Here is a 72,089-nt window from a genome sequence, read left to right on the forward strand (position 1 = left end):
CGTAATGCACATAGTCCAATCTTGGTAACGCTTAATCCAGCGCCCCGCACCCGTAATCGGAATGAATTAGATGCATGGTGTTGGCTAAGCATGTTTTAATGTCGGTAACGTGCATTTTGGTCCGGCTACGCGTGTTCAATCTTCGGTTACACGCAATTGGCCTTGCACGAGATACGTGTCCAATTTCGATCTACGTGTTATGTACCCACAATGACTATGTAAGGCCCCGTACCCGGTAACCCTACTTTGGTGTTGGATTTACTCATAAACACAATTCTAAAATCAGAGTCAATTAAAACTTTCGCGGAATAACTTAAAACTTCAACCATCACATTACAAAACATTCATTTTTGTCTTAACATATAAATTTTCTTTTCATAAACATTAATTAAAACAGTAATGACACTTCTTCGTAGATGTCAGTCTCTTCCGTTCATGCCATGTGTCCCCCTCCTCAAGCCAGCTGCCTCAACCTATTTGCCTGCATGCATACTAAAAGTCAGCTAAGCTGAGTGAGTTCTAGTTAATCAGTTAACATACATTACATTCATATCCTCACTCATACGTGTCCGAAGATACGTATTCATACCTTACCAGTTATTTCTTTTTTCATACATACATGCATGCATTCTTACATACTTTCTTTCATATAACCCTATGGTATACCATAAGCTATTCTATCTTAAACATCACAGATATTATAAGGGTCTGGTCCCTAACATCACAGATATTATAAGGGTCTGGTCCCTAACATCACAGATATTATGAGGGTCTGATCCCTATCATCACAGATATTATAAGGGTCTGGTCCATTCTGTCTCGAATAACCTTACCTTTATCATATGTGCATACTTTACATAACTTCTAGTTATAAATATATATACATAATCGTTCATACAATCATTATGTAATGATACATTCAATACACAATCATACACGTATCATACACTCACCAATCAAGTAAGCGTATTATCTACCACATAGGAGTATGCACACAGCCCCGAAAACATAACAGATAAGAGACTAGAACTCACCTGGAGTCGGTTTCTCTCGCCGTTGATGGTAATGCCCTTCCTTAGCTGTGCACGGCTAACTGTACAATACATTACGCGTGTCAATTATCTGTTACTAGAATCTCTTATATCTATGTTAATGAAACCCTCAACTAACGGGGGTCATGGAATTTTGCATGAAAGAATTTCTCTTCTCATGGAAGAATTTCTCTTCTCATGGAATTTCTCTTCTCATGGAAGAATTTCTCTTCTCATGGAATTTCGCTTCTCATGAAAGAATTTCTCTTCTTATGTGAAAAACCCATTTTTTTACATCTCTTTTTTTTTGCCATTTTAAAGTTATTTTACTCCGTGACTCTTCCTTAGGACTCGATTTTACCCTTTTTATGGGTTTTGGGTTGTACCAACTTTGTATACCCGTGTTTTATGAGGTCCGAACATCACCTTTTTGTCCTATAACATACCCGTGAGGTTATAACTCACCAAGTTTATATTTTTCTTACATTTCACAGCCCGATCTATCATCCTATCAGTTTGCATGTTGAAACCGACTAAAATCTTAACCATTTAAACTGAAACCTACCTTTTGCTTCGGGTTCGGTTCGGATCCGAGACGACTTGAGGATCTGGACGTGATTCTTGTTATTTGAAGACACTTTGAGCACCAAGATCTTTCTTACTTTAACCCGGATTTGGATTCGGGTCTTGAGAGAGTATGTGTATGTGTGTTTGTTATGTTTTGAAAAAAAAAGAAAGTGTGGGGAAGTGGTGGATATTTATAGGAGGCTATGGGCCCCACCACCCACTCTCAATTCCAAATCCAATATTATCCAAACACTAACACACAATTAAATAAACGGCACATGGTTAATAATAAATCCTTCTGTTATTTAATATTCTGAAAATACGGATGTTACAGACTATGCGTTCAATGTCGAGTTTGAGTGTACACCCCGCTTCATTGCGCGGGCACTCAGCTTGTCTATACTATATATAATACATAAGTAAGGGATTTACAATTTCCAATGCATAAGGTACATGTGTATAAAGGGACAAAGTGGTCTTTTAAACACAATCTACCCACGTTTATTTGATTTCAACAAATATAATTACAATTATGGTACCTCAACTTTACTTAAATTTTGTTAATATAAGAAATAGTTACAACTTTGACCCCTCATATTTACCCACTTTTAACTCAGCTTTTTCCTTTTTCATTTTAATCTTATATCTTTTATAAAAATATGATTTAAAATAATCTCAGCATACCCATTTAAATATGGCTTATTTTTGTCAACGTTTCGATGTAATTTTTTTTAAATCAGATGGACGGTTTGAAATGTACAAGTTATTACTGCATGAATATACAAGTTTTTTAAATGATAAATGTTTACAATTAGATTTTCTCATTAGTTGCATATCCAACCCCTTATCTATTTGATAAAAAAACAAATAAACTTTTTACAATTAAAAAAGTTTCCACGATGTTATATAATTACATACTTATCAATATATTATACTATTTAATGTAAAACTTTGATCCCTCATGTATATCCAAATATTACTCACTTTATTCCTTTTTTTTTCTCATTTATATGTTACACAAATATATGATTAATAGTATTCAAATTACATAAATATCAAAATAATCAGATGAAGCTTTAATTTGGAGCTGAGCTGAGTCGACTTGGTGTAAATTTCGAGTCTAGCTAGCCTTGGCTCACTAACAACCTTAAAATGCTATTCCCCACTACATCATGCGAGTACTCAACTAGTATTCCTAAAATAAGAAAGAGATTCAAAGCATTTTAGTTTTATCATTACACTTACATCGAGATAAAAGTGTCACACCCCAACCTAAGGCGGAAATGCCGGGGGATGATCCGATTGCTCACAGCTCGAAGATACTATCATTGAATATAAGTGATAATATCTAATTAATTATTTTATTCAAATATACACACATTACTCAATTACAATAAACAATTTACAATACACGAATACAAGTTCAAATAAAGTTTAACTTGATAATATCCCAAAGTCTTGTCTACATGTCCAACTTCAATTTTCAATACTAACAACCTGCATATGCGTATAAAATGGAGTTTGTCAATAACACATGTTGAGTGAGATGATCACCAATTATGAAACAACAAATAATACTATATATATATATATATATATATATATATTTGAGAAATGATAAATGATAAATGCGCAAACCAATATATGTGGTAATAATCAATCAAACCTTAACAAACCAAAATCAAGTATATTCGTGTGCCAATGAATCGTTGCCAAGCGAATCGGGCATTGATTTCAATGACTAAATTTTCGGTTTACCTTTTGCCAAGCGAATCGAGCTCCGGTTACTAAGACGGTCGTATGATCATACTAATGAGAACCCTATACAAAAGAGGATATGTTGGACCTCTCTGAAACATTTATCAAGCAAACAATTAAACATGTAGCAATTAGCAAATAGCATTCAACTGATATTCACACAATAATTATGTTTGCGATTTTGTGTGTATATATAGAATAAAAAAATATGAGTAAGTACGCATATGTCTCCCAAACATTTGAAAACTGTAGATAAAAAGGGGAATGATCAAACTCACCTGATCGAATAAGCCAAACGGAAATGAATACGACAATAACGATAATCATGCTCTTCGAGAATTACCGACAAAAATCCTAATTAAATAATGTTATGAGTGAATTATAAATGAGATAATATGTATACCGAATTTAGGATTTTGATATGATTTGAGTTATATTTATGGTTGGGTACGTTATGGATTGAACGATTGATCGCTACGGATTATTGTTATCTTTTAATTATAAAATCATCGTTTAACGTATAATCGAACTTACAATTAATTAGTTTGAATAAATATGAGTTAAGATATTATATAATAATAAACGTTTAAATATATGATTATCGTAAGCTTTATATCTTGAGTTTTGTAACAAAATCCGAGGGTAAAATATACATTAGCACTTTTAATCATGTTTAATACTTTTATTATAATTCTTGTTTTAAAAAAACAAATAATGATATATGTGTGTGTGTGTATATATCTATATATAAACGAAAACTTGTAACAAAATTAATTAACAAGAAACGACTACTCAACGATGTTGGTTTAAATAAAATATAGTTTATTGAATATTTAATATCAATTGTAATATATTATAAATATTTAAAATAAGTTAAAATATGGAAAATAAAATATATCAAAAAAAAACATGGCCGGCCGGGACTCGAACCCGCAACCTTCAACTGGACCAAGTTTGAGAACACACACCCTAGCCAACTATGCTAGGGTGTCGGCTGATTAGAAGATACAAACTAATTTATATATACAGACACACAAACAACCAAATTTCTTCAAGAACCCTAGCTTAAGCAATTGATCAATCCGTCCAGTGTTCGTTTAATTAACATTAGGGTTTATGTTTAATGATGTTAGACGAACTTGTTACATATATTAATTACCTTGATTGATGATGTAACTAGGGTGAACGGCGAACACAACCGTCGCGGCAAGGACAAGCTCGAACAGAGGGTTTACGGCTATTATTAACGCAATTAGGGTTAGGGGTTTTGATCCTTGGATTATATAGAAGATGCAGATGAAAGCAATTAAATTATTATTAATCCGAAATTATATAACTTGTTTATGTTTAGTCGGTTTGTTCATAAATCAATTCGTGTCTTATTTGATCTTTGTTTCTTAATTAGTGATGATGGCTAGGCCGATTATAGCAAGGAGAATCAAAAACACAATCCAATTCATAATTTACATCGATAATTGAGGCTCAAGCAACCTAAACGAGTCGCGGATTTGGATATCCGGTTCATGGGTTACGGGTTGGGTAAATGGGTATTCAAGATATTCTTCAAAATTGCAGTTTAGTCCTTTGAAATTGAATGTGGATATAATAAAGGTTTAAACTTTAGTTTTGGGTTAAAAACGTTCATTTTCCAAAGTTATATATAAATATATAAAAAAAATTATAATAATATCTCGATAAACGTGATTACTTTTAGTGATAAATTTCCCGAATATATAACGAGTCGGGTAAAAGGTATAAATCTGTTCGTTGGAAACCCGAGTTGTTACAAAAAGTCTCTCTCTCTTACACACACACACACATATAGAGTTTGGATCAAATAAAAAAGTTAAGTGTCATTTTAGCAGTTGTAGTTTGTCCAATTACGCAAGTTTAGTATCGCTTTTGAATTTATTGCAAATGGCTACCTCAGTTTTCTGAAACTTTGCAATTTTAATACTTTTTCTAACTCCGTCTATTTTGTCTGTTAAGTCAGAGGCAAATTAGTTAGTAACTTTGATTATTTTATTTATTTTCACTTTTGAGCTAAGTGCCATTTTTATACCTGTGGTTTGTTTAATTATGCATCTTTAGTATCTGTTTTTGAATCTATTGCAACTGGATACTTTGATTAGTTTTGGATAGATAGGCAAACCAAGAGAAACATTACATATTACATATTACATATTACACATTACAATTAAAGGGTATCTAAGATACATAATTGAAAATGAAAAACAACCATGAAATGTATAACATATTTCTGTTAGCCTTTTGTTCTTGATTGCCAAATTACTTCTAGTAGCTCAAGATTTCTTAGCCATTTTTCAAAAGTTCGGTTATTATAGCAATAGCTCTCTAACATATCGGAGGATCAAGCCAAATAACAATCACACAATCTCGCACCTCTTAGTATAACATCAATTGAACTTGTAGATGAACGACGGTTGACAAATTACATGGGCAAATATTATATCGTAATTCATTGAACTTGAAGATGAACAATGGTTAGGGTATGATGGATCAATGAGCACCGGGGGGGGGGGGGGTTGATCTATTCATTTAAGGTTGCAAATGAACTTTTAATTGTACTATGTAATGGCTCTCTTGGTTTGCCTATCCATCCAAAACTAATCAAACTATCCAGTTGCAATAAATTCAAAAAAATGTACTAAAGTTGTGCAATTGAACAAAAATCAAAGGTATGAAAATGACACTTAACTCAAAAGAGAAAATAAATAAAATAATCAAACCTACTAATTATCCCTTAACTTAATGGACAAAATAGACGGGGTTAGAAAAAAGTACTAAAATTGCAAGTTTTAGAAAAGTGAGGTAGCCATTTGCAATAAATTAAAAAGCGGTGCTAAAGTTGCGTAATTGGACAAACCATAGGTACTAAAATGACACTTAACTCCAAATAAAAATAGAATTAGAGTATAGAGCGTTCAAAATCTCAAAAACAAGCTTTGGCAAAATTGTAAATAAATAATCGATCAGTTGAAGTTTGCGAATCGAACTGATTGTAAACTGAAGCTTGCAAATCATGCTTTCTTTAAACGATCGACACAAAATTGAGATAACATGGTGTGTGAAGCCATGATTTTTTGCAATGGTTTTCATGAGAAATCAATTGAATTGGGCCATTGAAATATCAGATCATGATTAATTTAAATAACAAAGCTCAATCAATTGAAATAACACATCGTGATTTCTTCAATCGTATAATAATATAGCATCAATAATATAATATGATATGAAAACATAAAAAATATTGTAGTATTAAACATAACTAAAGTTATTATTTTTGTAAGTAGAGCAGCAATGTAACCCAATACTCTGATTAAACATATAACTAGAGTAACTAGTTTTATAAGTACAATAATTACGTAAATTTAGTTTGTTTATAGTCGAATTTTACACATTATAATGAGTCAAATTTATACATTTCAAGAAACTTGATGCTTTGGATCTAGAAAGGGATTACATAAGATATTTTCATGATTTGATTACTATGTGGATAAAATATATTCTTAACATGTGATAATTTGTGATAAAAAATAACAATTTAAGATTTTCTTCCTAAAAATTTATGATTTGTAGTGGAAATAAGTCCCTTGGTTCTTTTAAATTTAATTATATATATATATATATATATATATATATATATATATATATATATTATGATATTTCAAATGAAAACTACTTTGAATTTTAAGAACTCGAAAGAACTCAACGTAACAATTTTTATTTTTTTTGAATTGTTTTGTACGCATGCGGAATATATGTAGGTTACATGTACGTAAAAAAGTTACAGAATTTTTTACGTGTCGAGTTAACATTTTGCATATGTGTAACGGATATTTAAATTAGTATAATAACTATACATCTTTATCATCTCTCATACTTCAATTTTTTAATCAAATTTAATCTCTGCCACATAATCTAATTTATTTAATTAAATGTGTGGTCAAGAATGAAGTTCTTAAGTTATAAAACTCAACAAGGTTCTTAAATTATCCATCCCCTATATATGTGTGTGTGTGTGTGTGTGTGTGTGTGTGTGTGTGTGTGTCATACAAATTAAAATTTGGTACTAAACACGTGAACTAAAACAAAATTAGAGGCGGTGGCAATTTTGTAAATAAGTGAAAATCATGTTTGTAGTGTAATTACGCGATAACTCAATAAAACATGTATTACGCTATATTTTTTACAAGTACTGTAATTAAATTGCACTACTTGTTTCAACTAGAGTAATTATTTCGTTAGTATGGTAATTATTGTATCTACTTCTTCTTCTTCAAATAGCCTACTTCAAAATCATTATGGTTCAAATATTACCTAGTAACTACAAAATTGATTGGCAAATTGCACATTTTATTGTTTCAATTTGTTCTAAAAAGCTTTAAATCGGCAAAATTGTAAAAAATTGGTGGTTCAAATATTACCCAGTAACTACAAAAATTTGATTGATATTGCGATGACATTATTACCAAATTGAAGTGAAGGCTATCTCGATTGTAAACCTGGATAAACAAATCTAAAGTTATATAGATTCAACAATAGCAACAAGGGTAGGAATTGTTCTTGTTAAACAAAATAGAGTTTGAATGTATGTTTACATTAATTACTCTACTTATATAAGTTTATTACTCTACTTGTAATACAAATTACTCTACTTAAAATTAAAAATAACACTACTTGAAATTGAAAATTACACTATTTGAAATTGAAAATTGCTCTACTTGTAATATAAAATTACACTATTTGAAATTGGAAATTACTCTAAATGAAATTTAAAAATACTCTACTTGTAATAAAATTACTCTACTTGAAATTGAAAATTACTTTACTTGAAATTACATATTCAAAGTATTTACGTATCGTCTCTTCAACCATCAAAATCAATTAATTCCTAATTCTAATTTATTTGAGTTCGTACAAGTCTTATTCAGTTGATTTCACACACTCTTAATTCTTGTTGACTCATTCTCTTTATATGTTATTTTAATTGATTAATTTGCTTGATTTCTCCTAAACCCCTTGAAAAAAAAAAAGTCATGCTCTGTTCTTTTAAGATCGAATTCTATTTTAATTGAATCATATAACTCAATCGATTTCATCAAATAACGAGTTGTGGGTGGATGATACGATGAAGACATGAGCAATTAGAGAAGGAGAGGTTGATCTGTAAAGAAATTGCAGAATAAATGTGGGAGCGAGCGTTGTAGGTGAAGGATGAAAGATTATTTTAATTACAAAATTGCCATTATTCAATTCTTTGATTCGTACGTTTATTACGGTTTTTTTTATTTGTATTTGATCCATCTCCAATATATATATATATATGATTGGGTTCATTTCAGAAGTGTTTTTAGTGTGAGAAGTGCGAGAAGAGATTCTGGCCAATCATAAGTTTTCTTTTTAATTTCGGATTATTTAATTGTAGAAGTATATTAGTAAAAAGTTTAGGAGTTTCTTTTTGTAATTAATACTAATTAATGTTAAGTTACAAATGATTATACATTTATTTTAATTTTTTAATTTGATTTAATCTTTAAACAATTCATAAAACAAAATCATCATACTCATACTATAAAAAATACAAATATATTAACCGTCATAAAAACAAATACCTACACAAATCATAATATTAACCTACACATACAAAAACTAGTTCATGTTATCACCTACACAAATCACAATATTTATATACGTGCACATAACTAGTTCATATTAATCTACATAAATCACAATAATAACCTACATATACAAATTTACTTCATGTTATAGCTTACACATTTGTATTTATCTACACATATCATAATATTAACCTACACAAACAAACCTTGTTCATGATATCACATACAATTAGTAGTATTAACCTAAACTTGTAAAATATTCGCAATGTAGGAACACATCATATTTTTTTATAATTTTAATTATTTTTGTAACATGCGAAAAATTTGAAACAATAAAATAATAAAAGTAATAAATGTCAAATAATAACGAGTTGATAATTATTAAAACGATCGAATACTAGCGTCAAGTAACCGAATTGTTTATAATAATAATGACTTTGAATACGTTATTAATTTTAAAGTACAGTGTTCAAATGAATTCAAAGCTAAGGTAGAGGGTTGATTTAGAAATTTGTCAAAACTATCAACAAAACAAATAAGTAATATAAGATATGCTCATGCAAGGGAATTAAATAATGGTTATGCACTTTAGAATTTTTAAAGTATAACATATATATGTATAATAATATAATAAACATGCAGTTAGGATATTTGGATAGATACCATCGTTTTAAATTGCTTATCCCCAACAACAAACATACGGAAACATGCAAGGGTTTTTGAGTTTAGCGATAACTATCACATATTTAAACCCCTGGATACCTAAACGAACTCCATCGAACCCTACCATCTCACCTATAATATTCCGTGACCTATTCTGTTCTAAATATCAACGGCCACCGGAGACAACTATCACCATCGTAGACGCTGCTGAACTTGCCGGAAATCATCAGCACCAACAGTACCGCCGCTTGACTAAAACCCGTCGTAAATCACCACCGATCTTTACCGCTGCCCTCTGTCACCGTTCGAACGCCGCCACAGATATTCACCGACGCCACCACTTCCCTGTAACTCGCCGGAAAGCAGACACTCGATCAGTCGCTGTGTCTCTCGCTTCCGCCGTCTGTTACAACTACTACGTGCAGCCTCCACGTACCGCCGCCGCGTACCATCACTGTTGCTCACCATTTGATGTCTTGTTCCGTTATTAAGACACCGTCAGACGCCCGTAGTCTCTCACCGTTCTCGCTCTGTTATACGTCCGGTTTTGTCGGCTTGTGAGGTAACAGTTTTGATCATCCGCTTTTGGTTTGTATATGTTTTTAATGTGTTCTAATATGGGGGTGGGTTCGTTGATTCGTTACGAGGACAAAATCCTTATTTTAACTAGGAATTTGTAGTTAAGCTCAAGAATGGAATTTAAACAATATAATTTTATGTTGTTAGTTCATTCGTTTTGGGTGTTGTTGCTAATGTTTGGATATGGCAATCAAATCCGGATAATGGAAGCTATAAGTATAGTTGCATATTTATATTATGTGGCTAATTCATGCAGCCAAGTCCAAATCTCCAACCCATGTGTTTTGTTTTTTTTAATATAATACCCATAATATAACTAATATTAATTTTTCTAATATGTTGTTCCTGACTGTCAACAAAGTTAGGATATTAAGTAAGAATGATAAACTAAATAAAGAGTTGGTGGGTTTTTATTTTTTTTATAATCATTTGAAAGTTATTTATTTCATGTCTACTCTTTTATAACAAATAAGTAAATAGTTATATTAGAAATTTTCATATAACCAAGTTGTAAACTACACGTCCTTGGATAAATACTACACGGGCAGTAACAATGATTGTTTCTTTTATCAATCATGAATTAAAGGTTTTCGTCATGGGAAAATCAACGAATCAACCAATGCAAATTCTGTTTGTATATCTAAATTAGAATGTAACTAAATTATAGGTTATCATACTCTTTGGAAAAACTTAGAGTTTAATTGACTATGCTTACTTGTGTCTGGCGAACTAAGGTACGGTTTCTGGTTTCTGTCACTCATAGTATAAATTATATTCCGTTACTTCATTACGGTTTCTGTTTTCGGTTACTTATAGTATTGAATCTATTCCGTTACTTTGTAGTACGGATTCTGTTTCTTGTTACTTCATAGTACGGTTTCTGTTTTCGTTTACTCTTAGTATTATTATATTCCGTTACTTCGTAGTACGGTTTCTGATTTCGTTCATTCGTAGTATTAATTATATTTCGTTACTTCCTAGTACGGATTCTGGTTTCTGTCACTCATAGTATAAATTATATTCTGTTACTTCGTTACGGTTTCTGTTTTCGGTTACTTATAGTATTGAATCTATTCCGTTACTTTGTAGTACAGATTTTTGTTACGCGTCAGTTATATTTTGAGTTAAGTTATTTTATATAATATATTTTAGTTATATGCTTTAGTACTCTGTTACCCGAGCAATTTCTGACTTGTCGTTGGGGCGTCAACGGCATGGCACTTGTCGTGACAGTGCGTAATTAAAGTTCACGGCGTCTCTAACTAGTACTTTTGAAGTATTAGGGCCACTTAGAGCCGTATAGATCGATCTTAGCTCCGACTCCTGACTCCTGACATGGCACTTATCGTGACAATGCGTAATCAAAGTTCACGGCGTCTCTGAAAGTACTCATGTAGTACCTTGGCCACTTAGAGGCGTATAGATCGATCTTAGCTCCGACTTCTGACTCCTGACTCCTGACTCCTGACTTCTGTTTGAGATGGAACAATGTGTGCACGCCACCCACACCGTCTCCTTGGTGCATGGACTAGCTAGCTGTGTACCCCTCTGTTTAGGCTCTGGGTGTTTCCGTATTACACGACCTATTTATTTTAACATCATCGTCGTGTATTTTAGTAATTATATTTTGTTTCGCTATATTTCTGGTCCGTTTTGATATGTGTATATGCATTTGATTAAATTTGAGTATATTCAGATTACGTCCCGATCGTGTATCGGATTATGTTTCGCATTTAATTATAGTTCAGTTAAATGTTACACGTTATATGTTACACGTCACACATTATATGTTACAAGTTATATGTTTCTGGCTCTGGGTGTTTTTGTTATAGTTCTGATATATTTCCGCATGCGTTTGACCATGTTCTGGCCAAGTGTCGGATCATACATCCGAATTTTATTAAGTATATGTTTCGGTAAAAAGGGTTGGTTTCGAGTTTGAATTGAAGTTCGTATATTTATTCTCTTACGTCTGTCCTTACCTATACTATTGTTCTTTCCGTTACTGGGCAATTTTTGGCTCAGCCGTGTTTTCTTGTTTTGTTTTTCTTATTTTGTTTTCAGGTAATCCGGGATTCGGGGAATTTAGTGATGAGAGATAAAAATGAAGTTCAAGCTTCTAAAAGTTAATTCATTTTGTTTAATAATATGACGTAGGTTGCATTAATTTTTGTTGTATTTTGGATTGTGGCGTTGATTTGATATCTGTAATAGTAACACGTTAGCCTGTTCCGGGTTGGGGTGTTACAATTTTATATTTTATCTTTTATGTGGAGACAAATACGAGTTATGTGTAGATGAATATTATTTATATGTAGGTGAAAACAAAATGAACTAGCAAGCTGTGTAGGTAAATATTAGTTATGTGTTGGTGAAAAATAAAAGAAACAATATTAGTGTAGGAGAAACTAAGTTGTGTTGGTAAATACGAGTTACATTTTGATAAAAATAAAAATAACTAACAATGTGCATAATTGAATATGAGCTATGTGTAGATTATTATGTTACTTGTGTAGGTAATCAATTTAATACAATTCACCTACATATACATTTTTTTTATATATAGGTAATAGGTAATTCAATTGTAACTTTCTTTTATAATTAATGTGGAGAATATTTTAGGAATAATTAAAGTAATTAATGCATTGAACAAATCATAGATAATCAATGGTTGAGATCCACTTCTCGCATGCTATATATATATATATATATATATATATATATATATATTAGGTTAGAATAAAAACCCACTTGAGTTGTGAAAACTTTAGAAACTCATTCTCGACCACATGTTTTTAATTAAAGATTAAATCTTATGGTCCAAAATTAAAGTTAATAAAAAATGTAAAAGTTTATTTATATTTTCTCTCTCCTGAAAACATATATAAAAATTACTAAAAAATGTAAAAAAAAAATAGCAAAACATTTTTTTTATGTTTTCGATGTTTTGTATTAAATGTAACAACATATATTACATGTAACAAAAAAAACGATGTTACATAGGGTTTTCACGGGTTTTCTCAACTCAAGAGGGTTTTCAAACTATACTTCTCCTATATATATATAGGGAGAGGATCAAGAGAAAACTCATCTTTAGGGAGAAAACTTAAAAACTCCTAAAGAATTATTTTTAATTAAATATAAAAAAATATTTTCAAATTTCCGTTTTTGCCATTATTCTTATATTTTGGTCCCCTTTACTCGAAAAAAATTAAAAAAAAAACCGTTATAATGCACATATGTATTACTATGCGAAACCGTTGTATTACACATGTGTATTACTATATATTTTTAAGTTCAATAATGTTTAGTTGTATATATTCAATATTTGTGTATTGTATATGTGTAGTAGTGTTGTATTATATGAAAAAAAATAATAATAAAATAAAAGTCGATATAGTGCACATGTGCGTTAATGTTGTATTACACATACGTACTAATGTGTAATCGATGTGCGTATTAGTCTTATATTGCATATATACAATAGTGTGTATCGAATATGTGTAATAGTGTTGTATACTATGCAATACAAACACTTTTGTATGCATGCAATGCACACCATTACACATGTGCACTACACCGACGAGGTTACCGACAAGGTTTTTTTTTTCTTTTTTTGGAACCAATAACAAAATATAAGAATAATGGAAAAAAACAGAACCTTCAAAAAAAAGTTAAAAATAGTTTTTAAGTTTTCTCTTTAAAAGTAGTTTTCACTGGATCCCACCCCTATATATATATAGGGAGGGTTAACGTACAAATGAAATTAACGTGCTAAGCATGAGAATCAAGTAGAGTAATTATGTAATTACACCATAGAGTAATTACGTAATTACTCTATAGTGTGATTACATAATTACTCTACTTGATTCTCACGTTTAGCACGTTAATTTTATTTGTATTTGATCCAAACCCTATATATATATATATATATATATATATATATATATATATATATATATATATATATATGATTTTCTCACTTAAAAAGAAGATCATGATGTCATCATTATTAAAGTGTTGGTAATTTTAAAGCTTGGTTCTATGATTTATGTAAGAATCTTTGTACTTATGTTGTAGCTTTATGAAAGAAGCATATCTTACAATGACGCAATTCAAAAACCAAAGAAGACCGAACACAGGAATAATATTGACACCTTTTCTAAAGCACTTTCGTAATATATATAGTTTATTTATTTTTCGTTTTTTCTAAAACAAAACTCGCTATTTGAGAAATGATCTGGGTTTGATCTCTGATATTGTATAAAAATAATCCTAAGACATGTAAAGGAGCGTTCGTAAAATCAATATCTAAGTTGTAAAATACGAGAATTGCCTAAGCACTTGTATGTTGTATTTGTCGGATAACATGAGAGAGATAATGAGATTGTTATGTTGTTCATAAGTGCTTATTGGTGTTTTCAGAAAAACTTGTTTACTTGCCTAAGTCTTCAATATATTATAGTTAATTATAAAATATACCATTTAATCCGATCCATCTGATTTGGGCAAACAGTTAATTCAAAATTATATCTTTCAATCTGCTTAATTTGGTTTGGACCCATTAATATTTGAACCTTTGTTCAGAAAGTCCAGTACTTTTGGACTATAATTTGCGAATAGGCACTGACCCTGAGGCCTGAGAACCGGAGACTTTATATGAAATTTAGAAGAATAGATGGGGCCATGGGGAAAAAAACGGTTTGGCCCGCTGAACTGGTGTCGAACGCGACCCGTTGTGATAATCGAACCAGCTTGACCGCTAAATGTAGCAGGGGTTGAAACTTTGTTGATAAAATAACATATGATGTTTTGTGTTTGCCATTTCGAATGACTTGCCCCCCTAATATTATCTGCTGTAAAATAGGTGTGTTCTTCGTGTGCACAACTGGAAAATGAGAAATCAAACTGGAAAAGAAGAAAATATTTGTTTCTAAAGAGCGATACACTAAATAAGCTAGCCAAATTCAAACTTTGTTAAAAGAGTCAACCCATGTTCATCTCAAGCTCTTTTTAAGTTATAACCCATAAAAAGTCCAACTTCTAACACTAGTGGTAACTTAATAATAGTGTGCAACAAAACCATACTCTGCATGTAAGGTGAAGGTCATAACCGCTTTGCAACTTCACCATAATACTGTTTATCCTGAAACAGAACAACAAAGTACACGGCTGTTAAAACCAAACAGACCGCAAGCCACAACTTCTGTTGCAGAATATACTAGTCTCTACAGCATTTCCGCAAACGAATTCACAGGTCTGGTTTAGTATAAACAGGTTAGGGTTGATTTGTGGTTTATGTTAGTTGGATATTTAAAAGTTAAAAGATAGACTAAAATATGAGTGAGATTTTAAAATTCTATAGACATTTGTAATATTTTGTTGTGACTTTGTAAATTTAAGGTGTTAAAACCTAGGTTAAACGGGCTATGTCATGTACGGGTTTATGACCCATTTATGCATTAGTCGAATATGCTATGTAGAATGATGATTTATAAACATAGAGATGATGCATGTATACAAAGACATGCCACTAAATAGAGAGCTAGTTTGCTATACCTCATATGAGACGGAAGTGCGGACTTTCCTCATTGCTTGCTCAAAATAAACAGCTTCAATAGTAGGGGGCATGCCACCTTGTGATGATGAAACCAGTGTCCCTTCATGAGCCGCAGCTTCCATTTTATCGATTTTTTCTTCCATAGCAATTAGTGCGGCTTCATTCACCTAATGGACAAAAAGTCAAAAGAAAATGAACCTAATGGTTAGTGGCAAAAGGGAGTCTTGAATTAACCAATTAGCATTGTGATTTTGGCATGACACGAAATTCACAGGTTAAGGTTTGGGTTTATTCTAAACGGGTCCGGCTCCAGGTTGGGTTTAAGCTGAACCCGTGAGCTCGGTTAACTAAACGGGTCAAGTTCGGATCGCCTCGGTTGTCCTGTCTACTTTTATAACTGTCTTAAAAAAGCGTGCTTTATTTCAAAACTTAAACTGGCTGTGCCAAAATTTAAAAGTAAAAGGAATTATGATAGGGTTTGATAGATTATGGTTGTGGTTAATTGAGATTAGAGGATAGAATAAGGCAAACAAAGAACCGAACGATAGTATTAATGAAAATGTATAGAAAGATTACAATAGATTCCCGGGCCGAGCCCTCTCTCACTGCATAAGCAGGAGCCATGGCAATGCCATCCTAAACATAAATCTACTCTCCCCTCCCTATTAGCTATTAATCCCTATTTATAGAAATATTAGTTGCACTTAACCCCTCCCAAAATAGACAAATGTTATTTTAGACTATAACACGAGTATGATTCCTATCAAATTAAGCATAAAATTTTACAGTATAAACGTGACTTTTTATCCTCATTTGTATTTTTCTTTGTAAACTCTGATTTTGTCGCATTAATATGTAAACAAATTATATTAATAAAAATTTACAGGTTAAGCGAGTTTGTTCGTGTCAACAGGCAAATACTCGTGTTGGTTGGTCCCACCAACCCACGAACAAGGCTCGTTTACCACCTCTATTACCAAATCATGCTAAATAACTTGCGTATTTGCATCACAAAAGACACTGACAAACTTGTGCTTGGTTAGCATTTTTGAAAGAACAGAAAAACGAACCAAATCTGAAAGATCGGCTCCACTCAAATTTGCACAAGCCTCGCTCCGAGCAATAGCCATCAAGTCCACATCAGCACCTAACTTCATATTCCTACAAAGTGCTTTTAAGATCAGCCCACGCTGCTCTCGGTTTGGCAAGGAGACATTCACAAGTTTCCCAAGCCTTCCGGGCCGTAAGAGGGCTCTGTCTATCATCTCTGGCCTCGAATAATCAAAACCCAAACAGGTAATTATAAGCCGTTCATCATCAATAAGTAATTTTATATGTAACACAAACCTGTTGGTAGCACCAACTACGTAAACTCCCTTGCGGTTATCAGCGCCATCTAGCTCTGCCAATAGCTACAAAAGAATTAAAATCATTCATTTTTTTATATAGAATAAGATTAGGATATAAATTTTGGATATTTCAGAATATTGGTGCATGGTGAACAAGATTAATAATATGATTTTGTAAAACTAGCTTACATGGGCTAGAGAATAAGATTAGGGGCATATAAATTTTGGATATTTAAGAATATTGATGCACAATGAGCCTACATAAATATATGGTACTGCTTAAAATTTGCTTACCTGGTTTACAACACTGTCAACCACCCGAGTTCCTTCCGTTCCACGCTTTGTTGTTAAAGCATCTATCTAAAATATTATTCCAAACATAATATATATCGAGGTGTGGAAGTGTCTGGGGGAGGAAGGAGTCATGTGGTTAACTACTCTGTTCAATAGTATTCTCAAATCAGGTAAGATGCCAGACCAGTGGAGGAGCAGCGTTGTAGTTCCTATCTATAAGAACAAAGGAGACGCCCAATGTTGTGGTAACTACCGAGGAATCAAACTACTAAGTCATACTATGAAGCTATGGGAAAGAGTGATTGAGGGTAGACTTAGACGAGAAACTCAGGTTACGGTCAACCAATTTGGCTTCATGCCGGGCCGTTCCACCACAGAGGCAATACACCTTATAAGAAGATTAATGGAAAAGTATAGGGAGAAGAAGCGTGATCTACATATGGTGTTTATTGACCTAGAAAAGGCCTACGACAGTGTGCCACGACAGGTGCTCTGGGAGTGCTTGGAGGGTAGAAGAGTGCCCAGGAAATACATAGATATAATTATGGATATGTATACCAGGAGTGAAACAAGTGTCCGTGCGCCAGTGGGGGATACTGATTTCTTCCCTGTAGAGGTAGGTCTTCACCAGGGGTCAGCGTTGAGCCCGTTTCTTTTTGCAGTAGTCTTGGATGAGTTGTCAAAGTCGATTCAGGGGACTCTCCCGTGGTGCATGATGTTCGCAGACGATATTGTGTTACTTGCTGAGAAAAAACAAGATCTAAACATGAGGCTTGAGGAGTGGCGAACAACCTTAGAGACAAAAGGTTTAAAGATTAGCCGATCTAAGACGGAGTACCTCCACTGTGATTTTGGTGGGATAAACGACAATGAAGACGCACAGATCACAATTGAAGGTCAGGTGGTCCCGCAGGTAACGAAGTTCAAGTATTTAGGATCATTTGTACAGAGCGATGGGGAATTAAACAGTGATGTGACCCACCGAGTTCAGGTAGGATGGTGTAGATGGAAAGCAGCCACATGTATATTGTGCGACAAGAGTTTCCCGACTAAACTAAAGGGAAAATTCTATAGGGTGGCAGTTAGACCTGCAATGCTATATGGAACAGATTGTTGGGCCATCAAGAAGGCACAAGTGCGGAAGATGGAGGTAGCAGAAATGAGAATGCTACGTTGGATGTGTGGGCACACAAGGCTTGACCAAATAAGAAACGTTGAGTTTCGCGAGAGATTAGGGGTGGCGAACATAGCAGACAAGATAAGAGAGTGGAGATTGAGATGGTTTGGACATGTAAAGAGAAGACAGACGACGAATCATGTTAGATCCGTAGAAAACATAACTATAGAGGGGAGGAGGGGTAGAGGACGACCGAAATTGACTTGGGATGAGAGGATTAGGCATGATTTGATAGACCTAAACCTCTCCGAGGACATGGTTGAGGATAGGAATTCGTGGAGAAGTAGAATTAAAGTTAAGGATTTTTAGAGAGAATTGAATACCTTAGGGCTTAGACTTAACTTATTTAGGTCACATACCATAATGGTATTTCCCTTACATATATTATTATTATTATTATAATTATTATTAGCTTTTATATAGCTGTTAAACTGTGATCTTATTATTAATATTATTATAATTAGTAGTAGTTTTTATATAACTGTTAAACTTTGATTCCCTTTATTTTGCTTCATACACATGTACTTAGAGCCGAGGGTCTCTCTGGAAGCCACATCCCACCCTCCCCAGACCCTACTTATAGCTTTGCTGTCGGTGGGATTTTACTGGGTATGATTGATTGATATATATTGGCATTCATCAAAATCAATTCTAGAGTTAAAAGATAAACAAAAAAGAATTAAAAAAAAAAACCTCATCAAAGAATAGTATGCATGGAGCACATGCCCTTGCACGACTGAACATGGTCCGCACTGCCAATTCACTCTCCCCAACGTACTTGCTCATAAGCTCAGGACCCTTCATAGTAAAAAGGATATATATTATAAACTTTAGGATGTTTATGATAGATGGACAAATGTTGAAAGGAGTAGAATACCTTAATGTATATGAAATTTGCTTCTGCTTCATTAGCAACAGCTTGGGCAATCAATGTTTTCCCACAACCAGGAGGTCCATAAAGCAAAAACCCTGTCTCCGAACGGGCTCCACTTGCCTAAACGAATAGGATATTAACTAAGAATGAAATTTTACTTACCAATCATATATATACATACACACTAAACTTACCTCATACTCATCAGAATATTTGATAGGTCTGACTATGTATTTACGAAATTCCTTTCTTAACAGATCAAAACCACCAACGTCTTCCCATTTGACATTTGGAACTGCGAACCCTTCTCTTTTAGTAGACGGTTGAACCATCTTAACAGCTGCCTGTATATAACTTTCTTTTAAATCAAGAACAATTAAAACAAATTTGATAAGTTAACAGAAACCGTCTCTTAATACCTGAATATCAGATATTGTGATGCATAAGTTGCCCTTCTCTTCATGAGTCCATGTCTTCCGCCACGAGTTTTCAGTGTCTCTACTTTCCAACTTTCTTCTAGTACTAGTTCTCCTAATAGCACGGTAAGCAGAACTAGTCACCAAATTTGCTAAATCAGCTCCAACAAAACCTGGAGTTAACTTTGAAATTTTGGCAGGGTCTAAAACACCTTCAAGTTTGACATTTCGTGTAAGCACAGAAAGAATCCGTGTTCTAGTATTTTCATCTGGAACGCCTAACGCGAACTCACGGTCAAAACGCCCTGGCCTTCTTATCGCCGGGTCAAGAGCATCAGGTCTATTAGTAGCCCCAATCACCAAAACATGCCCCGGCTTGCCTTTCGAATCCATACAGGTCATTAATTGTGTCACGATACGTTTTTCCATCTCCCTTTGAAGGTTCTCTCTTTTCGACGCAATTGCATCAATCTCATCGATGAAAACTATAGACGGTGCGGTTCTGTATGCTTTTGAAAACAACTCTCGTATATTCTCTTCTGATTCACCTGGCAGCATATATCAACTAACGTTATTGATGCAAATGAATTATAGATTGTTCCTAATATATGTTAAATTAACAACTACCTGATATACCAGAGACCAACTCAGTGGCTTGAGTCTTGTAAAACGGAAGACCAGTCTCGTTAGCAATGGCACGAGCTAGTTGAGTCTTGCCACAACCAGGGGGGCCATGTAATAAAATACCACCAATTGGACTTACTCCGAGGTTCGGAAGAAGATCGGTCTCCAGCAAAGGAACAAGCAGCTCATCCCTCAGGTCATCCAAAGACCATCCATACCACCAAGGTCCTTAAACGTTGGACCATTATTCTGTGCCCTAACAGTATTATCTTCCATTACCAAATCATTATTTTTCTTCATCTCCCAATCTGTAACCAGCTCTAACTCTGCATTTTTCAGTATACTCAACCCGGTGTAACTGTCCCGGAGCATTGATTTAGTTAGGTCAAATTGCATGTTATTATTATCAATATTATTATTAACCTCAGAAGACGATGATGAGTCTGATTGCAGCTCGATTCGTCTACGTGATGACGTGATGTCAGCGTCATGGTTGACGTCAATCGTACTTAATTTACGCTTATTACCTAGGGTTTGCTTGACCATCCTGGTGAACTGTTGGCGATTGTGCCGGCGATACTCAGGATATTTGGCGCGAAGGCTGTCAATGAGTTCGTCGATTATAGGTGGTGGAGTGGAGCCGCCGTAGGTCTCTCGTACACGGCGGCGTAGGACGGATTGTAACACCGGCGACTGCTTGCCTGATTTACCCATCGGTGAGCTAGGTGGTTTTTGTATGTTTTAACTACTTTTAACAAAATGCTAGAGTTTATATACGTTTCTATGTTAGGTTTATTATTATTATTTTTTTTTATTTAAAGTTTTCAACCATCCACGGGCCTAGAGGTGTACAAAACCGGTTTTAAACCCAAACCGAACCGGTTTAGTCAACGGCTGGTCAAAACCGGTTTGACTCAAACCGGTTCGGTTTATAAACCGGTTTAGACACAAGATAGGCCGACCCGGTCACCTCAGTTCTGTTCGATTTATAAACCGGTTTAATTGGTTTTAAACCGGTTTTTAGCCGGTTTTAAACGGGTATTTCTCAAACCAGTTCGGTATTGAAACCGGTTTGGTAGATCTTAAGGGGAGTCGATCTTGAAACTGGCGGTTTTGGTCGGTTTGGGAACCAGTTTGGGTGAAACCGGTTTTTTTGTACAAGTAGACACGGGCGCCCATGAGGTGACGCTTGTAATGCTGTGTTCCCGAGTCTCAGTTTCATATGTTTGAACTTTTTCCTTTCAAAAGCGGTTTATAAACCGAACTGTTTGACCAAACCGTTTTGGCCAGTCATTGACTAAACCTATAGCACCGATTTGGGCTCATTAACCGACAGCTTTATATATTGTATTTACATTTTTAATTTTTTATGTCCAAAGATTGAATTTAAATACTATTTTTTTAAAAAAAGCCCCATAAACTAGTGATGAGCTCAGTATCGGATCGTTACCGATCCCGAAAATCACGATCCCAATTTTCCCAAAAGCTTGGTATAGGTGTTGGCACCAAAAATTCTCGGTTCGGTACCATTCAGTATCGGTACCATGGGTAGAAATTCGGTAAATATCAGTACCAGTATCGATCTCGAGAATTCCAACCCTGATTTTCCAAAAAAAATTGGTACCTATTCAGTTGATACTTGATACCATTTACTCATCCCTAATATAAACACTTCACCAACCTTGTTCAACGAGAATATGCATTATGCATGCATGTTAAAAGCAAAGCGAAATTTTCAAAGGTTTTTTCGGTTTTTCCATTGGGCTTGCGCAATGTACAACTTAGGTAAAACTTTCATTGCATACAAATCACTACAGAATTATCCCAATAAATACATTTACCAAATATACATCTAGTACCAAAGCCATGCATCAATCTTCATCAACATCACCATCAGAATCGCCTTCATATGACTCATCATCATCGTCTTCGTCTTCATAATCGATCCCCGAGATTTCATCGAGCGTGTTTTGTGAATTCCAATCAGGCGGGAACGTTTTTTGAAGCGCTTCTGTAAGATCTCCACCACACCGTTCAATCTTGTGTAAACACCGGGCCCAATGCACTGCTGTCCCCATGTCAACAGTCAAACCCTGGTCAATCATTTCTACACAGATTTGCTGAATGCCTGAGTAAATGTAGTCTTCAGCTATTGAGGCTCGGGTCAGCAATGATGTCATCAAGCAGTGGTATACGGCTCGGTCTGGTTTCAGCCCGGCTGACTTCATGTCTTCAAAACATTTCATAGCTTTCTCGGGAAGTGAAGCTCGGGCCCACCCGTGGATTAGTGTTGTGTAGGTTTTTACGTTGGGTTTTAATCCTGCAGCCTCCATTTCTTTAATTGTTTTGGATGCTCTCTGCATACAAAACGCATGATTAATTCGTGTTTGAAACTAAATATTTGAATATCGTTGCAATAACTTTATTTTTATTTTAATGTTTGCCTAAACAGATTCTTGTAATTAAATAACCAGTTTTATATATGCTGCAAGAAAACTATGTGAACAGAAAACAAAATTACCACTTTACCCCTTTTCATAACTTGATTTGATAATTATCTTACTGAAAAACAAATTGCCAGTTTACCCTTTTTAACATAATTTGATGGACATTTAATTCCTTAAAACAATCAGAAATTATCACTCAGCCAATACCTAATTATATGATATTATCTCCTAACATTCGTTTTATATAAAACAACTGATTATCTGATTACTAAATATCACACAATTACTTTCAAAACAGACATTTAAGCGCACGCGCGCGCACACATTATCAATCAATCAATCAATCATGCCCAGTAAAATCCCACCGACAGCAAAGCTATAATGCGCGCACACATTATATATATATATATATATATAGAGAGAGAGAGAGAGAGAGAAGCAAATAATGAAGACATACAAGCATATCTCCAGCTTTGCAACAAGCGTTGACTAAAGATGTCTAAGTACGGATGTCGGGTTTGACCCCTTCTTGCTTCATCTGTTGCATTAGGTCAGCTGCTTCCCACACATCACCCCTTCGAGCCCATCTACAATATAATGATAGCAATAACATGTTAATATCTAATAAATACTTTTCACCAGGTAATAATTGCAATTAAGTACAAGCTTCACAAATCAAATGCATATTAATGAGACCGTAAGTACACAAGTAGATTATTCAAAAAACCAATAATCACCAAACATCTAGAAAAGGTTATAATTACCAAAACAGGCCACCTAGAAAACTTTTGAAGAAATTAAATCTTACCCGTCTATTAGAATATTGTAAATGAAAGTATTTCTTGGAATATTTTTGGCATGCATTTCTTTGGTGACTGCTAAAGCACTTTGCATCCTGCCAGCCTTACAGCATGCTTTAAGAAGTGCCTCATATGTAAATACATCTAGATTTAATCCCTCATTTTTAACTTTAGAAAAATACTCAAATGCTTTTCCGGTATCACCCAATGATGCATAACCATGCATGATTGTGGTGTACGTGTGCTCGTTTGGACTAACTCCCGCAAGTAACATTTCATCTAATACTTTTACCGCCCTTTCCATCTGTAAAAAAATATAAAAAGTCATCATTTCACAAGTTAAAGAACTTTAAAAATATTAATATTATTGAATAACTGGTATAAAGTTTAGGGTCGTTAAACCTCTAAAAGTTGTATCAACCAATATAAAATGACTAATGAGAACATTTTGTTAAAATAAGGTTATGAAGTATGAGTAAAAGTCTCAAATTATGTTCAAAGAATTGAAACAAAAGTCTCAAATTATGTTTTAACTTGTATGAGAGTGATTATTCATATCCAATTGTTTGTAAATAATCAAATAATAAGCATGATCTAATTATTTGTAAACAAAAACTGATTTGCCACTTCGATTTGCAATAATAGGCCTGTAAAACAAACGTTCAGTAAACAATTCGTAAATCGTGCAGCGGGAAGTTCGTTCATTTAATAAACGAACGAACATGAACACATGTCTCGTTCATTTGTTTTCGTTTGTTAAGTCCATTTGTCAATACATTCATTCAAACTTTTAGGCACATTACAACTTGGTATAGTTAATAACTTTTTGTGCCAACAGTCCCAACACATTGTTCTCCACGTTACTTTCAATTAGTTTTAGCTCAGTTATGTTCGTTAATCTGTGTTCAGTTATGTTCATTCAGAATCGTCTGTTTATACTGTTAACGAACGGACACGAACAGACATAAACAAACACGAACATGTTCATTTTTTAACGAACGGGCACGAACGAACAAAAACCCTGTTTGTTTAATGGTTCGTGTTTGATCGTCTGTTTGGTTTCAAGTAAAACGAACGAATGTGAGCATGCCCTGTTTGTGTTCGTACAGTTCGTTTACAAGCCTAGGCTGGTCAGACAGGTTGTGTAATGGGTTAAAACAAATTAGGTCCAAATGGGTCTTTTTGTGTGGGTTGGGTTGAGACAGAATACATTGTCCAAAATTTCTAAATTTATATAAACAATCAAGGTCAAACATGGATATATAAAAACCATATACTTCAATAATAATAATAATCAAAACTCTAAATAAAATTATTTAGCAACTTTTATGCAGTAAAAAATAAGGTTCAGTTTTTTTTTCTATCAAACTAAACTTTTTATCACACCCATTTGACTCGTCAGATATAAAACATAACCCAAATCAATCCATCCCTAAGTAAATAATTTTAAAATTCAAATTCTTAAACACAACAAACCTGGCGTTTTTCCACTAAACCAAGAATTAGGGCATTGTAAGTATGGACGGTTGGGATGCAACCACACATCCTCATCAAATTAAACACCTCTAGGGCTCGTTTAGCATCTCCGGCTCGTGCAAAACCATGAATTATGGGCATAAACGTTCTTGAAGTCGGTTTTTGTCTCAACTTTTGCATTTCTTCAACGGTACGGACTGCACGATCCATGTTTCCCATACCACAAAACACAGTAATGATGTTATTGTAAAGCACAACATCGGGTTTAAAACCATCTTTCACCACGTCTTCAAATATTGCAAATGCATTAGCCCAGTCTTTTAATTTTATGAACCCGTTAATTAACATTGAATATGTCTTCATGTTATGCTTTATGTCATCTGCTTTCATTGCCTCACTCACCTCCAATGCTTTGGAAACTTTTCCCATCTGGAAGAGTTGATTATATTAAACTGTATCAGGGTTGTCCATGTGGCAGTTTTGACCGGTTTACTTATGAATGTGTTGACTAAGATCCGGTCAAAGAAATAAAAGGAAACTGGTCAAATGAGTTGAAAGCTTGCCAAAGGTGTATTTTTGTTGTTTACACTCTTACGAAGTTGGGAAATATCATATATACCCATTATGTAAAACTAAAAATAGCAAATATGCCCTTAGAAAGTAGCTAAAATATCAAATATACCAATTCATAAAAAACAATACATGACCATTTCACCCTTAGTTTTCTAAAACTTAAAAGTTTTATATAGGGCTTAAGCAGATATAATGGAAAGGGGTAGAATGGTCATTAAGTAAAAATTCAATAAGTTGGGTATATATGATACTTTTAGTTTTGATTGGGTATATATGCAATTTTTCAAGTTCGTAAGGATAGATATGAAAATAACCCTATTGTATATTGCAGTAGCATAGTGTTTGTAACTATATTTTATTTTAACATATATATACTACTGTAACAACATAGTGTTTGTAATCACATTTAACACCTTAAGTATTTATAAATAAAAAAATGAACAAAAATGTTTGCAGGTCAGTCGAACCCACTTTGACCCGTATTAAAAAAATTGTTTCAACCCAGAACTTGCTCTAACAAGTTACTCAGCCCCCCTATTTTGTCATATCTATGAAATAAACATGGTAAGATAGACAAATAAATACTTTAAGTTACCTTGGTGTAGAGGTTAATAAGACATCCATATGAAACTACGGTTGGTGTAAAGCCACATTCCTGTGACAGATTTAAGGTAAGTCCGTTAGTGTACTAGAAGATATTAACAAGCATTCAAATGACAGCTTTGAATGAACTGATATGATCTCTAACTACCAGAAATAAGAAAATCATCTAAATTTTAAGCCTAGAATCATGTTTCACAAAAGTTAGCATTTGAATAACAGACTTATAAGCCACTAAAACTCATTTAAAAAAAGGCAAATGATAATGATAAGAATACAAATAATCTTACTTTAAGCCTCTTAAACATGACCCGGCATTTATCTTCTTTGATCATTGTATAACCATCCATCATCATGTGATAAATATCCCTTGTAGCATCAATGCCCGCTTCCTCCATCTCCCTCACCAATGCTTCTGCACGCTCCATGTTAAAGGCCTGGCTGTGTTTTTCAGGATCTTAAATTATAAATCCACAAAAACTATCAAATAAACTTTATTTTTTTTTAAACAAAAACAATATTTGCAAAAGATTGCTGACTTGTCATCTTTTCCCTTTCGTAAAGTGAAGATCACAATCTCATTTTTTTCAGTTTTGAAGACCATGGCATAGAGGTATGATTATCTAGGTCCCAAGATTTATCAGAATCGTGCAATTTTATGCAAAAAAGAAATTGTTTCACATTTAAAATAGACTGAAGGGGAATACTTACCAATTAGCATAAATTATGTTTCCATATATAATGGCATTCAGAGTTGGTTGTGTCTTTTTGGCCGCCTTGAACCACTTCTCTGCAGCACTTCAAAGTAAAAAATTGAAAAAAATGATATTAAGCACAACTGAAGAAGTTGAGCAACAAAAGGTAGTAAAGATCTAGCTATTAAGCAGTTATTTCATAAATTTCAAACAAACATCCAACATGCATAGTGTAAAGCATCTGTATATCATAGTTATTAAAAGCGACCGCCTAATGCGCCTAGGCGCTATTTTTAGGCGAGGCGCTGATTTAGCGCTTCTATATATGGAAGGAGCAATTTCCATTTTTTTGAATTTTTTTTTAAATATTTTATGATTTCTTTTGATTTTTCTTTAACAAAGCTACCTAAAATAAAGTCAAATTTACTTAATTTAATCCAATCTTCCTATATGATCATTGCCAATTCTGGATAATTTTTCTTTTAGTTTAATTTGCTTGCTTAATTCTCATTATATGATTTAAACTTTAAAACTAAAATTTAAATGTGGACTTTTTAATCTAGAATATTATTTTTTGTTTTAGAAATTGCAGAGCATAATTAGTAGTCTGATTTAATCTTAAATGTGTAGAGCTGACTTCAATTAGTTGGTGACTGCAAATTTTTGTTGGCTGTTGATGCTATTAAAGTTTAGCTTTTGGTATTGGATAATTTTAAAGTTTTTGAACTTTTGATATTGGATAACTATTTTGGCATTGAAACTATGTGATTCAAGTTTTGGAATACATAAATATATTTTGTATTTATTTTTCATTTTGCGCTTTTTTTTTCTCGGGCCCTAGCTTTTTTTCGCCTTGCGCCTAGGCCCCAGGCAAGGCCTATGCGCCTAGCGCATTTGAAAACTATGATGTATATGTATATGTAAATTTATATGTGTGTGCGTGTAATTACTTACTTCACATCGCCAATTTTAGCAAATCCCCCCACAAGAATGCTGTATGTCACCAAAGTCAACTCAATTCCCTCGTCTTCCATTTTTCTTACACAAGAAAGTGCTTCTTCCATATCTCTACCTACTGCATAAGCGTGAATTAGGCTGCATAAAATAAATTATTTCAATGCTAGAAAACGGATAAAAAATAATTAGCCAAAAACTTAAAATCCAAAATATACTATAAAATCTTGTAATAGCTTCTCCTTTTAAAGGTAGGGTGTATTTTTATATACAAGATCAAATTTCAAGTTTTAGAAAGATAATGCAATAATCTATACACACACACGCACAAAAGGGACCGTATAGGTTAATACATCAAAGTCCCTCGCTTGGTAAATACATGTGAGCTTGGCTCAATTCCCCTGGCCCGCATGCTTTCAAAAGTTTCTCTTGCACGATGCATATCTCCTCGTCTTGCATAATAGTTGATCATCATCCCAAACTCTTTCCTGGAAGGCTGTAACAGTTGACTTTCAAAAACACATTGAATTTATAGAGTATAGAAAGAAGATTTCTGGTAATTTGGTTCAACTCATGATTCTGACATTTAAACATGTTTTTAGGCAAGAACTTACACACGCATACATCTATACTATAAAGAAAATTATCATTATCAAAGGGCCGTATGCACTAAATATTATGCTAACAACGTTTTAAAAAATGTAGCCTATATATAGTGTGCCACACAAATTACATATTTTATGTGTGATTACACCAAAAAGAAATGAAGCAAAAAAAAACAGCATATCCGACTAAAGCTACAAAGAAACAAAAAAATTGAAAAACATAGTGTGCATCACTTTGGCGTCCTTATGTGTTTTGGTACCTATATTGACTAGATGAGACAAACTCAATCAACAACAACAACAACAACCGTACCCAGTATAAATCCCACCAATAGCAAAACTGTTAGCAGGGTCTGGGGAGGGTGGGATGTAGGCAAACCGTACCTCCATCCCAAGGGATAGAGAGGTCGCTTCCAAAGAGACCCCCGGCTCGAAAGCCATATGCATGGGATCAATAATAATAGTGATATTAGTAATGAATACTAAATATGTGTTATAGTGATAATAGTGATATTAGTAATGAATAGATCAATAATAGTGATATTATAATAGACAAACTCAATCATTTACCAATAAATGGGTCAATCTGGGTCATGTTATAATCTCTTAACGGATCAATATTAAAATAAACTATAGCTTAACAAGAAACAAGTTAAAAGGGTTAAAGATGTTGCAAGTAACCAAAGGGTATTTTCAATGCATAAAACCATATAAATCATATTTTCCAAGAAACCAGATTATTATTGACACAAATACAGATTATGTAATCATATTTGACACCCGACATGTTTGACCTGTTACAAACAAAACTAAAATAATTACCTTTTTAATCCTTTGAAAAGCTCCCACAACAGCCTGCCAGTTCTCTGGTTGAGTTTCCAACACCTTTTTAAGCTCTTTACGTGACCAGTCTCTCTCTTCTTGCCATGCTGACTTGTAATCCACCCTATCATCCCCTTGCATCCACCTGGCTCTCTCACCAGACTTCTCCTTCATTCTCCTTCCATCATCAAGTTTTATAGTTATCACCCGCCCATGAAACTCCATACCATCAAACTCCACCGCATTCATCGCTGCCTTTTCAGCGGTTGCACCGCCATATATCACAAACCCGAACCCCGTGTTTCTTTCTGTATCATTATACCCTTTTATCAATATCACATTCTTTATTGGTCCAAATTGCCTAAAGAATTCAGTTAGCTTGTTTTTCTTTATCCACAATGGCAGGTTCCCCACAAAGATTTTCCCTTTTTCTCTGTACTCGGTTTTTTTGGATCCAAAATCACCTGAACTATCCAAATAACTACTATTTTCAACCTCATTTTCATCCAAATCAGGAGGTGGGGATGGGGGTGAGGGCGCGGGCGGTAGAGAGAGTTTGCTGGTTAACCAGAGCTTTTCAGTTAGGGTCTGTGAATTACTATTATTAGTATCAATTGGCTTTCTTTTAGGGTTGAGGAGGGTTTTAAGGGGATTGGTGTTTTGGGTTTTGGGTTTAGGACGGTGGGGATTGGCGGGCGAGTTAGCGATGGGTTTGAAGGGTCGGTTATTATTGGGGCGACGGAGGGATGATGAGGTGGCGGTGGGGTTTTCAGAGTCGTGTGAGCATGTGGTAATGAGGTGGAAGGCAGTCCTGGTGGAAACAGAGTATGGTTTGCTGGAGAAAGTAGAGCAGTAGTGTGTGGTGGATGAAGCAAGTGAAAAGTTATCCATAACTGATGAAGATTTTATCAGGTCTGATGGTACTTATATAGTCGTGCCACCTAGCTGCAAGTTAATCAAGTAAAGAACATGTTACTTACTAGAGACTAGATTACTTGTATACAGATTAATAAATCGAAATAACAAAATTAAACAAATGAAAGAGGGTGAGATTGTGAATCTTATAATACAAGATACATAGAGTGACAACTAACTTTAATGGTTTATTACTTGCATAACATAAAACATTACCGATAGGCGATAACATCCTTCTATTTTCACAGCCATATCAAGTATATCATTATCACATATGTTCATTGCTCATGCAAATTAAATGAAGGCAGTTGCTTGTAAACTAGAGTATGATGAAATCAATATGAATTTAAGCCCCTAACTATATGACCTGAGTAATTCAATAATTTACCAATTTCATCCAATTGGTAAACCCTAGCTTAAAAAGTTTCTAACTCAAATAATTAAGCAATTTTCCAAGAGAATGTTGATTACAGAAGCTAACAGTGACCACAAACCCTAACTTTGAAACAGAATACAAATGGAAGTGACATCAGAAACTGAAAGTGCATACTAGTGGTACGAAGAGAGTTTAAATATACCGCGGCGATTGACGGTGCTCCGGTGAATAACGACGACGGTGAGTCACCTTCCTGAGGTGGTTGGTAAGTAGGGTATGTCTGTTATCTGTTGCTCTACTCTATCCAATGACTTTTTCTCATATTATTTTAAAACGTGAACACGAACAGGTTAAACACGTTTTAAAATAATAATCGGGTGGTGTTTCTGTCGGTATCGTTACGGGACTACAGCCCCGCCCTCTTAACCGCACTCCGGTATCCTAATGGATGTTAGGGCATTTATAATGGAAGGCCGGTAAGAGCGTCTATTTTTCCTATCACATATACGGTAAGGCTTTATCAATTTTTTGCTTGAAGTGGTATGAAATCTTTGCAACAATTTCTTAATAATTATTTATTTAATATTTTTTAAATATAAAAAATAAAGTAATAAATATAACATTAAACAAAATTTAAAACAAAACTACAAATCAAAAAAAATAAATCAAAAAACAAACTATTAAATATACTTTTTGTGCGGTATTTGTTTTGAATTTTTTTTTTCTTAGAAGAAAATGAAATTGCAATACATAGAATTTTAATAATCTAAACTTAGTTTATTCGTATGTATATAAATTTTTTCTTATATACATTATATGTGTATTTATTTATTTTTATTGCTTAATTTGATGTTATAGAACTTGTTCTTTCTGCTCTTATTTAGTTTATACTTAAGAATAACTAAATCAAGAGAGATATGCTTTAGATAGGTAAGTGTATTAGCAAAAGCAAAAGAGGTGAATCTAAATAGCGTAGAATACTTGCTCTTATAAGCCAAAACATAAGTAATAAGGGTGGGAATTGATGGCCCTGCGGTCGCTTCCGCAGTCAATCCAAGCAACCGTGGACGCCTAGTCTCCACTACCTTTTGTTTGTGTTTTGAACATTGGGAAGAGTCTTGTCCATTTTTGTTACTTTATTTCCGATGATTTTCACTGTTTAACGAGATACAAAAGTTATGGTTTGACCTATCACTTTATCAAAGAGTTTACAAGAGAATGAATTAGTTGCTTTTATATTACGAGAAATGATTACTATGCTTTCCATTTATGTTTTGTCTTGATCTTTCTTTGACGTAGTTATATCTTCGAAAAAGGATCATACCAAAGACTAACTCCATATAGTAAGATCTTTTCAAGTTGCATTCGAATTTCATAGTATATTTATTCAGATATATTATTTGTAAACACTTAAGTGATTTTTATAAGATCAATTTAAGTCATTATTAATCATTTTCCTGTGACATTCTTGATCCATTTCTTCAATCAACACTTTGATGTCTTGTAACATGGTTGATTATATAACTTAAGATGATTAAGCAAATGGTTAGAGACATGCATATGACATATAATCATCATTGATAACTAGTAATATTCCGCGTCTAGTTTAGTTAGTCATTATCAAAAACAATGCATGTAATTATAGTTAAACGTTGTTTTCTAAACACAGCAGATCAACATGGATGATAAAAACTGGTATGAAAAATTATCTTCACAAGTTTTTGGCGTAGCAAGATGCTACTACTTGGTAGCAACTTGGTCATTAAAGTTTGGTAGCCACTGAAGATCGACAACTACTTGGTTCATGTGGTAACAGCTTGATGAATCAGTTGCTAATAAGCTAATTAGCAAATAAGATGCAGTCGGATCTTGTACTTTAACTAAAAAAAGATTTTATAATACAACTACTTTTACTGTCATTTTTAACAACTATAAAATCTCATATTTAACTGCTTTTACTTCTTTTTAATATGGTGACTTTTGGCGTACCGAGATTTTCAACACCTTTTTAATTTGACGTGATTTCTAACTTTTGTTATAGTAAAAACATCCTAACATGACCAGAGAACCTAAACCATAACCAACCTAAGACTGCCTAATTAAGCTATTAGTGGGAGGGAGGGAGTAGATGGCTTGGTGTTGAAGGTGTGAGAGCTTTGACAAATTACTCAATGACATGTGTCATATTCTATTTTTTAGTGTTGGAGGCATGAGAATTTTGACGCTTACTCGATGCCACGGGTCATATTGTATTTCTCTTAATTGGTTAAATGCATCCTTTGCCATGTGCGTAAGTTAAGGATTGTATCAATACATGTATCGTATCGCATAATACAGTACTGAATTTGTATAAATCCAAAAACCAAATACGTGACGCATGGGCACAATCGGAATGGTTAGGTACATGTATTGGTAATAGACTTTCAATAATTTCATTGTTTAGTACCATATCTGGATCTTACCTAAACATCTAAAAATTGAGATTCAAGCATTCAACAAATGAAACAATCAACAAACGAGAAAACCGACATATCTTCACAGACAAATCCAACTCGGTTTAGCTAAAACAAAAAAAAAATCAAATTATTGCTCTATTGTAAGTTCGTAGCATACTATTACAATCCAATTATGCATCAAATTGTGGTAAAAAAAACATTTTTTTATTAAGTTGGCGATTACAATACGCAGTATTGGCACATGGAGGTTTACTTTGCTATGGGGATTTGGAAATTGGATAAGAATCAATATAATATGATAGAGTCGTAGTGAATAGTGATTGTGGTTGGTTGTTAATTACGGACTTACGGTCCATGTAGGGAGACTTTAATATCAATTTTCGGTATAGTCCTGGTATCGAAACCAATTATATGATATGGTTTTTCCTATCAAGTTAAGCATCTATTATTCATTCATATGTCCTTCGAACATGTCCAAGTGAAAATCGAACCCGGCCTCCTCTTATCCACTTTGATAATAATAATAATAATAATAATAATAATAATCTATCTATCTACCTATTCTAATAAAGCAAAATAAATGTGGACAGTTGCCATGTTTTGGTTAATTCTCACAATTTCTTCCCTTCAAAACTAATTTACCCTAATATATGTAATAAATCAATAATTATTCACTTTCCTTTTACACTATATTTATATAATATCTATATATGTTTATAAATATAAATATTAACATATTATTTTACTACATATTTCAAAATACTTGGTGAATTTAAAAAATCAACAACAAATCATGTTTCTTAAATGAAAACTGTTTCGGGTTTTTTATGGAACTTAAATTTGATATTATGGGTCAAAAGTTGGTAAATAGATTATTTGGTACAAAGTTAACTACATTTATGTCAAAATTTGTTACGGGTCAAAAATGAAAATTTTGAGTATTTTTAAAAGTTTGAAAATGCAAAATAGATTTGTCGTCAAATTTGTTATGGGTTCAAAGTGATGACTTTGAAATGTTAAAAGTATGAAAGTTAGAATTTTAAACATGATTCGGGTTTCAAATTTATTTTTAAGAGCATTTTTTAAAATAATCAAAAGATTCGAGATTTGGCAAACTGACTATTTTTCCCTCAACTATTAAAATGTAAGAAAAGATCGCGAACAATTTCGACATACCACCCCATGCCTATTAATGCTTCTGACTTTTATCAATTTTGAAATATTTATGTTAACATTAATTTTTCTTTCAATGGTGATCAGAACGTTGTATGGGAAGCATGTCATGAAAAACTATGTTCAAATGAAACAAAATATTCACAAAATTGGATGGGTTAACATGTTATTTTTTATGTTGTCATTATGACAAAGTCGAGAAGCCCTCTGAAACTTACCGAAATCTTTTTCATGGTGTAACTTAGAAAAACATAGCTCTTGAAGAACATCTATTGTTACAATTTAATGTTCTACTTTTCTTTAATGAGTGGTAAATTGATAAATATATCAATAAAGGTAACGCTCATTTTGTGTTTAGACTGAGTGGTTATAACTACTCTTGTATGAAAAGTTTTATTTCCAAAATCGGTTCATAACAAAAAGTCTTTCAATTATACATATATGGTACCGATAATGAATTTTTCAATAGAAAGAAATATTCTCGGGTACGTTTTTGCACGAGCATTTTTTTATTAAGTTCATTTAAAAAAATAATTTTGTGATATAAATAAAATCAATTTATGTACACATTATATAGATACAAGCATAGATGTAATACATTTTTTTCATATACATTATGTAATTATTTGTTTTACTTGTAATTTTATAATTTAAATTATCCCGTATCACTTGTTTTATAATTTGAATTATAATAATAATAATGTCATTCCTCCTCCACAAACACCAACCAATCTATTTCACAAAATCTTACCACAATTTTCTTCGACCTTCTTCTTCAGCGATTCGAAGTTTATACACACAGCTTCATCAATCATGTATCATCCGTCCAGAGGCGGTGTTCGTGGCGGCCGCGATCGTAAGTACAAATCTCATCTTTGCTAATTAGGGTTTTGAGATTTGTAGCATAAATTTCTTATCTTTCTGTATGTTTCTCGTTGATTTGTTTCTGTATAACTGGATAATGACTGCTTCTGTTATTAATTTGATGTTTTAAACACATAATTTGGGATGCCTGTTTGGGAATTAGGGTTTTTAATGATTTTGTAAATAGCATGTAATTTTATGTGATAAGCTATTCTATTGTTTCTTTTGGTGGCTTTCTGTTGCAGCATTATGCTTTATTTGTTGTTATTTTAACTTCTGAGTGTAGAAAAGGAATCGTTAATTGAGATGATATATGCTTGTGCAGAGTTTAACTGGGATGATGTGAAGGTTGATAAGTATAGAGAAAACTATATTGGTCACAGTCTCAAGGCTCCTGTGGGAAGATGGCAGAAAGGTTAGTCTCTTTATTTACTAGTTACTTGTTTTAACTACTTATTATTAAGTTTCATAATATTTGACTGGATATATGGTTTCCTAAATACGTAAAATACAGTTTCATACCACCGATGTATGTAATGATGAAAAAGACGTGAAATGACTAGTGGTTACTGGTGTTTTATGTCTTAGGTTTCACCTGTTTTCTTTGAACCATTAGAAATGAAAATAAGTTGTATGGACCCGTTAATAAGTAAACGGTGCTCTGCTCCTTGGTTTTAAAATGCATGATGCTCCAATGCGTTTTCTTATCCAAAAAGCCGATGTGCAATGCGTGATGCCTACGCATAACATATGCGAGGCGTTTCTTATTAAAAATATAAACATGTTGATTTTTAAACTCTAAACATGTATGCAAAGGTATAAGTACCCTGTGCATAAACTCACTTTAACTCAGAAATGCGCATCGCGCATTATGCGATTTAGAGTGCATCATATTCGCATCATGGATTGGCAGCGCAGCACTCAATTTGAGTGATCTCATCAGTGTATTGTGCTTATGTGCTTCTGATGCGCACGCATGTTAAAACCAAGCTCTACTGATATTAGGCACAATCGTGTAGGCCCCATATTTTTCATGATGAGATACCAAGACTCCAAGAGTCATGTGCTTTTATAATATAATCTCTGAGTAACTATTCAGCTGATCTTCTTTGGGAATTATTTATAAACAGGGAAGGATTTACACTGGTATGCTAGGGATAAAAACAGCAACCAGGCGGATATGGATGCTGCTAAAGAAGAAATAAGAAGGATCAAGGAAGAAGAAGAACAAGCTATGAGGGAAGCTTTAGGTTTAGCTCCTAAACGTTCTACAAAACCTCAAACTAACAGACTTGATAAACACGAGTTTTCTGAACTTGTGAAACGAGGATCCACAGCAGAAGACTTGGGTGCTGGACATGCTGAGGCGGCTCACGTTCAGGGGCTCGGTTTTGCCAAGTAAGATTCTTTGACTCAACTGGATTTCACTTATTATGTCTTTTTTTTTTCCCTTTTCTTTTCACTCCAAACTCTCATATTCTAATGTAAGTCTTAAGGGAAGGGTATAAAATTATAAATGCCATTAATTTAAAAATGGGTACATTCGATATTACGGTTTTTTTTTATCCGAACTCATGCAAGTCTTAAGGGAAGGGCATAAATGTTATAATTTTTAAATGGGATTATTATCGTTTTTTGTTGAATAAATATGATATCACACCAAGTTGAAGATTTGCTAGGAGCCTAGGAGTTGGTCATACATTAATAACTACTAGTCTTTTTTATTTGTACAACTCGTAGCCATTTTTATTTGTTTGTTTGTATATGCGATATTAATAAACGACATGAATTAACCACTGTTATTTTAACTGTCTTAACTGCAGGGCACCTAAAGCATGGGAAGAATCGAGTTCTCTTCCTGCCCCAGTTACAATGACAACAGATGTGCCTAAAAACACAAATGTTTCTGATGCAAGGGAAGATTCAGAAGATGAAATTACCCGAAAGAAAAGAAGGCGTGAAGAGAAAAAGCAAGAAAAGTATGAAAGACGAGAAGAACGGAAACATGAACGAAGAGAAAAAAGGCACCATGCTCGTGATTCGGATGACAAGAGGAAGCATAAAAGAGACAAGGGTAAAAGCAGACAAGGTTCTGATTGAGTGGTGGCTTAATGTTGAAATGTATGTTACTTCATAACTATAACGGATTTTAATGCTTTTAATCGGTCTTAAGTTGAACGATTGTGTTTTACTGTTTGTATGACATTAAATCTTGGCTTCACCGTCTTGTCATATAACCATGTTTTGGTTTTATGGTCTGGTTTTGATGATATTTTGGTCTGTCTGGTGATATTTTGGTTAAATCGTGAATTCATCTGTTGTAAAAAACAAAACTGTGTTAAGGGTTTTGTTTTAGTTAAGCTGCTAGGTGACGGCAGAATTTGGTTGATTCAAAAAAAAAATGAATATAGTTAAGGTTGGTTGTTGTCGTATAGTTAAAGCTGGCGTTGTGCTGAAGTGGCTATAACAATAGAAGATATATGATGTGATAAGACTACAAAACCATGACACCCCTAAAATAAAAATTACCCCTTTCTGATGTGGTGTCACGTGACAAAAATCGCTCCCGATTTGTAGCCCTCACTACATATAGCCTTAGTGGTAAGGTTGGCTAAGAAATGTCTTCAGTGATAAAGCTTTGCAAGACTTAACCACGAATACCCTAATAAAAACACATATATAACAAATACCAAATATCTAGAATCATGAATTTTATCAGCCAAATTTGGAACAATGTCACAGCAACTTAAAACCAGAAATGTCAATGAACTGAGAATACAAATAGAGACGTCCCAGCGGGAAACCAAATTCCTTTCAAACAACCATAATAAGTTTTCGGTACTCAATGCCAAACAGCTTAGTTAGTCTTTGAGGCCCGCTACAGACGGGGCCACACCCCTTGTTGTTTTGGCATAGTTAACATAGTCACTGTAGTTCATAGTGAACAATGTGCTTTGGTAGCGAGTGAGTCGAATACGGTTCCTCACCGAGTCAGTAATCGCACCTCTATAACCGGCTTTCCTCATCAACGAGTCGATTGCTTCAATTGTTGTCCAACCTGAAGAACAAAAACCACCACTTTCACTTTCAAATTGCAATGAGTCAAAACATCATGCTTTTCCTGTCTAATTTTTTTTATTCTCGTAGGAGTCATTAAAAGACGGTTTCGTGTCCATTTTGGGTAATAGATAAACTAGAAACTAGTGGTGTTAGCAGTAATAGGTTGGCGGTTTGAATTGCTCAACACAACCATATATATATTTGGGTCAAAAACATCAACCCTGACTTGTTTAATCAATTGGCTTTAACAAGCCAACTTAAAACAGGTAGACCCAAACACAACCCCTTATTAAACGGGTTAGATATGACATCACATTATTTCGCATTCTCTATTAATGTTGACATGGCAAGCGACAATGTGACATCAATTGATAAGTGAAAATAAATTATTGTTTTAGAAAATAGACCATTTTAAATTTCATAAAAGCTTAACATACTATATATTGTTACAAAACCATTACTAAAAAAATAATCCAATTTTAAATGCGACAAAAACTAACCTTCTTGAGCAGCGACATCAGGTAGGTATGTTGCACTTCGCTTGGTATTATAGTCAGGATCAGTGAACTCAATAATTATACCATGCTTTCCAACCTGCAGCATCACATTAACAAGAGTCATAATCATAATAAAGACTATATATTTCAATAGTGATCTAGTTTTTTTGAATAAAATGATTTAATAGGTTTTATGCATACAAATGCACTTTAGGCGACTCGCAGTCCATACAACATGTTCCTTTATAGCTATTTTTTAATTTACACGCTTGATCGTTAATGATATAAATTTGGTCCTCCTTAGCTTTCATGTTATGCATACATGACCTTAAATGATTGTAGCATTCTTGTATTAATCAAAAGTAACAAGCTTAAACTTGAGGAAAATACGAAAAGCTTACCTCCCAATCGAGATGGTTAGCAGCATTTTCATAATTAGTAAGAAGCGAAACTGTACATTGCAAGAACGGTAACTCCTTAGCTTGTATAGGAGGAAAACGATGATCCCTCAGAGCACTGCAAAACAAAAATATAATAAAAAACTAAATGTCATATTTACCCAAATTATTGAAAATATAAACGTTTCAACTAGATTCATAGATAAGTTCTTAAACTCAGATGATTAAATATATAAACCTTTCAAAACAAATGTAAAATTTCTGTGTGCGCCATTGCATCAACTTATTACTTCGAGAAGATATATAGAAATAGTGATTTGATTAGCATGTTTATAGTGCATAGGGTACTTACTAACCTTGTTAAAGCATAATCCTTGAAACCGTTGACTATATCACGAGCAGAAAGTGTCCCAATGCACCCACGTAAACGGGGTTCATAACCATTTACCACTTTCTTCCAAGTCACAAATAGTGGGCTGAAATCATATTTATAAACGGTTAATTCGAATATAAACCATTCTAAAATCTAAAATATAAAAAGTTACAATATAACTTATGAAAGTTGAATTGTTCATGTTCATATGATTCATTGCACGGATGTCATCATCGTATTAAGATTTTAATCCCAAATTTACATATTACACGTTTAAAGTTTAATCTACCTCTCACCAAAAGCATAATCAAAATACATCAACTAACCAAAATAACACAAAGTAATCCAAAACTTAAAAAAGTAAACACACCCAAACAAACAAATGAATTAAATAATAACCCAAAACATCAAAGATCAATACTTTACTCTTCTCTTCAACATCTACATGTATTAGGGTCGGTTTTGGGCGAAAACCGAACCAAAAAACAAAAATTCGGTTTTTGATTTGGTTTTGGTTTTTCTGTTTTTCGGTTTTGGTTTTGGTTTTGCCATTTGAGCTTGAAACTACCAGCCCAAAACAACGAATTCGTGCCTAAAACATTTTGGTTAAGCGATAACTAATTACCTATTATACATTTAGGCTAAATATATAAAATTCTTGCAAATTACTTAAAATGAAGAAGAAAAAACAAAAATCTAGAAATTGGGTTTTTTTGGGTTTCTATTAAAACCAAAAGAGAACCGAAAGGAGGCTCATCATGTATATGATATACATACATACACACACATATAATAATATATATAGAATTATTAATATAATTACTTACTGTTGACCCTGATCATCAAAAGCAGGAGGGGGGTACTTGCTCGTCGGTGTAGTGAGCCACCAGTGTGTCGAAGCAATACACCACCATCTCCCTGTTTGCGGACACCATTCTTTTTCCTGTTATTAATTAAGCAATAATACAAATGGGGTAATTGAATGGATTTGAAGAATTAGAAATAGAATTAGGGGTTTTTAAAATCTGAAATTGAAATGGGTGTTGTTGGAAATCAATCGATTGATAGATTCCCGAAAGTACTGATTCAACAACACCAACCAGCTTGAATTCAAAGTTGAAGAATCAAACTCCGGGAGATGGACCCTTTATTATAGGAAAAGTGGGTGTGGCTTTTTCTTTAGAATTACAATTACAATAACAAGGTATCATTTTGTGTCAATTGCATCTAGGCCCTTCGCAAGAGGCACTCTTTGAACCGGACAACTTATTTTAAAACTTACCACAAACCATTAAGCTGAGTATACCAAACGCATTCTACCTTTGATTGATTTAGAACTAGTCTATTAATGACATTATTAAAATGCGAGCTATTAGAGGGACTTAAGCACTTACCATTACATCTAGGATCACAAATGAACCTAGACGACACGAGGTCGAAGACTCGCGCAAAAATAAACCAATTACAACTAACTAGAAAGCGGTAAGTGGGTGTCGAACACAAGGAGTTTGTGAAATATGTGTTATTAGAATAACTCAACAACAAACCCCTATACTTTGGTAAACTTTGGAGCGCATTGGTTCTCACCTCAAATGTTCTTCCTTGGTGGTTTTGAGGAATAACCACCGGAGATGGGTTATTGGTGATCGGTCGAAAATGAGCTTCAATTCCCCTAACCATTTCCCTTGCATGTCTTCTTGGTACCCCAATGGTACTCTTGGTTGGCCCATTTGTCGGTAAACAGGCCTTTGTTGCATATTTTGTTGAAATTGCAGTTGAGGATTTGGTTGTTGAAATTGAGGTTGTTGGTATTGGGGTTGTTGTGGAACTTGTTGCAATGGTTGTGGTTGTTGTACTTGATTGACATTCGGGCCACCCCATTGTTGCACTTGTTGTTGCGGTTGAAGTTCGGATCCATACCCAAACTGCCCTTGCACCCTCAATTGATTCCCGTCAACCCCACTTACATATCCTTCTTCAAATTCTTCATACCCTTCATTGCCATCACCATACCGTGACCCACCAATTAAATACGGGCCCGATCTCTGACCCGGTGAAGTATGGGTTATAGGTGGGTCTTGAGCAAACGTGTATGGTTGTTGATAAAAGTGAATTTTGTTGAGATTGGAAGGATAATTGTTGTGGTGAGTTTGATAATTGTCCTTGAATAGGCATGAAAGTGGTCAAGGGTGGAAGGTTAGGTGGTGGTTGAAAACTAAACACGATTGAAGTCGGTACACTTGCAGAGATTGTAGTAGTAACGGGTTCAGTGGATGATGGATTTTCAGCATTGATGGGTGGCGGCATTGGCGGTAAAGTTTGTTCCGAAGCCATGATTGTGGTATCAGTTGTTTGACCTTGTGTGCTTGGTGATCCAATAATCTTGTTTTCCCTTTGTAGAATCCGGTTCTGATTAAAAGTTCTCTCAATTTCAGGATCAAACGCTAACGGTGATAACGACCGAGAGCGTCGTGTATGCATAAACCTGTAAGTACCTGCACACTAGTACAACCCGCGTAAAACTGACAATAACAATTTAAACAAAAACTACAAAAATAACACAGGTTGCGCACTACTCCCTGGCAACGGCGCCAAAATTTTGACACGAGGTCGAAGACTCGCGCAAAAATAAACCAATTACAACTAACTAGATAGCGGTAAGTGGGTGTCGAACACGAGGAGTTTGTGGAATATGTGTTATTAGAATAGCTCAACAATTAACTATTATAAATGTAATTGACATAAAGTAATTTTCAAGTTGGTTTTTAATTTGATTTTAAGAACTAAATTAACTAACACGAAAGTTGTAAACAATTGATCAAGCAAGTATTTCTCTTGGAATTCGGGTTATCACGCAACACTCTTGTTTAAGTTCAATGGATAAATCATAATATCTTGATTTTGTGTAAATGTAATTGTTTGTGATTAATCAAGAACTAAATACTCGGATTACTAGAACGCGAGGTTGTTACTTGTTAATCAATCAATATGTTTTTAACCCTAATTCCTTCTACTAAATCTCAATTGTCAACGACACCAAGAACGTATAGAACGAAACTAGGTTTAAACAATATGGACAAGTTACAAACAATCAAACAAACATCATAGTAATACTAATATAAACAATTAGATAACCAATTCAAATTCAAGAACAATAAATATAAGTGTATTGTGAATAACCTTACATCCAAGAGAAACACCAAAGGGTTTAGCCACACATGATTGGTTTCATCAATCCAATGCAATCAAAGATTATGATGTTAATCCTCAATTAGAAACACCCAAAATATTGTTCCAAGGCACCAAAATCACCCCACACAATTTTCTAGTTCGTCCTCCCCAAGAATGGAACCCAAAAGTCCTTTAAAACCCATTTTTCGAGTTGTAACCGACATTAAAATGCTGAGGCTACAGTAAGCTACAGTGTCTACCGTAAGCTACGGTAGCCCTGAAGTTCTTACGGTGGAAAGTGTCTGTTTACGGTGGCTTTTTACGGCAGACCCCTAATGTAGCTTACGGTGGCTACCGTAAGCTACGGTAAACCCAGTTCAAAATTCCATTTTTCTTTATCAATTCTTGGTTGTTGACTTCCCTCATTGACTCTCTTGTTCCTTTTCATCTGAACACACTCGAGCAACCTTTTCTCCTCATTTGTATATGCGTTAACACAACATAGTGTAATAATCCAAATCCTTGAATTTATACATAAACACACACGTTTTAACTCGAATTACGACACTTAAGGGTGGCTCTACAATCCACCCGTCACTAGACATAACGAGCAAATTCAAAACCTGGGAAATTTGGGACGAGTATTTAGGTATGAGTTTGGTTTAAAAAAAAATTACGAGTATGCTATTGTAGAAGAAGTGTCCACAAAAAGGATATAAAACACTTCCCATTCTAATTACAATGCTAAAAATGGAAATAAAAGAGTACATTATAATACTTTTACAACTTAAATAAAATAATTAAACAAGAAACCGATGACTGAGAATTCGTTTTCAATACGAGTTTGTTAAAATAGAGTGCGTGTCGCCTAAGAGAAATCATATGTTTGTTAGGGTACAAAAGTCTCACTCTCCTAGGAAAGACATTGCCTCCATCTTATAGATGCAATAGGATTTAGAATTCTTCATAGTGACAGACTTGTTAAATATTATAAGTACACAACAAAATATAGTTTAGGTCCTTATATCATATTACGTTTTTCTAAGTTATAAATAAATGTAACAAACATCCTTGGGTTAAATTCTAAAGCTTGTTTCTTATCTCTTCACACACCAGACAATATAGCGTGTGAACCTGCTATTAAACAACGGTTTACGAAATGAGCCGAACATCTAGTATGGATGAAATGATTTTAAAACAAAATTAACAATGGATGTAGCGTAAGTGATATGATGCAAAAATTAGTAATTCAATCAAATACTCGTATCATAATGATGTACCCTGAAAGTCAAATTCTAATCATATTACACATACAACTATACAAGCATACACATCAACCATCCACGGACAAACTCTAATCAAATAGAGCCGCATATCCCATGTACTGAATGTGTGATGGAGTGTGAGCATACACATCATCCATCCACAATCGATGCCACACCTTCGATGTAGCAACTTCTTGTTTTTTGTCACCCCAACAAGTGGGTACACAATCCAAGTACATATTAAGAAAAGAAAAGATGGTGCTAATATCTCCCCCAACAGTGCCACACCGAGATTTAAGCTTATCGTTGACGTTATTGTCTGATTCTGATAGCTCAGTGGAAAGACAAACAAACCAACCGTCATCGATTTGTTGTTTGATCGGGTCAATTGCATAGAAACCGAAATGGTTTTTGTCTCGTGGCCAAATTATTATTTCGCGGTGACACAATTGGTTTAGTCTAATCAACTTGATTAGGTAAATGTGTCTTCTTTTAAATTATATTGTATTCACATATGGAATCCTGAAAGGCATTCTTGAGTTAGAAAAAGCACGTTTGGACATTTTATAACGTGTATGAAATCCAATTGTGGTATCATAGCCGTTTTTTCAAATCTATAAAACTTAATCAGTTTAAAATTGATTAAGCCAATATCGTTTTAGCTTGCCAAAACTTTAATGCTATCTGCAGATTTTATGAAGGGTTAAACCACCAACACGACCACACAATACACGCTTACTGAATAAACCATCCTTGTATACACCCATGAGTCGACTGACAAAACATGACCCGAAAATTAGACAATCACCAAAAAGACTTTAGGCTACCTATCCAAACAGCTAATGTTTAGCACTTTAGCATAAGTAAAGTAAAATCAGGTTAACTCATAAACCCACCAGCAATTTTTTCTTTTCTAAAACAATTTATGATTACAACCCATTTTCTAAAACACTTTATGATTAAAAACCAACTACAATCATAGATTCATAAGGTACAAGCTCCTGAAGGATGATTATCAAAAAAAGGTGATACCCATTTTATGTGTTACAATCATATAGTCATCACATGTAGCTTAAATGGATAATGATATGGTGAAAAATAAATGAAATTTAAGCCCATATAACATCTTAAATAACAAACTCAAAATATAAACGAAAGTTTCTTCGAGTCGGTCCTTCGGTAGGTCACCTGCATTAAGAAAAAATAATGAAAATTAACCCAATTTTGCTTATTTAAAAATGTTGTTGATGAAAAGGCTAATAAGTAAAAGAGACGAGACACATGCAGCTTTTGTCGTACTAGTGCGACGCCTTTACTAAGTTTTCTTGAGACTTAAAATAGTTATTGAAAATCTAATGCCAAAATAATTCATTCAAAAGAGATTTGTCCTGGTGTCATGGATTACAGTTCCTAAAATCTAAGCATGAAGCACAATAATAAATGGAATGAAAGCAATATAGTTTGTTAATTGACTGGTAAAACTGTGAAGCATATTGAATACGAAAGAATAAATAAGCCAAGTTTTGATCAGCTGGTTAAAAAACTGTTAAGTCAGAAGCAAAAACTCAATCTGCAAACTAGATGCATTCTCATAAGAGGTATTTTGAGTGTTAACTATTTTGGATTTCTATGTATTAGTTACGCACTTCAAAGCCGAGCTCAAGCGAGCATTGGACCGTTTAAGATACCACCGTACCAATACGAGCTTGAGCAGAGCTTAGTGGTTTTTTAAGGTTTTCTCAAATTAGCTAGAGCCTAGCCGAGCTGATCTTGAACTTTAGTATCTGTATACAAGCCAAGCTGAAGCTTCAGAAAAGCCTAAAAAGCTGAGCTCAAGTAGTGCAAGGCTCGGGCTCGCCTAGGCTCGTTTGCACCCCTAGCTATAAGGTATGAAGTTATGAATCAATCTTTATAGTTTCTTCTTGTTCATGCTCTTCAAATCTGTTGCAATTTTAATTTATAATCCCAATAAACCCAAATCAAAACTGTTCCTACTGTTTTGGTTGCAACTAATAAAAGAATTGGTTTTGGTTTAAATCAGTTACTTAGCATACTAACCTAAAACCATAAAACCGGAAAACAAATGCCCTGCAATAACTCCAAAAGCACAAATACTTGTTCAAACTTACTAGTTTGCATACTAAGCAAACTAATGCATCAATTGCATAACAAAAACACTCAATAACAGAAATCAATTGCAACATAATAAATCAATCAAAACACAAAAATAGCCAACCTGAAACCCTAGGTTTTGGTGACGTCACTTTTGCGGAGCAGCAACAGAAGGAGTACCGAGCAAACTAGCCTGTTGGAGCTCAAGCTCGTTGTACTGAGCCTCACGGTCCATCTCAATGATTAGAGGAACGACGAGGATCAAGAAGGTGGTACCGGCGATCCAGGCGGCCTTGCCGGTGCTCTTGAGGAGCTTCTTGGCGACGAAACCGGCGTCGGAGGCGACTCGCTTGCCTTTGTAGACGATGGGTATGGTTGATGAAACCCTAGATAGCACTCCTTCGTTCTTCGCCGCCATGGGTTATGTTATGTTATGTTAGGGTTTCTTATCTTTTTTTCTCGGAAGGAAGAAGAAGCTTTTATGTCTCGTCAAAGGACTAAGGACACCTGCCTTGCCATTCATTCTAGTCGATTTTTAATATTTATTTTTATTTTATTATTATTATTTTTTTCCGAATGACCAACGTAAATATAATAGAACTATGGTTATGTTTGAACCCGTGTGATACACATAGAGCTGCAAACGAAACGAGCGAACACGAACATGGTCTTGTTCATGTTCGTTCGTTAAGAAAGTAATGTGTTCACGAACGGTACACGAGCACTTACCGAACGGGATTTTATGTTCGTGTTCGTTCATTAAGAAAATTAATGTATTCGCGAATGGTTCACGAACACAACTAAAAAATCGCAGAGCCTAGAGATTGAGACCGATGTATTCATCAATGTGAATAATGAACACCTGTAAACGAATTAAATGAACACGAACAAGGGCACGCTCGTGTTTGTTCATTTAACTTTAAAAGAACACTTGATCGAACAAATATTTATATTCATGTTCGTTTATTTAAAAATGAACATTTGTGTTTGTTTGTTTAAAACCTAAACGAACATAATTGAACAAAGATAAACGAGCATATATGAACAAATGTGAACACGAACAAACATAAACAAACGTAAATGGAACCACTTAAATGAACACAAATTAACAAATATAAAACCTTTAAACAGATGACCTATCCATGTATTTTCTATTAATACATAAATGAATATAAACAAGCAGACATAAACGAACATACATGAATGTTCATGAACATAAATGAACGAACAGAACATGTGTTCATGTTCGTTCGTTTAATTAAGCAAAAACAAATTTTTTGTTCATGTTCATTCGTTTATTGAATAAACGAACTTTCTGCCGAACAGTTCACCGAACGTTCAGTTCGTTTACAGGCCTAGATATACAGGTTGGTACAAAGGATTAAACTATGATACATATAATAATATATATAATGGGATCATATAAACAATTGTCAAAACCATAAAAAGCTTCACAGATACAATTTACATGACAACTGAAAGCTTCACAATAAGAGTTTTAACTTTTAAGTAGTAATCAAAGAACACAAACTTGATCTAAATATGAAATTATTTGATGCATTATTAAATAACAACAAATTATAAAACTTGAATTTTGAAGTGAAGGTGGAAGCGTGAAATTAGAAAACTGGTTTCTGGCATGACCCATGGTTAATGAATGTATGGTTCATGTTAATTAATTATAGTTGGAACAAGCAGGGTGGATTAAGTTAACGGGTCAAAATGAGTTTGATATTGAGCAAGGGTGTATGGATTAAGTTCTCATCAAATTACACTCCTTTTTAATCCGAATCATTAATTAATTAGGTTAAACTTGTTATTAGACAACATTGTGTTAGGTTAATTGTATTTCATATAGTAGTATTAATACATTATAATATTATATAACTTAAAAAGGTGTTTGTGCAGTTGGCCATTACTCTTTTCCAGGTTCTTGTCAAGACGTAATCTAGCGTAAGCAAGCTATGAATGACATTAAAAGGTATGTGTTGGTTATGATCCATGTATTTACCCTTACAGCCCGTGATACGGTTCAAATGATTAGCTGAGTCGCAGCTAAGAAGACCCACTTATGCCGCGTCATTGTTTTGAAATTCCATCTACTAAATTCATTTACTTATGTTTTGGTTTAACGCAATTGATCTAATGAAAGTGACAGGTTTTGCCAAATGATGTTCTTCTACTTAATCCACCACCTATGTTGGAGAAGAGGAACGAACACAAGGCGAAACAACTTGTCCGGTCTCCAAACTCTTTCTTTATGGTATTGTTATTTTGTTTTTCAATTCTCGCATTTGTTCAATATTTTTTATATACGTCAAAGTTCTGATCCACGTTCAGTTACATTTATCCAGGATGTCAAGTGCCAGAAATGTTTCAGTATGTAAGTATTTGTGCTTAATTATTGTTTATTTTATGTTTAATTGGATGCATCTAATAGAAGTTAATTTAATTTATTTTTTTGTGTTAACAAAACAAATGTGTGTAGCCAGTCACTCTCATACAATGTTAGTATGTACAAATGGCAAACCGTGCTAATGCCAATCGACCAGTTGTCACTGCAAGGCTCATGGAGGATGCTCTTCAGGGAGGAAGGGTGCCTTGACCTGTAAGGTTTTTGGTGGGTCATATAGCACGACTAATGTTGATCTGTAGCAGTAGGTTTCGACCACAAAAATCACCTGTTGGGAGATACTTTATGAAAATTGAACAAGGTAGATTTTCAATTTGATATGGTTAGAACATGACATTGTTTTGTATATGAGCAAGAAAATAAATAAAGTTCCTGACATTGGTTGTTGTGAATAATTAAGGAGAATTTGTTTTAAGAAAAACAATAATGGGAATTAAGAAGCATTTCTTAACCACTAGAATGCGAAGCCTAATGCATCTTCTTCATATACCTCCTAAGCAAGTGTAAGATATTGTGTAAAATCCTTTAGTGGTTTTTATATTTTGTGATAGTGTTTATTTTAAGATTAATAAATTGAATTTGAATTTGCAGATATAAAGGGGCGTTAAATAGATTTGTTGATGAGATTAACGCGTTAGCCACTTATTAATAATCGGCCCACATTACACACCGGGTAACATAAATTTTAAGTAATTTGTTTGTTAGTTTACAATTTAGTCTACTGATTTTACTTTTGAGTGCCTTTGTTGCAGTAGACTATATATTTATTTCTCATTAAGTTCACTAAATCAATTAACCGAATCATGTTGACTCTGAAATGTTATCTTATAACTTTGAAGCTTTTGTGACATTTAAAATTTACACAATGACATAATCCTAGCCAGTATATTCAAAAATATGGGGTTTTCAAGTTAATTTAAACTCTGGAATAACTCACATTAAATCCCAATTTAAAAAGTTGTTCGTTTGGACATAAAAAAGGTCAAAAGGTTTGACATTGCTATGAACTGAGTTTTGTAGCTTTACATGTAAAGTTTAGCAACCAAAATTGGTGATATGATGAAGGTAGAGATCCTGTTAGCAGACAATGAGGCCCAATTATTGGATCACATGTTTGCAAGTTTATTGTTTTCTAGACTGTAATTTGCTTGCTTACTTCCAATCTTGGATTTATTTATTTATTTTTAAATGTTTGATCGGTTAAAAAAATCTTGGATTTTGATCTTTCTTGAATAAGCTAATTTACTATTTTATATGTTTAAAGGTCAAAACACAAACTTGAAGGGTACTCCAAAAGAATCACGGGTCTTGCAATTTCTCACGTGATGTCGAAAATAGGTTCTTCCAACCTTTTTGTTTAGATGATTCTTATAGAATAAAGTAAAAAATAACCGATGATTTCGTTATATACTTGGAATAATCGTCACTATGAAGAAATTTGAAAGTTTTAGCTACTTTGCTCACTGAGACATATCTTTTATTTCTTCGTTTACAGAAAATAACACATCTGACAAAGAAGGTGGTCAAACTGTCACACCTCGACTTAAGGTCTGGGTGCGACACCCGTTAGTTGGTATATGTTTTGTAAAAATATTCGAGTTGCGGGTTTGTTTTAGCGGAAAACTTTAAACTAACATTCTTTTTAATAAAATAATGGCTTCAAATACCCATTTAATATCATAAATCCAGTTTGACAAAATATGAGCGGAAGCCTTTTTAATAAAATATTATTAAATTGAAAACTCGGAATTTGAATGCCCGTTTTGATAATTCAAATACTTGTCATTCTTAAAATATGATCTTTTTAATATTCTAAAATAAAATATCTGAGCCATAGATCACCTCTAATGACTATGTCTCTAGTCTTCTAGTTCGTCTTGCCTGTCAGTTTTATTCTTTTATTGTTCCCTGAAATGTGGGGGGAAAATACGTCAGCACGCAGCTGGTGAATGATGCTGACTCAGTTTTAATACCATTGTATAAACAAAAATAATACCTTTGTGACAACACTCATTAGGCACCCAACTCAATTGGGATAAAATTACCCTAAGTACATGTTCAATTAATCATATATACAATATCATTTCTTTGAACAGTCCCGTAGACTTCCAGATGCATGTTTGATGATATGCATGGCCTCGGGGAACTCCGAGTCACCATGTATGAATGGATCCAGACACATGTATACTCTTAATCTGAGTATGCCCGTTTCTTATTATCGTAACACAAAGTTTTAAGGATTCGTAAATCCCATGCAAACAGTCAGACTCCAAAAGAGTTGTAAATGTTTAAGGCGTATTCACCTTTTATGATTGTTACTGACCTCTATCTGTAAATCAATTTATGTTACTGATTCCTGTTTCTGTTTTCAGCTTTTTGATTGATTGACTGATTGATTGTTACTCGGACCTATAATACGAGAATAACATTTCTATAAATATCTAGATCAACTATCTAGCCTCAGACCCGTAGTCTGTTTTGTATAGCTTTAACCTTGACTAATCATTTGTTTGTATAAAACATTTAGACCTTTAGTCCTTTTATTTGTTTATCAATTATATATCAGGTTTCTTCTTCAGGAAGAAACATCTAAACAAGGTTTCTTCTTCAAGAAGAAACATTACTTTAACTATAACCTGTGTGAATGAATAGTGTATTTCTTAATAATTAAGAAATGCTATTTTAACTATACCCTTTGTATGTAAATGATTATGTTTCTTAATTATGAAGAAACAGTAATTAACTATAACCCTTGCTTATGAAAAGTTATATTATACTTAATAGTGATCAAGGTTCGGACTATATCCCTGACTATGGTCTAAGCCATTATTATAATAATAAAATAATATTTAAACAGAACCCCTTCCTCACACGGGTATTTGGAGTTAAATGCCTTATGACTGATCAAGAAACACTTCTACTCTATATCGCGTTCTACAGCTTACATCGTCGGAGCTTTGGAGCTTGGCACGTTCCACGAGACCGGCATGCAAACCGAGGCTAACTATGTGAAACTGTGTGTGATTTGGTGTGAGATTGGAATGCTGCGAACCCCCCATTTTATAGCTTAATTTGGGTACCATCGCATAGCAAGATGGTCCCTTCTCCTTGGGCATAACGTAGCGCGATGTCAGGGGAATGACGCGTGACTGCTGACTCGGCCCTAGCTTCCACCACGTGTCTCCCCGTTGCGACCCGTGTTTGATGCGTCATTACACTCCATCGCGTAGCGCGATGGTCTTGTTCCTGGGGCCATCGCGTAGCGTGATGGGTTCCTGAATTCAAATTTTACTTTTTAGTCCCTTGTCCTTGATAACTTGTCATGTTTTGGTCATACTTCTGTTTTCCAAAAATACTAAAGCGGCCCTTATGCGGCTCGTGGCGTTGCGAGCGTGCGAAGCGCAAAGTGTGCCATCAAAACGCCACATGACGCCCATCGCTCGAGTCCGAGTCCGTTTCTGAGTCCGTGCGCGTCGGGTGCTTCGCACCCTTCGCTAGTACTATGGAGAGTGGTTAGCCACATAAGAACATTACTATGGAAACTCTCTTCCTTATAAAAAACTTCTATTTCTTTTCTTGTTTTCATTTGGGATGAAAGTTTCCTTCCTTATTTACACCCATGTGGAATGCTTTCACTTTCTTCCATCTTTCTATGTGGGATGGATTTTTCTAATTTCCTTAAGATAAGATGTCTTTATTTTTCTTATCTTATTTTTTCCCATGACTTATCTAGAGAATAATTTTAATCCTTCAACTTTCAAAGTTGACAACTTTAGTCCAAAATAATTATGGGTTTTTCCGAGATGTTACACAAACATTCTACGTTCAAAACCTGTGTAATACACGTGCTTGGTTTGAAATGACAGTGAGAATGGGCGTGTAATGTATATGCCCTCAAGGAATGCCATTATTCATAACTATTCTAAAAAAAATATTTAAAGTTGTTTGTTTAATGGTCATATTGGAAGTCATATACAAAAGCTTATCGCCAAATCATTGTTATATATACATGTATAGGTTATTATAAATGTCATCGTTAGCTGCAAATTATTACGAATCTGTTGTTTTAAAATACAATTTATCCCGAATGAACATGAACATACAATTGTTCATGTTCGTTTATTTTACTTTAAACAAACATTAAATTGGACAAATATTTGTTCATTTAAAAATTGAGCATGTTTGTGTCTGTTTATATTCATTCGGTATTCATTAATAAGCTAAATTAACATAAATGGTATAATTGAACAAATATAAACGAACACTATAATTAGTGATGGCCATAGTCAATGTAGATTAACTGAAAAGGAAATTTCTAAAATAGCCTCTTTTAGAGAGAGAGAGTTCCCATTTTAACCCTTTTTTCCTCAAAATCTTTTATAATTTGGACTGGCCAGACGCTTTGGGAAAAGATAAAAATAACGAGGGAGCATGCCAAATTTCGAAAGAAAGTGAGGTAGGAGACGAGATTTTGGGAAATAATGAAGGTAAAGTCTAAATTATTTTGTAATCTTAGAGCAAAAGTCCATATTTTTTCAAATCTTTTTTATTCATAAAACCGTCTTGAGAGACTGTTTTTTTATGTTTCCTACCTTTTCCGTCCATATTTTCAAATTATTGAAAAAAAATATTTTTGACAATTATACCCCTTAACCACCATCTCCACCACCACCACCTTGAACCACCACCACCACCGATGCCGTCGGCCCCACCCCATCACCACCACCGAACCACCACCCCCACCCCCACCCCATCACCTCCTCTCCACCCCTCCAAGACCTTTACAATCATATTGCCTCTTCAACGACATGCATGTGCCATATATTTATATAGATAGATTCGCATGTGAACATATATATAATCAGCAGACATTATTATATATTATATTTATATACAACTATATATATCCACATACGCACTCACTCTCAAGCAATAGAGGAGGTGATGGGGTGGGGGTGGGGGTGGGGGTGGTTCGGTGGTGGTGATGAGGTGGGGTCGATGGCGTCAGGTGTGGTGGTGGTTCAAGGTAGTGATGGTGGTTAAGGGGTATAATTGTCAAATATATATTTTTCCAATAATTTGAAAATATGGACGGGAAAGGTATGAAACATAAAAAAACAGTCTCTACGGTTTTATGAATAAAAAAGATTTGGAAAAATCTGGACTTTTGCTCCAAGATTACAAAATAATTTGAACTTTACCTTTATTATTTCTCAAAATCTTGTCTCCTACCTCACTTTCTTTCGAAATTTGGCCTGCTCCCTCATTATTTTTATCTTTTTCCAAAGCGTCTGGTTCTCAAGCCTTGAAGAGGGACGTCTGCGCAAGGACCAACTGGTTCCGCAGGACCCACCATGCTCAGAGAAGACCTTACGCGCAGTACGCCAGCTGTTCCCGCAGGAAAAGCCTCCCAATGGTGAAGTACCCCGCCTGTTCCCGCAGCTGCGGATACAAGCCATCAGGGAAGGCTACCCGCACTAATAGCAAGGCTACACGCACAAGGCACTAACTCAATAATTCAGTGTCACCTGAAGGAATGAGCAAGGCGGGAATACTCCCGCCCAAATGAGCCAGTCCGTACGCTTCTGGAAGGTCTTTTGTACTATACCTGCCAAGGTATGGACCAAATAGACAAGATCTGACCAGAGCAGCCCATGAACCAATCACAGGGTGACAGCTCACCGACAACAGTACGAGGAGGAGCACGCTCTAGTACTGTTTGTCACTATTAGCCGCTGCCTACTCACCAACCCTTGTCGTGGCACGCGCATAGCCTGCAGTTGGTGGAAAAGGAATAGTACACAGCCGGCGGAAAAGGAACAGTACACAGCCGGCCTTGTCACTATCAGCCGCTGCCTACCCACCAACCACTGGCATGGCACGTGCGTAGCCCACAGTTGGTAGAACAGGAATATTATACAGCTGGCTGTACCTGCTTGGAAACCTACCTTCGGCTATAAATACTCCAACACCTTGGAACGGTAGGAGGATCTGGTATCTTATCTTCACTAGCTATTTCTCTCAATATACACTTATATTCAGAGCAATCTAGTCTGATTCTCACGCCGGAGGGTGGTCACAAGGAGGAACCCCCCCTTCTCATTGACGAGCTCACGGTGTCTGTTTTGCAGGTCATCTGAAGAACAACCATCTTCGCCGGACCTAACCCTCGTGGGAAACATCTACTTAACCCCCAGATTATCCATAATCTGCCCGGGGTCAATTAGTGTTTCTTCAATACAAATATCAAAATTAAGTCCAATTAAATTTTTAAAAACTACTATACATGAAAACAAATTGAATATTAGAATACCATAAAAATCGCAGTACTCCAACAATTAGGAAAAACAAAGAGAATTTACTATTTAGGCAGTTAGGAAAAAAAAGACAATGAAAAACTAAAAAATACCTTTTGTTTTAAATTTGTTTTGATAAATAAATAAAAAATATGAATATAGAAAAACAACCGCCAAAAACATTTTTTGAATATTTTTATTAAGAATTGAAATTAAAAAATAAAAGTTTTATTATTTTTAATTCGCCTTTTTTATCTATGTTTTTTATGTGGAAAGTTTCAATATAAATTATTTTATACAATAAGCTTAGGAGTGAAAAAAGATCAAACTATAAAGAAAAACCTAATTTGATAAATACTTTTCAAATCACCTATTTTGGTAAATAGTTTTCCTCCCTTCCCATGTAACTTGAGAAATAAGATTAAAAAAAATTGTTTTCATTTAAAAATAGACACAACATGAGATATGTTGCATTTAAAAGAGTAAAGTGTCAAAATTGTCCTTAATGTTAGTTTTGGTATCTTTTTATATTATTTTGAAAATATATTTGTTATATATTATTTTAGTTAGGGGGAAGTTCCTAAAATAGCCTCTTTTAGAGAGAGAGTCCTCATTTTAGTCCTTTTTTTCTCAAAATCATTTATAATTTGGTAAGTATTCTTGCTGGTCATGCGTCTTTGGGTTTTATGGGTGAGTCGGAAACAGAGACCGGTATGCAGGTTGTTTCGGTTTAGTAAATTAGTTTACAATCGTATGAGTTCAGATATAGATATAGATTTCTAAATTGTTACCGATGCATGTTTGATAATGGCCTGGTGATTATATGATCATAGAAATTATTTTATGTCCAAGTTTCTGTATTAAATTTCAGTTTTGGTATAAAGTCATTTTATGTCCAAGTTTCTGTATTAAATTTCAGTTTTTGGTATAAAAGTCATTTTAGTCTTTACCAATGTTAATATGCCCCCGCGTACCTCAGAAGTATTTTCTATTTATGAGACTAGAGGAGCATGACCAAAATCAGAATACTATGAATCTTTATCCTCAACCATTTACTTTATAGTATGGGATATTTATGTTATCGGGTCGAAGTGGAAAGAAACCTAATATTGATTTTCGCAGGTTTTCTTATAGATTTTTATCAAACTTTAAAAATCATATAAAATCAACAAATAGTCTGTTTGGGACGTTCCTTATATAGTTAGAAAGTTCTATGTGTCTAGTTTCTACATAATTTAAGAACAAGGAGAAATACGGTCTTTAAGCGGGTCAAATTAACATATTACCGTAGCTGTGCAGAAACAAGCTGCACAAAAATAAGTTTTATAGAATATTAATTAATGATGATGAATGGCCATGTGCCTTTGGTTTAAACTTGGAATATTGATTCATAATATAACAATATAGTTGTTGAAATGTGTTCAAAGTATTAATATTATTCTAAATATACTTGTTTGTTAATCCAAGTTTTAGAGTTTTAGTTCGGATTACTATGAGTTTTAGAACTTGGTTCGGAACTCTAAACTTAAAGATCATATGATTTGGAATTACATTAAGTGTAAATATTATACCTTTATTGTGTAACTTCCTTTTTTTATTAGTATAACATCATGAACTTTATGTAGGGTAATCGTAGGGAATATAACTTCATTATGGTTTCTTTTTTACCAGTTAAAAAGTGAGTAATCGCAGGCGAACTCCAGACTCATGCCAATGGATGCTGGAGATAATTGCCGGCCTTTTGTCGCTGTCCGAACGACACACAAAAAAGTTTCAATCTTTGACAAAACTTCTTATTCCATGCATTAGAAAGGATGCTTTTATGCTCGAGGATATTGCCGTTGCTGTGCAGGTAATGTCTCAATTTGTTTATGGTATGTTTTTAATTTTAATCTCCACGAGTTTTATTTACATTTGCATGTTTGCTTTGTATATACTATATAGCTTCTTGTGAAGCAAATCAGAAGTCCCCTTGGTGCTGATCATGGTGAAGACGAGCATTCCAAATTTCCAAAAATGAGTTACTCTGAAAAAGTTGTTTCTAAAAACATTAAGGCCTTGGAATCATGTTCAGAGGAGTTGTTGAAAGCATTTTACTAAAGTTTTCTTCAAAGTGTCACGAAGAAACGTGTTTTTGGACAAATATGTTGAAGTACACCATTTAACTATTAATGATATTTGTTTTATTATTCTTTTAAAGAAATTTGGATTGAATGCATATTAATTAACATCAATTGAGTTTATGTTATAAAGTTGCATTTGTTGTAACTGAAATTCGTAAAAATGTTACATTACTTTTTAAAAAAAGTTTCAATTTTTGTTATTAGGGAAGGGGCACTGATGTGGGTAAGGTTTTGGGTAATTTATCATATGGCAAACCCACCCCTAACTATGTGGGTAATTTGCCAAATTATAATTTATGGCAAAAGTTTACCGTGTGGTGTTTATATGATCTTGGAGATTTTTGAAGAATTTAAAACATTCATTAATACTCAATTTATTACATATAAATACCAATAACTTTTCATCATTTTTACTCACTCAAACATTTTATCATTTTATCACTCAACCTTCACCATTTCTATTCACTCAAACCCCCACTGGCAAATTTCTCAAACGATGATCTCGGGATATTCATCTAGAGGACAAAGACATATACTTGGCCACACGATCATCTAGAGGACGAGGTGAATAAATTCGCTATAACCCGCAAACAAGAAATTGCAGAAAAATATAATTGGCAAAAGGATCATCTAGTTTAGATGTTTGTGTTTTAATTTTTTTCGTTTTGATCGTCATATTTTATTTTTCCGGTTTTCAATTATGTAATATATTTAATTTTAATAAAAATTTAATTTTAATTACATTTAATTTTTATTTATTTTTAAATTTTAACAAAAAAAACTTTTAGGGTACTTGTGGGTAGGTGTTTCCAGTTATTTTGAGGTTTGTGGGTATTAAGGGTAGAAATAAAATAACGATGTATGATTGGTCGGTATATGGGTAATATCCATAAGTGTCCTTCCTCTTTTAAAAAGGTAATAATGGTTGCATTACGCCAATGTTGCATTTTTGTAATTGGTATAATCAAAGTTGCATTAGAATGTAAAAATGTTGCATTTAAAAATGTTGCACAATATTAAAAAAAGTTGGTTATAATGAAAGTTTGATTTAAGATGTATTTTGGTTGATTGTAATGAAAGTTCGGTCATTCTGTACAGTTATTAAGATCATGACAAAACGAATATATTTCATTCAGCACGAAATAGCTTAGAGGGGTAAAATAGTCATTCTGCATAGTCATTCAGATGTCAAACCAAACAGCACTTACTGGTTCAGCACTTACTGGGTCAGAGCTTCTTAATCATTCAGACCTCTTAATCATTCAGCACTTGTCAAACAGCCCTTAAGGCTATTGTTACTATTTGTTTTGCTAATCTTTAATGTTACTCTCAAGCCATCTGCATTTCTTGATAGTAGTTTTTGTTTGATGTAACAAGTTAACCCTTATGTTATTTAATACTTTTTCATTTCAAGATTAATTTTGGCCTAATGCTTTGCTTTACCCAAGTGGTGATTGTGGGTGCTATTTTTTGGTAATTAATGCTAAACTTGATTGAAACACTTCACATATCATTCTTACTCCAAAATGTTCTAACTTCAAAACGTAAAATTCTTAATAAATAGTAAAGATTACGTGAATGAAACTCCCAGCAAGTAATTACCAATGCGTTTATCAGGTAGAATCTTGATTTTATTATTTTACTGTGGCATTGTATGTGATTGATGAGTGACAATTTTTGTTCAATAAGCATTTGGGTTAACACCTTTTAATAAAAAATTATAATACCGAAGAGAAAAAGCCTAACAAACAAAGAACCCAATATCACCAAAAGGGACAACTTTTACATTATCTTTTGTATAGTAGTGATTTTAATATTTCACATCCTTTTTTTGACAAACATTTGTTAAGTACTTTTTTAGTTCATCAGTCAACTTCAGTGAACCTTTTATCATATTTTTCACATATGGTTTGATATTTGTTTTTGTTAGTTTAAAGTTTTAGTTTGATAATTTTATTTTTGCTATTTAATGTCATAGTTTGATATAAAAAGTATGTATCCAAATATTCACAATTGCACAGGCCTCACTAATCCTCTTTTTAACGTTTTGACATTTTAAACCTTAATGAAATTAAATGTAGAAAATTAGCTAAATTTATTGATAGTATACAAAGAGTCCTTTATTAACCGAGCTAAGCGTTAAGCTATTAACTGAGAGAATCAATGGACATCAAATTATTAAGCTATTTATGGATAAAAATAGGTCGAAATGTTTGGATATAGACTGAAACAAATGGCAGTCATCTATATCATGGGCGGACCTCATTAAGGGCGGGGAGTGGTTGTGACCCCCCGAGAAGTAGAATATATAACCCATATCTTTGTAATTATGCTATGTTTTATATATTTTGTCCATCCTATCCGAAAACTCATATTCATTTATGTAAAAGAACATGCTATTTTTTGAGATTTATGTTCTTTATTTGATGAAAAAAAAATTGATTGCTTTATATGTATATGTATATATCTTTGTAATCGTTCAAGTTCCGCCACGCAACTGGTCTATATTGTAATTTTGTTTCCGAGGTCTGTTGCTAGTCTCTGCTAGCTACTTGTTAACAGGGCTAGAAAATTACAAGACACCCTTGGATGATATTCTAAGGAACACCATACTTTATATATATCAAATAAACCCTAGATGATATTCAAGTTATTCAACGTAACACCATCGTTTATTTATATCTAACACAGCACATATCATATAATATGACTAGTATACATAACAATTAACAAAAGTAGTTATACAAAACACAGCACATATCATATAATATGACTAGTATACATAACAATTAACAAAAGTAGTTATACAAAGTTTATTATTAATTAAGCGCACGGCTTGTAGCACCTGCAACGACGACGAAACCCCTTGCAATTTCCGCTTGTGAATCCTTGCCTTTCGCAATAGCTGTTACACCTCCAGTCGTTTAAACAAGTGAACGAATGCCTGGTTGTATGACACATCTTTGCTTCCGTCACATTCACCACTGTCTTTTCTGTGATGTATTCAAAAACCTTATGTTAAGATGTAAGGTAAGAAATAAAATATTTTTCTGTTTAAACCCGTTTAGCTGTTTTCGTTGGTTTTTGTCTTTAAACTAGAAGAGGTCTACATATTTATCTAACGTGACTAATAACAAAGTAGAGCATGTTTGGAACTGAGTATGAAAAATGCTTATCGGCTTATTGGCTTTTTCAAAAAGCCATTTTGAAAAGCCAGGATTTGGGGCTTTTGGAAAACTACTTTTCAACCCTTTTAAAAATCTAAAATTAGAAAGATTTTTGTGATTGCCAAACACATTTGTAGTGATGGTGTTCAATAGTTTTCCAATGACATGCTTTTAGTGTTACTTGAATCTTTTATGTTCATCACTTTACATGTTGAAAAACACTTGCCCAAGGCATCTTGCTTGGTGTGTTTACTTATTACATAGTCTCTGCTTCTATACTAAGAAGTAGGGGTGTTCAAAATACCCGAACCCGATTAACCCGACCAGAACCCTAATAAGCTTATTAGGGTCGGGTTAAACATGGTTAAAAAGTATTAATCGGGTTATTCGGATTGACCCGAATAACCCGAATTGTTAATAGGGTCGGGTTTCGGGTTCGTTTTTGGAAAAAAATCGGGTTTCGGGTTAACCTGAATAACCCGATTAGTGGTGTTTGTTCGTGTTCATTTAAGTATGTTCATTTGTGTTCGTTTATGTTTGTTTGTGTTCATTTACGCATGTACATATATGTTTATTTACGTTCGTTTATGTTCGTGAACTGTTCATTTAGATTTTAAATGAATGAATATAAACGAATATGAACATGTTCATTTTTTAAATGAACGAACATGAACACAAATATTTGTTCGATTAAGTGTTCGTGTTCGTTTAAAGTTAAATGAACGAAGACAAACATGCCTTGTACGTGATCGTTTGTAAGGGTGTTCATGGTCCGGTTTTAACGGTTTTTAGGACAAACCGTGAGCCAAACCGTTAATAAAAAAAGAAACTGAACCGTTAAGATAGGAAACCGAACCAAACTGAACCGTTACTAACAGTTTGGTTTCACGATTTGGGTATATATATAATAAAAGTACGAAACAAATTATATTAGTTACAAAAATTCCTTTATTGCATACCATCATGCTACAAAGGATCTGCTCAAGTTTTGAGGTGCTATTTAAGGTGAACATGTGTAAGGTTCTTAAAAATTAACAATAATCAACTAGATCTACTAATAATAGATATACAACAAATCAGCTTCAATCTTAATCTAAAATGAAATAACAAATAGAATTGAAAATTTTAATCCCATAAACACACCTTATTATAGTAGTACAGTTTAAGCAAGTTAATAGTTATAGCCAAGTTTTACTTTTATTAAGCCTAGCACAAAATATAAATAATTAACTACATGTAGTATAATATATATATATATATATATATTTAAAAAAAATAAAGTATATTCATCTTACGGTCCGATCTGGTTATACGGTTTGAAAATTTTAAAACCGTAAACCAAACCGTTCTTTGCGGTTTGAAATTTTTGAAACCGATCGACCGAAAATTAATAAGAAAGTCCGACCATGAAACTAAACAAATGACGGTTTGAACGGTTTCAAACCGAAGTATCGAACCATGAACACCCCTAATCATTTGGTTCATCTACAGTCCTATATGCAATAATAAGATAAACATTGTAGTGCAGTGGTTACCAACACAAAAATCAACTTAAAATGTATAGCAACCCGATTAACCCAACTAACCCTACCTGAATAAACCGAAACCCAATTAGCCCGAACCCGACAAACCCGAACCTTAATAGGGTCGGGTCGCGGGTTAGATTATTTTTTTTCAAAACCCGACTAACCCGACCCGATTAACCCGAAACCCGATCGGGTTGACCCGATTAACACCCCTACTAAGAAGAGTATTGTCATCAGTTATAAAAGAAGTTATAATATGATGCCACTTCTAGACAGTGGTCAACTTAAACATAATAACCGATCAAAAGCTATTAATTATTAATGATTTATGTTAACCGATAAAAGGTTATTAATAATTTATGTTAAAAGAAAATTTTTAATGTTTAAATATGCAACAAAAATATAAATATTAACATAGCAGAGGCAAAGAGAACTAGCACTAGCATAAACACAAGAAAACATTTTCCCATTTTTGAAAGTTGATCACAAGATACAAATACAATACAAGTTGAAATGGGGTATATATTATATGATTATATATATGATAGTATACTGGTTTTATATATAGGACACTGCCACTTCTTTCATGTTACACGTGCCCTTTGCATAATTTAGCATTCGACACGGATTCATCTACTTGTGCACTTGCCGACTCATTACAAAGGTTGAGTATGTACGATAACTTTTACTACTTAAAATCTTTGAATTAAATACTAGAAATTTAGTTCCATATAAATATCACGGTGAGTATGGGTGAAAAATGTACCAAATAACCATAGGAATAAGCTTTATACCGGTAAAAAAAACTGCATATCGATAACAAAAACCGTAAAAAGTTGGGTGTTCGGTACTATAGAGGGAGGGTAGTAAAACTATCAACAGACCCCTCATCCGATCTGCGGATCATCAGAAGACATCCGCCACCCACGGATCCCTTATCCATCCAACCCACGGACCGTCGAAAGACATCCGTGCAAGGAACACGTGGACTGGTAAAGCCATCCACAATCCAAGACACGCTTTGTGGATCTCCATCATAACCCGCGGACGGCCACGCGAGCATCCGCGGAGGGAATCCACAAACAACTCAAGGGACTCATCACATGTATGATCCCCACGTGATATGGAAGATCAGTTGTAACAAACTATTTCTAGAAGATCCTCCTAATACCACCTGATAGTGACATCAGCCAACGGAAAGATGACACCTGGACACGTAATGGCCATCCCACGACATGCACAGATAATGGTTGTCCCATAAACGGGTCCAAGCTGTCACACCCAACAAAGGCTCGACACGTGTCCATTCAGGTAGAAAGGGAATAACTTGACAGTGACAACTCCACCAATCACCTTTCCACACCCTCGGCTATAAATATGAAGATCATCTCTTCAAGGTATTCACTCACACTCCCAAGCCTTACATAATATACTGGTACTCGTATTATTTTCGATTAAGATACAGTACTGATTCTCACGCTGGAGGGTGGTTACGGGAAGATCCCCCACCCTGTCCTTCCGGTAGCGAGACCCAACGGTGTTCTGTTTTGCAGGCATTAGCTTGGATCTACTCTCATAACACTTCAGAATACTCACATCTGGGGAAATACCCGATCGGACTATCCAGTTTGATTTAGTGTTTCTTCAGGTACGGTACCGGTACTGATACCAAAGACAAAGATATGTAAATAACTGTAACTTCCGGCCCTCGCACCACTAATATTGTCTGCTTTGCCCACGAAGAGCTCCCGAATTTGTTTTTGGTTGCCCAGGTGGAGACTTACCAGGAGGCCACCCATCCTGCTACTACTCCACCTGAGCACGCTTAACTGTGGAGCTCTCCTCTCGTCCACTACCATTAAGCCCAAAACGCGTTGGTGATTTTAGAGGCATGACATTTACTTATGAACCAAGGATCTCTCCTATCCACGGCCGATGTGAAAATTTCCTAGGGTGTTACAAACACCCCCCTTTGGACTCATTGTCCTCGATGAGGGGCAACACCATCCAATCCAGGATGTGGGATTCGTCTAAGGTGTACCTCGCGACACCCCCGGGGACTCATTGTCTCTGATGAGGTTTGCCCCACCATCCCGAACGGCACAGGAGTGACTCTGATACCACTTAGAACATCCGGCCCTTCGCACCACCAATATTGTCCGCTTTGCCCACGAAGAGCTCACGGATTTATTTTTTGTTGCCCAGGTGGAGACTTCCCAGGAGGTCACCCACCCATCCTGCTACAACTCCCACCTGAGCACGCTTAACTGTGGAGCTCTCCTCTCGTCCACTACCATTGAGCCCAAAACGCGTTGGTGATTTAAGAGGCGTGACATTTACCTATGAACCAAGGATCTCTCCTGTCCACAACCGATGCGGGATTTACCTAGGGTGTAACAATATTTGTACCATACCATGCCGATCTCGAAACCTTAAAAGTTGGTACCGAAAGTACCCACTGCTATTTACTCATCTTTAAACATTACGAACTCTACATTGTTCTCTCATTCTTTTTTTCTTAAGAATTTCCAACAATTCTTTAATCATCTTCTTTTCTTTTCTTTAAAATACAATTCGGGCAAGTGAGTCATCTCCGACATTATTGTTGCTGCTTAGGTTGTTGTACTCCGGGAGACAGTTGAATTTTCAAGAGGATAGTCAAAATTTGATTTAAATAATCTGTGTTGAACATGAATCCTCAACCATAACCGTCAGCATTTTACTGTAAAGAACGAAGTTCAGGATACGTTGTTATTGTCGTTTAAGACAACAATTCATCATTCATCCCAATCATATAAAGTTGTAAGTTTTATTAATTATTGTTCCTTTTTATACACGGGTTTGCACTAATACATTTTCTCATAAATAAGGAGAGTATTGTTATTATCAATTTTTTTTTTATTATTTTAAGAAAAGTTGAACCAACTTCCAACAATCTTAAAACATAATTTCGTGAAAACCCATATAATCAAGGATTTTAGGTTCACAAAATGTCAACAATAATTGATTTTATTGGTTAAAACTTAAAACCTTATAAATATAATTTTTTTGGGGAGATAATGTGTGTAGTACATACAACAATTCTTCTTGTAAACAAAATCCATCAAAAGGATAAAAATACTTATTTTACAATAACTTTTATAATAAGTTTGTATTAAATCCAAAACATATTTAGGGATGGCAAAATCACCCGAACCCGTAGGGTATATTCGAAACCCAAAACATTCGGGATGGGTATACCCGAAGCCCGACGGGTATTGGGCCGGGTATGAGATTAGTTTTGAAAATTTTTCGCTGGTACGAGCCCGATATGGGATTTGGTGATACCCGACCCGATTACCCGAAAAGATATACCCGTTTACCCGAACTATATATATACTCGAATTAAAAACCCAAAAATTTTTATTGTTAATTTCATTTTTTCTTAACATTTTGATAGTTAATTGAAACTATTGTACAATAAAAGCCTAAAATATTGGACCAAAATTGATAATTTTAAAAAACCACGGGGATCAAAACCGAAGTTCACTCTTTTTTAAAAGAAGCCGATTGTGATTGTAATGACAAGTTCAAGTTGGTTGAAGACAACTTTAAAAAGAATGTGTAATAGTAAACTTTAGATTGCCAGTTTTAAATGTATGTTAAGCGTTGGTATTTTGTAGGCAAAAAAACCCATTAATATCTCACTTATAACATATAGGTTAGGTAAGCCTAAGAAGAATACAAACTTTTTCTCTACTCCACAATGAAACCTGAACCTATGGTAAAACCGACTCCGCTCACCCTAAATAAGAATGGTTGAAACATGATTTAGGGTCGATCACTTGAGTATACTTATCAACATTTTTGTTTAAAAAAATATATCCATGTATGCAAGTTTTTAGAAGGGATATGTTATTCGTACACCATTTGGTTATCCACACACCCTACACACGATCGTATAGGGGCTATACTATTGTATGGAACCTCACTTGAAAAGGTGTGTGGAGAAGTCAAAGGGTGTGTGAATAGTCAAAGCCTTTTAAAATAGTTTTCTAATAATAGGAATGAACATATAGAAAGTCTTGTGTTTTGACCATTTGATTGGGAAACATCTGAACATTTGTAACGATCGAGGTCGGTGAATGAAAAAGTAAGTGACTTTGATATGGTTTAATCCAAAAATATTCTTATCCAACTACCTTAGTTCAAACTTCTATGATTGTAAATGGTTATGGGCCTCCAAACTATCATTTAATTTATCAATTTAGCATATATATATATATATACACACACACACATGCGCGAGATGAGTATAATTACAGAACAAGAAGTTATTGCAAACAAAGATAAAAAAAAGCACATCTAAATCAGTTTTTAAATCAATATCGCATTATTTTAAACGTTGTATGTATTTTATAAACCAACTACACTGACTTCTTCATATGGTTTCTATTACATGAATTTTAATCTTTTTGCGTAACATGTCTCTCCAATTTCTTCCTTGATTTATTCACAAGCCTCTTCAAATCGAGAAAAACTGTATGATTTTCATCCTCTTTCTCTCCCCCCGCCAATCTAGCCACCTTACCGCTCCCGTTCCCTTTAAAGGGTGGATAGAGTGACCGAGTGGGTGAAAGATGGAGTTGGTACCAATGGAAACACCATTCGGTGTCATGCAAAACTGAACAAAAATGAACCCGGTTTGCTTGTTTATGCTGCCACCGGAAACCTTGATAGATGGAAAAATAGGTGAATAATGGAGAAATGAGATGAAAGAAAGAGAAAAATGTATATACCATCTCTTTAAAGATAGAGAGAAAGAGAAATACGGAATGATGAAAATCGGATGTGACACTCGCGTGAAATAGAGATTAATGAAAAATGATTTGGGAGGGAAAAACCAATCACTCACACCCTTAAGTTTATACAAAAATAGTTAAGCCAAAGATATTTTGGTTCACACGTTATTATTAAACCTGTCCATTTTGAGTTTGCACGTTGATCCGAATATTATTTGTAAACATTATTAATTATAATAATTTGACCAAACTAAAATCAAACTGCCATCATTATGCTCACCTATTCATTAACATTAACCTCAGGAAACTTGAAATAACAGGAAAACAAGGTTTCCATCAACTTTTATAAAAGGGTCATATAAATTATAATGCTATTCAACAAAAAATATTCATTTAAATACTTTATATTATAAAATTTATGTATATTGCAATACATTTTTAAATCACTCATCTGCTTCATCAACAAAATTTTAAAGTTCAAAAATACAACACATGGTAATAAAAAAATAAACATAATTCAATCATAAAATTAAACCATATTTAAGAATAAAAAACCATTGTTCAAATATGATGTTTATTTTTTGTTTTCTTGTAACCAAACCAAAACCACTTTCACATATAATGCATCCTTCTTCTTTCTATCTTCATAGCCCCAGTCAACACTTAACACCCTAAATTTACATGCATACCCTAAGTTCGAATCCGATCCCGACCGCCAACAATCATCATGATCATGACCATGACCTCGACAACACCTCCAGTCTAAGTTCACCTGAACATCCCCATGATCACGAACAATTTGATCCCGGGGAGATTGTTTTAGACGACGAACAGGACGTTCCGGACAATAATAACCCGCCGGAGTCGTTTTGGGTGAGCCACAAAAACGTGACGGATTGGTTGAACCACCACACGTTCATCGAGCGCAAAACGTCCGTCAAAATGGTGCCCGGTTCAAGAAACTTTGAACCGGGTCAAACCCGATCGTCTCAGCGGTCCGTTTCGTTTAACAATAATATTAAACCACAAGCGACAATAATCGGGTTTAGAAAAAAACCGGATGCGAAGTCCAAACAGAACGAGCGGCAGGATCATGACAAGTTGTTTAAAAACCGGTCCGTGCCAGGGAAGGGTGGTGCGGTGAACGAGCCTCGGTCGCCGAGGGTTTCGTGTATGGGTCGGGTTGGGTCGATGAGAGGACGGGCTAGACGGACTGGGTTTTGGAAGAAGGTGAAGGCGGCCTTCGTGAACCGGGTTCGGACAAATATGGGTCCGAAAAATAAGCAGGACTTGGTGGCGGCCGAAGATGAATTGATGAGTTAAGACTTAAGACCACGTTGTTTTTGTTTATTTTTTTAAAGGATTTAATATTGTTTGTGTATGTTGTTTGGTAGTGTACATGATGATGTCACATATTCCATTTGTATTTTGGATGATTTTTAGTGTATGAAGTTGAAGAGAAATTTTGTTTTCGTTTATTTTAGTAAGTTTTTAATTGTAATATTATCTTTTGATGATTAGGATTTAATAATTTATAGATAGTAAGGGTGGTCGCATGCCATTTTTTAATTTTACTTTTTATTACACGTTATAAAAATCCCTATCTAAAACATCATATGCATCGGTGGCCCATTTTCGAAATGGACCGGACTTTGTCTCGAACTCAACTTTATCGTTGATAAAATAACAATAATATTATGTTCATATTGGTTGTTTGATTGTGTGTTCATTTGGTGGAAATGAAATCCTATATATTCTGATCCTAGATAACAACAATTGAAATGTAAACCCAACAAATTCATATTGACTTTTTTGTGTAAACTAAAGTAACATCATCAGTCTCAATAAGTTGACTATCGACTTAACAAGGCATTGTCGTAGGAATCTATGCAAAAGCTAGCTATGATATCCTAAGTTGCGGATTCAACAGCAAAATGACAAGACCCAAAGTTATTAATTTTAAGAAGCATATGTTGGTGCCTTGGGTAGCGATTAGGGTTGAACAAATGGTATCCAGTGTTAGTGTTGTACCGAACTGATCAATTTGGTACGATTTTTTAAGGTTTCGTGATCAGTACGGTATCAGTTTTTTCCCCATTTTTTTTGCCTTCGGTAACGTACCTGTTTTTTGAGAGTTTCGATACCAGTGCCGAGCTCATCCCTGGTAGTGAATAACCCTTTATTATGTTTTTCAAAGCCAAACTTTACGGGGAAAAGTAAGATTGGATACCATTCAAATAACTAGATGGTGATAATATTATTGATATTATATGGTAAAAAGGAAACACAAACTATATGAACTATCACGAGTTTGCTACCCACAGGAGCTTCATTATGAAACATAAAACCGCATGTTTGAGCTCTAAACACAATCTCCCAAGATTAACAAACAAATAAGTAACAAAGAAACCCTGTATTGGCTACAGAGGAATCCAGAGCTTTGACGAGAGATGAAATGAGGTTTATACGAAAAGCATTGAATGAGACAACCATCTTCTCTCTCCTCGTTATAAAATAACCAAGTAGGTAACTCAGACTACCCACAACTTGTATGACCCATGAGTAACGGGGCAGTCTTGGATCACTCGAAACATAAGTGGGTACTCGTCCATTCGATGCATCAGCTCAACTAAGTCTATAACCCAAACTGATCCACCTAATATCCAGCCATAAGCCCAACTTTGCATCTAGTCTAGCCACTAAGCCCATTCTCACACGAGACAATTAAGAAAATATTGATACAAGACAACATATAGTTTAATCTACCAATTGTGGCACAGTGGTAGGAGGCTTGAGTTCTACAGTGGAGACCCAAGTCCGATCCTCACTTGTGTCACTTTTGGTGGATTATGGCAACGATGGGCTGGAGCTAGGCCTTGTGTAAGGTTGTCACTTTGAATCCCAAGCCCACCTGGTTTTTCGTCCCACCGTGTGTTACGCCGGAGAGTTATGCTCTTGTGGTTTCACAACGACTGCTAAGTGTCAAGTGACAGCCGGCTGTATGAATCCCAAACCAAACTCTAAAACCAAAGTGAGTCCATGTGATAACCTAAATATAAGATAAGAAAGTAGCCATTTTATAAATTAATTTTTCCACCCAAGTAGGCAAGTAGTTAGCACCATTATCTATCTATCTATCTATCTATCCTGTCAAACTCAAAGTCATGCATATATATTTATGATAAGCCTGAGTTTAAGTTTAAAGTCACAAAAATGGACCATATTGGGTCGTTTTCATAATAATACAAGTTTGGGGTTTAAATGCCATGTTGTATATAACCCAAGGTCTAATATATATATATATTCCCTGGGGAAGAAGAAGAGAAAAACGCTATTGCTGCTTTAAACCGCAGCAAAAAGAAGATCTGCATAGAAGCATTCAGTTGGCGCATTATTCTTTCCGATTTGGGTAAAGTTCATGATTCGTTACTGCTCGAACTGCATTAGTTTGTTTTAGTACATGTAATGGTGGAGTAAGTAATCGCGTTTGAATGATTTATTTGTTTGTAATGTGTTATTGCAGATGCTAAACCTAGTCATTTTCAAGTGCAAATTTGATTACTAGTTCATTTCTATTTGCAACATTTGGTAGTAACTTAGTTAGTGTGAAATTCAAAGATGAAATGTAGGTTTAAATTTTTATTAAGTAATTTGTAGTTGAAGTTGAACCTGCTAGGTCACATTTGGTGAAACCTGGATTCCAGTTTTAATAGGTCTTTGCTTAAGTATTTTCAAGTTATATTTGTTTTTAGAGGACCTTTTTTTTAATAATAGAATATTAGTATCAATAAGTTTACTTCAAATATCAGTAAGTGTGAAATTCAAAGACGAATTGTAGTTTCGAGTTTTTTTAAAGTAAGTTGAAGTTGAAACTGGGAGTGGACATTTGGTGGAACCTGGATTAGAGTTTGAATAGGTCTTGCTTAAGTTAAAACAATTGCTTATTCCTGTATTATCAAGTTATATTTGTGTTTAGAGGATCTTTTTTATAATAATAATAATAATAATAATAATAATAATAATAATAATAGCATTAATTAGTTTAGTTCAATTGTGGCAGTTCAAACATGTCAGATTCAAGCTCGGTCAATGTGATACTTGAATATCTGAAGAATAATAAGTTTTCCAAGGCTGAGGCTGCATTGCTTAATGAGATTGATAACCTAACTGATTTAAATGGGTTTATGCAAGATCTTAAACTTGAACAAGGAAAGTATTCTCAACTGAGTGATGAATTATCAAGACAAGAGTTTGTTGTGAAGGAAATCGAGTTTGGAGCTGCAAGAAACGGACCATCTAGTAAGTGGAAAAGCACAGCCTTTGTTAAAGAGCAAAATGGAGCTGTTATTAAAGCAGATGATGTGAAAGAGTGTCAATTTTTTACTCAATCAAAGATCCATCCATCTGATTTAACTGATACAGATAGACTCACATCAAATCATCAACATAAGGTTACTGGTGCAGTGCACAAAGATGATGAATTCAAATGCAATTCATCACAAAAATTGTGGAAAGACTATTCTGTTAAAACTGTATTTCCATCCCCTAAGGGAGATGCATCAGCAAGTTATGAGGTTGGAAGTGCTTTTGGTGGTTTAGGGTTTCCTGTGATCTCAGAGAGACACAAGGAAGAGTTACCTAGGTTGCCACCTGTCAAACTTAAGTCAGATGATAAACCCTCAAGTATAGTTTGGGAGGAGAAAGATCAACGTGATGGAACTTGTTCGAAGACCCTCAACGTTGACAGTAGTTATCTTATTGGATCATTTCTTGATGTTCCTATTGGTCAAGAAATAAGCTCTTCAGGTCAGTAGTATTTACATACATTCATTTCATCTTTGAATTCTTATGTTATGTGATTCTATGTGTGTGTACACATTCCACCCATGCTCATATTTTACTTTCGGCATGTGTTTTCTGTGTGTATACAGTATCATGATTTTAGTCGTTGCTAATTTTCTAACATTCTTGGTGTGCCCTCAATTCTTTGGTTCATCAATCCATAAACTTACTTGCACAAGCATGATTGACTTCCTTTGGCCGGCAATTTCTTATAATTTAGGATTAGGGTCAGTAATATAGACCTATTATATGATTTTGACCCTTAGGAATTGCATGTGCATTTCACATTATGGTATTTTTAAGTTGGTTAAAAACTGTTGGTGGATATCTCATGACCTATGTATCATGAAGTATATGACCAAAAGTGTGAGTGAAACAAAGTGTTTGGATATTTATGTAATTTGTACAAAGAAACATCTTTTAAATGCTTGAACTATGCTTGCAGAATCGAAATAATGATGAAGAATAACTTTCACATGAATATGAGTTAAGAAAACTGAATTATGTTTTGGCTTTGCTTGATGTCACGTGCTAAAAATATTTACTCCTAAACAGTGGCTCCCGATTGCAATCCAGTTATAGTTTTAGAATCTTTACTATGAATAACTCTCTGCCTTTTTGAAAAACCATTTACCTATGCAACTTTTGATCATTTTGTCTAATAAATTATAGTGTATTTATGCATTATTAGCTATCAAAAGAATGACAAAACAATGTTCTTACCATCTACACTTGATGATTCAGGTGGAAAACGGGTTACAGGAGGCAATTGGTT

General features: G+C 34.3%; 2 protein-coding genes and 3 pseudogenes across 4 annotated transcripts in view; 2 read left to right on the plus strand and 3 right to left on the minus strand.

Moving 5' to 3' along the window:
* Positions 1 to 15,347: 15,347 nt before the first annotated feature.
* On the minus strand, positions 15,348 to 21,248 carry LOC143620056 (cell division control protein 48 homolog C-like; annotated as a pseudogene).
* Positions 21,249 to 22,405: 1,157 nt separating this feature from the next.
* On the minus strand, positions 22,406 to 30,452 carry LOC143619985 (uncharacterized; annotated as a pseudogene). The gene is made up of 10 exons (XR_013151264.1): positions 29,507 to 30,452; positions 28,448 to 28,575; positions 28,080 to 28,220; positions 27,142 to 27,228; positions 26,721 to 26,871; positions 26,426 to 26,485; positions 25,258 to 25,686; positions 23,790 to 24,085; positions 23,439 to 23,568; positions 22,406 to 22,891 (listed from the first exon to the last, which is right to left on the minus strand). The product of XR_013151264.1 is annotated as an uncharacterized LOC143619985 (transcript).
* Positions 30,453 to 35,162: 4,710 nt separating this feature from the next.
* On the plus strand, positions 35,163 to 37,534 carry LOC143619883 (uncharacterized). The gene is made up of 4 exons (XM_077091707.1): positions 35,163 to 35,282; positions 35,616 to 35,705; positions 36,421 to 36,688; positions 37,114 to 37,534. The coding sequence occupies exons 1-4, from the start codon at positions 35,240 to 35,242 to the stop codon at positions 37,388 to 37,390; spliced, it is 678 nt and encodes a 225-aa protein (XP_076947822.1). The 5' UTR covers positions 35,163 to 35,239; the 3' UTR covers positions 37,391 to 37,534.
* A 538-nt stretch (positions 37,535 to 38,072) lies between these two features.
* On the minus strand, positions 38,073 to 40,553 carry LOC143619884 (uncharacterized protein At2g38710-like; annotated as a pseudogene). Its single transcript, XR_013151248.1, has 5 exons — positions 40,446 to 40,553; positions 39,602 to 39,721; positions 39,249 to 39,363; positions 38,851 to 38,944; positions 38,073 to 38,348 (listed from the first exon to the last, which is right to left on the minus strand). The product of XR_013151248.1 is annotated as an uncharacterized protein At2g38710-like (transcript).
* A 29,984-nt stretch (positions 40,554 to 70,537) lies between these two features.
* LOC143619885 (uncharacterized) overlaps positions 70,538 to 72,089 on the plus strand; it is a 10,331-nt gene continuing 8,779 nt past the window's right edge. The window contains exons 1-2 of the mRNA XM_077091708.1: positions 70,538 to 71,278; positions 72,059 to 72,089. The exon at positions 72,059 to 72,089 is cut by the window's right edge and continues 945 nt beyond it. Coding sequence (XP_076947823.1) covers positions 70,540 to 71,278; positions 72,059 to 72,089 — 770 coding nt within the window. The 5' untranslated portion in view covers positions 70,538 to 70,539. The remainder of the gene's footprint in view (positions 71,279 to 72,058) is intronic.

The sequence above is a fragment of the Bidens hawaiensis genome, unplaced genomic scaffold (assembly GCF_021521415.1).
Source record: "Bidens hawaiensis isolate Kalapana, Puna unplaced genomic scaffold, B.hawaiensis_p1.1 tig00002525_1, whole genome shotgun sequence".
NCBI classification, from domain to species: Eukaryota; Viridiplantae; Streptophyta; class Magnoliopsida; order Asterales; family Asteraceae; genus Bidens; species Bidens hawaiensis.

Excerpts from the sequence above, each read along its gene's own strand:
- LOC143619883 (XM_077091707.1), top strand. The coding sequence starts at position 35,240 with ATGTATCATCCGTCCAGAGGCGGTGTTCGTGGCGGCCGCGATC. Across the intron at positions 35,706-36,420 it reads TGTGGGAAGATGGCAGAAAG|GGAAGGATTTACACTGGTAT; the intron begins GTTAGTCTCTTT and ends ATTTATAAACAG. Across the intron at positions 36,689-37,113 it reads CAGGGGCTCGGTTTTGCCAA|GGCACCTAAAGCATGGGAAG; the intron begins GTAAGATTCTTT and ends TCTTAACTGCAG.